Source organism: Plecotus auritus, assembly GCF_963455305.1.
Source record: "Plecotus auritus genome assembly, chromosome: 8".
NCBI lineage: Eukaryota > Metazoa > Chordata > Mammalia > Chiroptera > Vespertilionidae > Plecotus > Plecotus auritus.
Genome location: NC_137782.1, coordinates 9881902 through 9953990, shown reverse-complemented (window position 1 = coordinate 9953990; position 72089 = coordinate 9881902). Strand labels below are relative to the sequence as shown.

General features: G+C 43.0%; 1 pseudogene across 1 annotated transcript; it reads left to right on the top strand.

Annotated features, from left to right (window-relative positions):
- The first annotated feature begins 22020 nt into the window (after positions 1 to 22020).
- On the top strand, positions 22021 to 57568 carry LOC308255882 (protein NipSnap homolog 3A-like; annotated as a pseudogene). Its single transcript has 2 exons — positions 22021 to 22127; positions 56914 to 57568. The product of its transcript is annotated as a protein NipSnap homolog 3A-like (transcript).
- Positions 57569 to 72089: the final 14521 nt, after the last annotated feature.

The window sequence follows — 72089 nt, the reverse complement described above, 5'->3', positions numbered from 1 at the left end:
GATTTCAGAGAGAGGAAAAGAGAGGGAGAGAGAGAAACATCAATGATGAGAGAGAATCATTGATTGGTTGCTTCTGCACGCCCCCTACTGGGGATCAAGCCCGCAACCTGGGTATGTGCCCTTGATTGGAATTGAACCTGGGACCCTTCAGTCCCCAGGCTGACGTTCTATCCACTGAGCCAAACCAGCGAGGGCTAAATTTATTTTTAAGTGATGTAGTTCACATCTTTTCTACTAAAAATAGTTATGAATGAGAAGAAAACATTTACCAGGAGAGAAGGCTGAGCATGATATGTGGGGTTAAAGGGAAAAGACAGGCAACTTATTCAAACCTGAAAGCCTGCTCACAAAGAGTATGTGAAGCAGCAGGAAGCCTTTCAAGAGAAATTCAACAAGAGAATTTGACCAGTGTTTCTCCATGTAGGGATCTAAACCCAGGGCTGTTGTTGATTTAAAAAATAATAAGGCACAACCTGGCTGGTGTGGCTCAGTGGTTGAGCATTGACCTATGAACCAGGATGTTGGAAGCTACCCATTGTCCTCACTAGTAGAGAGGTGTGGACAAGGAACCCGGAAGGCTGGTCAACCTTGAAGCTCTGAAAAGTCAGAGCCAACCACCCACTGTCTAGTTGAGACAATGGTAGCTAAAGCAACTTCCACCTTTTAATCTTATGTAAATCCTTGCTGATTGGCTATTACTGGAATTGCCTGCCTAAAGACTATGGGTGGATCCCATAGTCTTAATAAAAGGGATTGCTAGGCGGGAGCAAAGTGAAGTCCTTCCCCTTGAGTTGGGCTCCTGCCTGGCCCCCAATATTTCCAAATTAATATTTTCTAGTCTTCTTCATTTGTGTGTGGCCTCCTCCAGAGCCCGAACTCTGAACCTGAACCCTGAACCACGTGGGATGTGAAAGGGGTGCACTACAAACTGGAGCCCAAATGTGGGACACTACACCAGGAGGTCAAGTTTCAATTCCCAGTCTGAGCATATGCCTGGATTGTGGGCTCAATCCCCAGTTGGGGACAGCCAATCAATGATTCTCTCTCATCATTGATGTTTCTATTTCTCTCTCCTTCTCCCTTCCACTCTGAAATCAGTAAAAATATATTTTAAAAAATAAATAATAAGCCACAGCCCCATCCTCAGGAACTTACAATCTACATAGGCATGGAAGGCATAATGCATCTGAAAAGATAAGAGCAATGCAACAGGCAAATAAAAATACAGGACATATGTGTGACACCACAATAGTACACGATAAATGTAAAATGAGTGTATGGTGTATGCTACAGGAACTCAGATGGAGTGGAGATTGTTGAAGGCTGGGCCTGGGGGAAGGTTATAAATGTTATGCAGCTTGGGAAATATTTGGATTTTGAAGAATGGACAAGATTTGGAAGAGCTGAAAGGAATGGGGGAGGCAATTCATTTTGGAACAGGACAGAGAAATTGGTATATGGAATGAAGCAAGAAAGCATATGCATGAACACTTTTTAAAAAAATACATATTTTTATTGATTTCAGAGAGGAAGGGAGAGGGAGACAGAGATAGAAACATCAATGATGAGAAAGAATCATTGATCGGCTGCTTCCTGCATGCCCCCCACTGGGGATTGAGCCTGCAATCCGGGCATATGCCCTTGACTGGAATCAAACCCAAGGCCTTTGAGTCCACAGGCTGACAGTCTATCCACTGAGCCAAACTGGCTAGGGCTGCACGAGCACATTTGAAGACAGTGGTAGAAGAGTTTCATTAGAGTTAAGGTGTGAGTTGATGGTTGTTGGGCAATGAACTGTATTGGAGCCTATGGTGGCTCTTACTAGTCAAGGTGTTTGAGATACAGTCTCTTGATCTTATATAAATCTTTGGGTGTCTTCAAACACCTGTTAAGATGCTGCAAAGAATCAGGACTATGCAGGGTCTTGACGAATGAACAGAAACTTTCAAAGAGTTATCAGCTGAAATAAGATCCATCACACTTTCCACCTTTGGACTGAAAAAAGTAATTAGAAGCTCAGCTGATCTATGTAATTTGGGTTAACTTGAGAACCTTTCTACCAAGATATGAACTTGGTTCCATAATCTAAATTTAGGTTTCTCTTACACAAAACTGGGCATAAAGAAATTAAACACTACTATTCACCACCCCCCCCCCACCACCAAACACAATTGTGTGTGTGCAAATGTATACATGTGCACTCAAAATATTTAACATTCAGAAGGCAATATAATATACATATACTGTAAAATAAAAGCCTAATATGCTAAGTGTCCATTTGTCTTGTGGTCTGGTCATCCATTCAACCAATCAAAGAGTAATATGCTAATGATATGCTAAGGCCACTCAACTGGTCACTATGATGTGCACTGACCATCAGGGGGCAGATGCTCCAACTGGTAGGTTAGCTTGCTGTTGGGGTCTGGCCAATCGGGACTGAGTGAGGTGGGCTGGACATGCCCTGGAGCCCTCCCGTCGCCCCTCTCCAGCTGGCCAACCTCCCATGTCCCTCCCCGGCCCCAATTGTGCACCGGTGGGGTCCTTTGGCCTGGCCTGAACCCTCTTGCAATCTGGGATCTCTTGGGAAATGTCGGAGAGCTGGTTTTGGCCTGATCTCACAGGCCAGGCTGAGGGACCCCTCTGGTGCACGAATTCATGCACCAGGCCTCTAGTTTATATATAATACATGTACAACATATATGTATTATAGCATTGCTTATTGAGTGATTTAAAATGAGGTGTAAATTCTTTATCAAATAAATTCTAATAATTTTCAAATAATTTGCTGATAATCAGAAATGGTGATTATAACCTTTTGTTTGAAGTGACTGTCATCCAAAAAATAATGCCCTTATTTGAACCTTGATTTTATGAAAGAAACTGTTTCCAAATTACTTCACTGAATTATGGGCCATTATGTCCTCAGTGCCCAGATGTTGTGTGGCAGAAAAAGGCAACTGGATGGCCTATCTGCAATTTGGGGTTGGTACACACCTGGGTGTCAAGGCTTTCCATGGGGCCTGGACCTGGAGATCCTGTATATGGGACTCAGTGACACTGTTCCCTTCTCTCTCCCCCACTACTCACCAAAGGTGGCCCTCAGAGCGGGCAGCGGGGAGGAGATGCATACACCTGCTTCCTCATGTGTGTAGCCAGTATGAACCTCATCATCAATAGGCTTGTGTTTAATGAAGTTGTACAAGAAGTGACTGTAGCAGGGCTTCATGTACTGAGCAAGGAGGGCTCCCACTTCTGCTTTGATTTCAATAGGAAGGATCTCTACCTATAACTGACTTCAGAAGAACTCTACCAACTATAAGAAGAGAACTCAGGCATAGACAGACCTCTATTTTCTTTAGTCAAGAGTTGGCGCAAATGTGCACAAAGGTGAATATACATACTTCTGGCTATAGAGAGAGCGACCTTGTCCCAGGAGAAGAGAATGCAGACTGGACAAGCTTCAGACTTTAAAAGGGGTCACCATTTTTTTGTGTTTTTTTTTTTTTTTTCAATTAGGAGACTATATTAGAAACTCAGTTATCTATAAGTGTGTTTAGAAAATGGAATATGGTTTTATGTATAGAATATTTTGAAGTAACCCATCATCTTTATAAAATCCCAAGTGAAATACAATTTGGGGGAGAGTATTATTTTAAATAAATATTTGGATTAAGTGCACCTTTTTTGCTATAAATGTCAAGGTCAGGTGCCCAGGTAAACAGCTTCCACCTCAGCATTCTATAACCATGAAGTCTATTACTATCTGGGTACACCAAATATTGTTAATTTCTGAGTTAACTGACCAAGGATTATGGCAGAGAGGTTCAAGCCTTACAGTGCACAGTGATCACCAAAGAAGGTTGTTAAAAGTGCAGATCTTGGGTCCCGCCCCCGAGACTCTGATTCAGCTGGAAGAGCTCCAGAATCTTCATTTTTAGCAAATGCCTACAGTATTCTACTGCCCATGTGACTCTGCACTATATGTTAAGAAACACTAAATTAGGGCTTTGTTTCAGGAGATCCTAACTGCGGATCTTTTGAATGAGAGAGGGAGAGTTTAAGAGTGTAGGGCCAAGGAAAGATAATGATGGTATTCTTGATATCTAAATCAAGAAATGAAAACGTCATTGAGTAGCTTCCCTTTTCCCAAGAGTTGCCCAAACATGCCAGAGTTCTCTAGAAGTTGTGAAAAACAGGAAGCTACTAATGTTAGCTTCTCACAAATTTATAGTTGGATTAAGACCGAGGTCATTATGACAGAGACAGCAGGCAGGGAGAGGGGTGATTGGGTTGTCATCCAGCCATTCTCTTTACCTCCAAAACTATTACCATCTATGAATGAAATGAACAGACTGCCGATTTTGATTCTAGGTTATTAACCAAGTAGTTAAATTTAATAAAATCTCAAACTAATCCAGACAATTGGTGGCCAACTGGCAACTTTCTCAATAAGGTCTTACATTATATTTATTTTTATAACATGCTGATGTATTCAAAGTCAATTACTAAGCATACTAAGTGAATACTAAGCATGAGTCAGAAAAAATGAGCTAGATTTACATGTTGCAACATGGATGGGTCTCAAAAACAAAAGACTGAATGAAAGAGGTAGGGTACCAATGAGATAGAGAAATACCATTTATATACATAAGTAGAGGCCCATTGCAGGAAGATTCCTGCAAGAATAGGGCTTCTTGCGGCCGTCTCCACTGCCCCGCCTGCTTCCCTCCCATCTCCGCCTCCCCACCTGCTTCCCTCCCATCTCCACCGCCCCGCTTGCTTCTCCGCAGCTTTGCTCCCTTCTGCAGGACTTGGCTTCCTTCTATACTGTCTTCAGTCTTCGCTCTGAGCATGGATATGCAAATTAACCACCATCTTGGTTGGGTTAATTCGCATACTCGCTCCTGATTGGCTGGTGGGTGTGGCTTGTGGGTGTAGCAGAGGTACGGTCAATTTGCATGTTTCTCTTTTATTAGTGTAGATAAACACACACAAAACACTGCTACCTATTTTTAAGGCTGAATACACAGCTACATAAAAATACGAAAGGTGGGAAATGCATTAAACAAACTAAAGCAAATGCCTATGTTAAAGGAAGGAAAAGTGAGATTGGAGGTGGAGGGTAAAACCACACCTAACCAGGAACTCACAACAAGTTGATCAATGGTGATTGTGTATCTTAAGATGAGGAGAATGATGGACTCAGCTGTGAGCCTATGAGGGACAAATGAAAAATGTTAAATAACTTGATCCCTGACATTATGAAACTGCAGTTCAGTAGGAGGTGGATGCACAAAATAAGAAAAGACATAATTAAGTGTTAGGAGGTACCAGTGTATACTATGATAGCTCAGGGAACAGAAAAAAAAAAAGGGACAAAAAATTACAGGACATTTTAAGGAAAACTGAAAGGAATAAAACAAATGGTCTCTTGTGTCTCGTGTCTGGATGCATTCCATTGTGTGCTTATCTTTGGAAGCCCCTTAATTTCATAGTTTTCTCAAAGGTGTGCAAGAATTAACACCAGTCTAGACCCCTCCAACCCTACCCCAGTTCCCAAAGACTGTTTTGTTTACTTTGTTCTTTTCCAAATGCATAGAAGATACGATAGGATTTTGCTTAGGACTTTTCATTTTTTTATTCTTGTTCATTTCCTTTTAAAATATATATATATATATTTATTGATTTCAGAGAGAAAGAGAGAGGGAGAAAGAGATAGAAACATCAATGCTGAGAGAGAATCATTGATTGGCTGCCTCCTGCAAGTCCAGCACTGGAATCGGGCCCGCAAACCCAGGCATATGCCCTGACCGGGAATCGAACCGTGACTTTCTGGTTCATAGTTGACGCTCAGCCACTGAGCTATGCTGGCTGAGCTGTTCTTGTTCCTTTTCTTCCACTTGTTTTTATAGTGCTCAGGCTCCATGAGGTCAGGCAATATTTGCAAAACTTTTCTAATACCAAAGTATACTCTTCTACCTCACATTAGTTAAGGTTACACTAACTGCTATGGTAGAGGTGCCCCCAATATCACAGGCTTAAAACTCAAATCACAGTATAATGATGGTTCTCCTGGGCTGCTGACTCTCTTCCATGCTGTGACTCAGAAACACAGTTTCCTTCAATCTTGACACTGTGGCATGTTATGCATATGGCCTCATGTGCCCTGTGCATCTCTTCCATTCCAGCCAGCTGGAAGAGGAAAAAGAGATGGAAGAGCATGCTTGGGAAGTTTAGATGGGCAGGACTGGAAGAAGTGGTACATCATTTCCTAGTCCCATTTCATTGGCTGGAACTCTGTCATATTGCCAACAGGAAGGCTGGGAGAAGTAATATATCATTATGCGAGGTACATGGGAAGATGAGTTGGCCAAATGACTCCTATTTATTCACTGATTTCTTTGCACCTCATTCAAAAGAGGTGTAGAAATAGGGGTTGATAAACGTAGTAGAAAACAGACCTTTGATTTAACTGGATATAGCTGATGTATGTAATCAGAAGCTGGATAAAGAACCTTAGTGTGTGCTTTTAAAGTCTTCCTCACCAACATTCATTGATTATAAAACATGGACATCTGCATCAACAGAAAATTGTATGAGTTGGAAGGGTAGAAAGCCTTCACCCAAAAAATATTCTGGCATGTGGCCAAGAGGGACAGTGGTCAGCTTTGCACCTCTCCTCTTTCAACTGCCCTTTATGATTTCTCTGAGTCAGTAGAATCTTCCAATCTTGATTAAATTTTCTAGATTTTTATCCCTGACCTTGCCACACCTTTGAGACTTGCTTAGCCCTTCATGCCTTAGCTGATTTTTTTGGACTCTACATCTTGACAGCCCGTAATTCTCTGCCTAATTGTTTCAGCCCTAGCTGTGCTTATGTAAATTTTCCTTCTATCTTGTTTGAGTCAGTGACCTACTAAATAGCTAAATTCTGGGTGGTGGTATATTCTCATTAGTATTATTTTGTTGCTACCTTCATCTCAAGGTGATCATGATCCTATCTAATAAAAGAGTAATATGCAAATTGACCATCACTCCAACACACAAGATGGCTGCCCCCATGTGGACACAAGATGGCCGCCACAAGATGACCAGCAGGGGAGGTCAGTTGGGAGGGACCAGGCCTGCAAGGGAGGACAGTTGGGGGCAATCAAGCCTGCAGGGGAGGGCAGTTATGGGTGACCAGGCTGACAGAAGAGGGGAGTTGGGGGCGACTGGGCCTGTAGGGAAGGGCAGTTGGGGGGGACACAGGCCTGCAGGGGAGGGCAGTTGGGGGGGACCAGGCCTGCAGGGGAGGGCAGTTAGGGTCAATTAGGCTGGCAGGGGAGTGGTTAGGGGGTGATCAGGCTGGCAGGCAGAGGTGGTTAGGGGCAATCAGGGAGGCAGGCAGGCGTGCAGTTGGGAGCCAGCAGTCCTGAATTGTGAGAGGGGTCCCAGATTGGAGAGGGTGCAGGCTGGGCTGAGGGACACCTCCCCCCCCCCCCCGCCCCCGTGCACGAATTTCATGCACTGGGCCTCCAGTATATTAATAGTTAGGGTTTCTATGTGAAATCCCCACAAAAGAGCTTAACATTTTATCCCATATATATTTGCATATATATATATATATATATATATATATATATATATATATATATATATATATATATATATATATATGCCTAATATATAAATTGTCTCCTCAGGAGTTCAATCGCTCACTGTGATGTGCACTGACCACCAGGGGGCAGCGCGAAATGAAGGAAGGTCCTGGCCGACAGCCGGGAAAGGGAGGCCCCGCTGGCAGGCAGCCAGAAGGCCCTGATTGGCCCTGATCACTGGCCAGGCTTAGGAGACCCTACATAGGGGCCTCTAGTATACAAATAATTGCGTATTTATGGGACATAGGCTCCAGAGTCCCTGCCACGTGTTTAGGTATTTTTTCATCATAATTGGTTACTACTCAAAATGCTCTGGAGGGAACTGAGGCAAGTTTTCAACTCAGGCCTAGAAAAGTCAGAGTGACTAAGTAAAAACTTTTCCTTAGGAACACCTGGTGTTTGAAATGTGTTATCGTCAGATAATCAATTTATGATGCAAATATTGCTAATATATCTTTTCCCCACACATTTACATGATCTCATCAATAATAGATAGTGCAATAATTTTTTCCCCTTTGATTTATAAAGGCCAGGCATTGACAGGCTATATAGCCTGCAGGTCAAATTTGGCCTGCTGCTTGTTTTTGGTGAATAAAGATTTATTGGAACACAGTAAGGCTCATTCCTGTACATATTATCTCCGGCTGTTTTCATACTATAGTGGCAAAGTTGAATAGTGTGGCAAAGACTACATGGCCCTCAAAGCCTCTGATGGAGAAAGTGTGCTTACTCCAGTTTTAGGAAAATGTATGGAAAGCTTGATTATAATTCCTAACACAGAATAAATGACCAATACATGTGAGTTTTCTAGTCCAATCTTCTGTTTCTTATATTGTTTCTTCTACCTGGAAGGCATTGACTCTCCAATCATTTATTCATTTACTTACAAGCATTCATGATGTGGCGGGCATTGCTCTTGGCTCTGGGCCAGTAAAGATAACATATAGAGTTTCTGTCCTCATGGAGCTCATTTTCTATTGGAACGGAGCAACAAAAGACAGGTGAACAAGTAGATATAGAACATCTCAGGATTAGGGTCATGAAGGTGAATAAAGCAGGGTACAGGGGTTTCCCTGTTTAATTCCTGCTCACACTGCGAGGTCTTGCTCATGCCCAACTTCCTGCATGAGAACATCCTGGTCTCCACATGTGGTCTTTGCTTGTTTTCCTTCCTGTTAACTCACAGCTCTTGTACTTTTAAGGCATGTATGTCATTCTACTTTGAACTGGAGGTCTTGGTGGATGTTTTTATTCTCAAAGGTAGATTGTGAGGGCAGAATAACAAAGGCAATGTAGCAATTTTTGTTTCTAAACAGCAACTAACACAGTGCCTGAAATTTGCTATGAAATTGATCAATCAATTGAAGCCAAGTCTTGGCTCTAGTAATGGAGGTTTTCAGTACACAATAATTGGATGCATTCCCTCAGAGCCTGCGTATTCCTGATTTGTGGCCATCTCTGTGGCTCATCACCACTTACACTGATAGAAGGGAATTTCCCAGGAGCTAAGATCCCTCAGGCATTAACTACACCCACAGGCCCATTTGGACCGTAAGTTTGATCTTTTCTCTTGATATAGAAATCAGATAAAAATCTTCTTAATTGGTTATTCCCTAAATTTCCCCCAGCAAGGAGGAAAAAAATCCAACCAAGCACCAAGTAAAAGGGAGAAAGGGAAGAAGTTGCACAAGTAGTTACCAAACAGATAATTAAATAAATTCTTGGCTTTTTGTTGTTGTTCAACCAGACACCCTCCTCCCCCCTCCTTTCCCGCAGAGTTCATGGACTGGTCTGTTGGAGGAAAACAGGTTACTTTGTTGGAAAGAAACTAGCGTTGGAGATGCATTAATCAGCGCCTAGGCATTGGTCAATTTCTCCCATGAGTGGGATGAATGGGGCTATTCATGAAAGGGCATCTGGGCAGGAAATGTGGGAGCTGTGGTGAACTGAGCCAGGCCAGCCCCCAAGAGTGGAAGGGAAATCTGTCATCAGAACAAATGAGCATCAGCTAGGTGAGGGAGAAGGCCAAAGGTGCTTGGAGAGGTGAGTGAGAAGGAAATGCAGAGTTGTGACCTGTTACCGATTTGTACAGTTCTTGGGGCAAAGCCACAGACCGAGCTGAGCCATGGATCATAAGGTCCTGTGTTATACTCACCGCTGAGCCCTCCATGGACAAGACCAGTCTCTGTGACCCTTGACCTAGAAGAGACGAATTTTGTTATTGTCTCAATCTCTTCAGCACTATCACCAATGTTCCCCACTATTTCCCAGCACTGGGAAGAAAGAGCCAGCATTGAGGTCCTATAAAACCCAATTCACAATACAATTTTCTAGATGCTCGTAGCTTCCATCTCAGGATGCCCAAGTTCTACTGAGATAGTCTGAAAATTTCTCTTGACTGTGGGAGTGCTTATATGGCAGAAACATGGCAGAGCAGCCAACATGCTATGGGAACATGGACAAGGGTCTCTCCTCAGCCCATACTGTACACCTTCCCTTTGAACTTGGGAAGGCTGCCTGGATGACCCAAGCTATTCCTACTGTGCTACAACCATGTCCTGAACAAGGAGGCAAGGGCTTTGGTCTCTTAGAATCCAGGCTGTGTTCTTGAGGAACAACCTATTTCTGGGACAAATTGGCGGCACCTGGGATAGGAGAAGACGCTGGGGTAAATAGTGTAGTGAGTGGTCAGGCAATGAGCTTGCTTGTCTTGTGGGTTTACACCCCTGTGTATTTGAAGTCCTTCCATTCGGGTTGTACCTCCAGATACTCATGTTTTTGCATACTTATAAACTGAGGCTGATTCCATTCCTCGGGTCCTATGTCCACATTTCTAGTAAAGTCTAAGTTGCCCAGCTGAGCCAGTATGAAAAAAAAGTGATCTTTGTCAGGTAAAGACAATCTATAGATAGCATTGGTGAATTTGTGGCTATCTATAATGACAAACACAGTGACATTTTCCCTGTGGTAAATATAAGTGCATTTGTATAATAACATCAATATTACTTACATATTAATGGCTGTCATTTATTGAGTACTTACTATGTGCCTGACACTTTAAAAACAATGTAACATTTATAATTACACTGTGAGGTAAGTACTAATATTACCCCCATTTTATAGATGAGGAAACTGAGGCTGAGGGTAAGTAACTTTCCCAGACTCAGAGCTAGCAAGAGACTGAATCTGCAAACCTAATTTCAGAACCCAAGCTCTTAGCCTCCATGTTTTAATTGCTCCAGTTCACACAGCTAAAAAGTGAAGGAATGGCCACTAACCCCAGGCAGCCTGACTCAAAGACCTCACTCTTTTTCAGTGCACTATGCTTATATTTTTGTCTGTGTTGACACATATTTTCACCAGATTTGCTGAATTGAGTGGCAGCTCTTGTTCTTCTTGAGGGCAGGGGGAAGTCAGGAGACCTCAGAGCCTCTGGCTTGGAGCTGTGGACTCACCAGTGTAGACCAATTGTATGCACTTAAGGGAGGATGAGACTTCGTGTTATATTTAGATGTAGAAGTAGTCAGAGGCACTTTTTAAAATTCACACTTACTGTAAACAACTGTGGCAAGGAGATTGTAATCCTATCTATTTCAAACACTACCAAGTCACATTGACCTTTTGAAGACTGTGTGTAACAATGGACTCAACTCTTAAGTAGAAAAAGTAAAATACAATTGATGGAGTGAGGTCATTGTCAATGATGTATTTTTCTAAAATGATCAACTTCTTAACTTTAAAGGTAATTTATGAACAGTTACAGGCTACCTCCTATGACTTTTCAAGGTTATCTAAAATGTTGCTTATTTCAGGCTGATATAGACCAGATGTATGCTAAAAGAATTTAACAGTAAGACACTGCTCATCTCTCACATTGAATGTCAGGAAAGACTCAGAGATGATTTCTAACTTGTGATAAAAGTTAGAAAGAGTCAAGTGCAGTCTTACTTGAAACATCTTCTTCCATGTGACTTGCCAGCAGCTAAGTTTTCTGTTTAGCTAACAAAGAGAAGGGGTTTACAACAACATATCTGGAATGAAGGAATACGAGATTCAAGTGATTTGCTTCATAGTTTTCATTTAATATAAGCAAAGTGAATCCATTTTCTGATGTAATAGTTTCCACTCCCAAAGAGATGACATATCATTCTATTTCCACAGCACTTTCCAGGAGTTTATTTAATTCATGTCTTGATTTGAATCTACAATTTTGCAAAATAAATTACAAAGTAGACCCCGGGAAAGATGACGAAGTGGGATTCTTTAGATTCTGAATTCAGGCTCTCGACCTCCACCTCTGTTTCTATCTGTCCTGTTTCATAAGCCTGTTGGAGGCGTGCTGAGGGCTTTGAGGTAACAGTGCATGTGGTAATCATTAGTTCAGCACATGTTTTTGGCTGCCTTCCAGATATATGGTTGATTGCACTTCCTGGCTTTGTTGGAATTCAGTGGGGGCATGTGACCAGTTCTGGACAATGAGTTATGTTTGGAAGTGTGTGTGTGTGTGTGTGTGTGTGTGTGTGTGTGTGTGTGTGACTTCTCAGAGCATTGTACTGACAGTGTGCCACCCCCCAGAGCTTCCTTTCCCTTGGCCATGGACCAGCCATGAGCTGTATATAGCTGTTCTGTTAGCCTGATTTCTAGAATGAGAGTGTCATGGAAATGCTGACACAACGGATTATATAACATGAGCAAGAAATCAACTTTTCTGTTTGGTTGTTTTAAATCACTGAGATATGGGCATTGCTTATTACTAGAACATACACTGAGTGGCCAGATTATTATGATCTCTGAACGCATAATAATCTGGCCACTCAGTGTATATCCTATATAATAAAAGGCTAATATGCAAATTGTCCCCTTGACCCGGATTTCAACCAGCAGGCAGGCTGGTTTACGGCCCATGTCCCTTCCCCCTGGCCAGGCTGGCCGGACCCCACCCATGCACGAATTCATGCACCGGGCCTCTAATATATATACACACACTGAGTGGCCGGATTATTATGTGTTCAGAGATCATAATAATCTGGCCACTCAGTGTAAGTTAGCCTATCATGAGGCCAATGTTACCAGTTAGAATATTGCATGAAATAGTCAAGCCCAAGGATCACCAAGACAGTCCTGAGAATAATAAGGTGGAGGAATGGGTAGCCTTTTCTTTCATATTAAGCTTTATTATAAACCTACAGTAATTAAAACAGTTCAGTATCATTAATATGATAAATAAAATGGCCAGTGAAAGAAAAATGAGAGTTCAGAAGCAGATCCACGCATGTTGGGGAACTTTATATTTGACATAGTAGTATTGCAAATCACTAAGGAAAAATAGAACAGTCTAGAAGTGGTGCTTTTTTCCTATGGAGGGGAAAAATGAGTTTAGCTTCCTATCTCACATACAAAAATCAATTCCCAAATGTATTAAAGGCTTACACACGAAAGGTAGAAATTTAAAACTTCACTGGGAGCTTTGAGTTGTGAAAGAATTCTTAAAAGAGATGAAAAGATTGGTAAATTAGATTACATGAAAATTAAAAAGTCAAAAGCCTCCATAAAAAAAGATAAGGCACACACAGCAATGCATATAATTTGTAAAAATTACATTTCAGAAAATAAAAAATAACCGAATAATAACTTAGTTCATATGTAAAAGATCATAGTCATTTTATAGAAGAGGAAACACAAATGACAGATATAAGAATAGACATATCATTTGTTGTCAGAGGATGCAAATTAAGCACACATAAAAACTCAACAAGTAAAAGTCTGCCAATACTGAGTGTAGGTGAGGATGTGGATCTATGGGATCCTCAGTACTCCTTATAGGAGTATAAGTTGGTACAGCTACTTTGGGAAGGGAGAGGGAGAGAGATATATAAACGTCAATGATGAGAGAGAATCATTGATCGACTGCCTCCTACACGAAGGATGAAGCCCGCTACCCGGGCATGTGCCATCGAACTGTGACCTCCTGGTTCACAGGTTGACGCTCAACCAGTAAGCCATGCTGGCCGGGCAAGAATATTTTCCTATTGATTTTTAGAGAGGATGGAAGGGAGAGGGAGAAACACACAGAGAGAAACATCAATGTGAGAGAGACACATGGATTGGTTGCGTCCCACATGCGCCCTGACCAGAGATGGAGCCTACAACTGAGGTATGTGCCCTGGACTGGAATCAAACCTGGGACCCTTCAGTCCATGGGCTGGTGCTCTATCCACTGAGCCAAACTGTCTGGGGCAGAACATTTTCATCATGCAAAAAGAAAAAAGAAAAAAATCCCTGTATGCATTATCAGTCACTCTGTATCTCCTCTGCCCCCTGGCCCTAAGCAGCCACTAATACACTTTCTGTCTCTATAGAGTTACCAATTCTAGGTTTTTCACATAAATGAAATTATACAACGTATGGCCTTTTTTCACTGAGTCCTCTCACTTGATATAATGTTTTCAATCCATGACCTGTCATTTTAGCAGGCAGTTATATTTTCGTCTTATGGATTTTCCCCTGTCTCCAATTTCCCAGTCGTTTCAGAACCCTGGTGCAATAACTGGAGAAACAGGTCAGCCCTGCTGGTGCTGTTGTGCTGCTACATGATGTCTCATTTGAAAGCTGGTCCTGCTTGTTCTAATAGACCCTTCTGGACCATGGAATGATGCCTTTGTTCTCCCAGATTCTGCCTGTAGTGGCACAGGCTTGATCTCCAGGGCCTTTTGTTGTTGATCGCATGGCATACTCAATCATTGCTTTCTCAATGCAGGTGTCGTGGTGTTAGAAGTGCTTCTAGCTTTAGGCTGGACCAGAACTTCAGAACCTTCTGTTGGAACAGCAATCTTATTAGTGAATTTACTTTTAGGGTCCTTGGGGTCTCCATTGGCCCACAGAACTTAGATCAGACAACTCTAGTCTATTCTAAAAGATCTTCTCAACTTTGAATTTTAGGGAGCAGGTATTGGAGTCTTTGTTCCTTCCCTCTCAGAAGCCTTGAGAAAAATCATTCAACTTGGGATACATTCTCCTGGCACTGTTCTACGCTTCCTAGGCCTGCCTTTGTTAGAACATTAAAAAATATGTTATGCACATTTCTAGAGCAATAAGTGCCTGTCAGATAAGGGAGACCCCTTGAAATTTTTCCGGGACTAAGGAAGACCCTTTCCAAGGTGACTGGTTGTATCCAACTAGGCAAAGAAGGGGAGCATGGCATTGGCACCCATTATACAATGTCAGGGTTTCCATCTGATCACTTCTTTTCATTAAAAAAATGTTTTCATTGATTTCAGAGAGGAAGGGAGAGGGATAGAGAGAAACATCAATGATGAAGGAGAATCATTGATCAGTTGCCTCCTACATGCCCCCTACTGGGGATCCAGCCTGCAACCCAGGCATGTGCCCTGACCAGAAATCAAACTGTGACCTCCTGGTTCATAGGTTGACACTCAACCACTGAGCCACAACATCTGGGCTCTTCATTTTTTTAAAGATCTGTTACACTGGCTCAGTGCCCTTCATAGTCTTCAGATATGTGTCCTTGAACTTCAGAGTTGTGTTTGTGCTTTAAGTGTGACAGTCTGAACTAGGAAGTTTGCTCATGCACATTCATTTTTCCTACCTTTCGGTTACACTCTTGTGTTTCCTTTTCAAAAAGATGGGTTGCCTTGCCTTTTCTTGAGAGATAAGGACAGAGTTGACATTCTCTGTGTTCCATCAAATTCTCTCTTTCAAAAAAAAATATTTTTATTGATTTCAGAGAAAGGAAGGGAGAAGAGAGAGATAGAAACATCAATGATGAGAGAGAATCATTGATCGGCAGCCTCCTGCACACCCCCTACTTGGGATTAAGCCTGCAACCCGGGCATGTGCCCTTGACGGGAATCGAATCTGGGACGCTTCAGTCCACAGGCTGACGCTCTATCCACTGAGCCAAACCAGCTAGGGCAAATTCTCTCTTTCTTGGACACAGTGGAGAGCAAGTAATTTAAAAGTTTAAAGAAAATTTGCAAAGATAAAGTGTAGAGCAGCTTGAAAGAGATTCAGTTACCCCGAGTGCACCTACAGACGATGTTGCTGAGTTCCTACTGACTGTGGTGAGCACATCAGGCTGCCGGTTGCAATGCTGAAAGCATTGCTTGCAGAAATTCGAGGTTATGAACAGGGGGCTTTGTCTTCACTGAAGTGTACAAGCAGGAAGCATCACAAATTCAGCAGTTTTAAGCCTGGAGTCACCTGTATTAGAACCGTGAGATGGGTATTTGCAATCGGAGGTGTATCATACTCATTTTCTTGAAATTTTCCCTTCTGGTTCCCTCTACGCTGCATCTACTTTTATGATGATGAATCTTAGCCAATCTGGGAGAGCAAAGAGAAGCCAGGTGAGTGGGGTTGCGAGAAATTACTTATGTTTCTTTAGTAGGAAAGTAGATTTTCCACTTGTGTGATTTATGGTTGTTTATCATCAAGATTACTAGGCCCAAACCCACCTCTACTTTCTGGTTAAGATTGAGAAAGAGCCCAAGGGCAAACGTAGCAGATTTCACGAGGCAGGACTTGCACAGCCGGACTCTGCCAGGCTCCCAGGGTGAGGGGAGCACGGAGCAGACAGGAAGCGGGGCGGGTCCTGTTTCGCCCACGCCTGAGCTCCTTCTTCATGCCAAGTGCCGTGCCAGGCCCTCCCCACGTGTGGGAAAAAAAAAAAAAAAGAAAAGCTGTATCTTTCTATTCACAGTTTTTACTGGCTCACAATTGTGGTCGAACTATTGCTACAGACCCAACAGATTGAAAGAAAATAGGAGTAAAAATGATGACAATCCAAGGACTGTGGGAATAGACAGCCTCAGGCAAGTTTGTGATCTTTTTTCTTAAAGGTAAGAGAGGAAGTGACCAAAAAAATTACCATGAAAATGGCAAACAAGAGCAAACTTTAGCCAGGTGTGACCAAAATTCTGAAATTATATGTATCCCTCTTCTCAATTATTAAAGTGCATTTCTCACGACTTCCTTTGTTGGGAAGGATAAACTTTCCTGGGAGGGTCTGCCATTGAAGTACAAATGTGTATTGCTGTCTCCTAAGGAATGAACGCTTAACCACATGGTCGTGATTATTGCAAAAGTTTACATACTTTTGGTTAAGATTTCCCATTTATTCATTATAAGTTCAAGAAGAAAATTCAGCTTATTAGAAAAAGGTATAGAATTTGAATTACAGACTGATTCATTTGCCTCTCAGCATAACCATTATTGCTTGTCTCATTTTCGTCTTTATAACTGTATTTCTAGTATCACATGATCTCACTCATCTAGGGGAAATAATGAACAACATAAACTGATGAACAAAAACAGACACAGAGACAAGGAAGCATCGATCAGACTGTCAAACCTCAGAGGGAAGGTAGGGGAGGGTGGGGGTAAGGGGGAGAGATCAACCAAAGGACTTGTATGCATGCATATAAATAAGCCTAACCAGTGGTCACGGACAACAGGGGAGTGGGGGAATGAGTGGGGAGGGGTTTGGGATGGGAAAAGGGGGATGAGGACAAATATGTGATACCTTAATCAATAAAGAAATTTAAAAAAAGGAATTTGAATTAATGCACCTCAATTTTTCCATACACACTGTGATGATGAACTCTCTGTTTATGACACTGTTAACTTTTTTTCTGTTTGGCAAGAATTCACTTGTTAGTGGAAAGCAGGAATGCCCCATATTTTGGTGTTTCTGCCTATGCCCCCTTAAGCAAAACAAATTAGTGATTCAGATTAATTTCTAACCGCACTGTGAAGTTTGTTTTGTTGTCTCAGATGTCATTGTTTTTGGTCTTCACAAGACCACCGAGAGAAAGATTACATGATCGCTAATGAAGTTATCTCCTGAGGAAAGGAGGCTTAGAGAGGTTAAATCTGGGTCCAGGGGAACATGGGAGGGGTCAGAGCCAGGGACCAAGCTAGGATCTGTCTGCCCTCATGGCCCAGCTCTTTCCCTGGGCCCTGCTGCCTCCTGAGAGCTTGCCCATGCTTCCTGGCACATAGAGGAGGTGGAAGAATTAAGCTGATGTTTAGAAGGAAACGAAAATGACAGGTGGAGAGAAAGGCGGGGCCCATGGAATCTTTGAGACCTGTCCCTTATTAGACAGTGGATAGACCTGGCTAAAGTTAATTAACTTCCCCAGTGAATTCACTTCCCTAAGCTCTGTATTTTTAAAACTGTAAAATGGGGAGAAATACAAAGGAATTCTACCTACCTAATATGGTCCTTATGAAGATTATGGGAAACTAGAGGCTTGGTGCACGAAATTCATGCACTGAGGTGGGGAGAGGTCCCTCAGTTCGGCCTGTGCCCTCTCACAGTCTGGGACCCCTTGCTCCTTTGCTCCTTACCACCCACCTGCTCACTGCTCCTTAGCACTGCCGTGGAGGCGGGAGAGGCTCCTGCCACTGCTGCTGTGCTTGCCAGCCGTTAGCCCGGCTTCTGGTTGAGCGGCATTCCCCCTGTGGGAGCACACTGACCACCAGGGGACAGCTCCTGCATTGAGCGTCAGTACACATCATAGCGACTGGTCAGTATACATCATAGCGACTGGTCATTCCGGTCGTTCCGTCATAAGGGTTGCTTAGGCTTTTATTATATAGATAATGCATATAAAGTGCTTAGCACAATGAATGTTAGTACTGACCACTGTTAGAGCTAAGTCAGGAGAGAGGGCCCTCTTTCTCCTCCACAGTGACCTGGGTTTCTCTGTTGATATTTAGGCCTATTTATCACTGCCTGTGAGCTAATTGTAGAACCACTTCCCTTTCCCTGGTTTCCTCTTGGTTCATCTCTCAGGCTAATTATCATTTTTTTAATGGCTCACCTTACTCACCTTGACTATACTCGTTTGAGACATTTAAATAACTTACATCTTCACAAAAATATTCTGAGAACATTTTCACGGTTGTAATGATATTAAGATATTTAAGGTATTGCAATACACGAGGAGCTGGGACCAAGGGAGATGCTTTTTGCTTTTTCCATTACTGGAAATCTAATAACATTGTTACATGAAATAATTTGGATTGTTGCAAGCACCAAATTACCAAGTGGGTATAATAATGTAAGGATGTATGTAACAAAGGCATTCTGTATAATTCAGCCTGCTCAGCACATTTGCTCTAAGAAGTTGCAATATTTTTTCTTTTATTAACAGACTGACCTCATATTTTTATGGGAAAATTGATAAACTTTCCTTCTCGTTATCCTCTTAAGATGCATATGAGTTGTACTTTAAAGTGGGTAGCCAGTAACCTCATTTCATTTCTCCCATCTGTGGCTCTGACCCAGCTCTTTAAAGAAATGCAGCATCAGCACCCCTCTCATCTTTTCCTTTCCCTTGCCTGAGATCTAAGCAAAATGTCCCCCAAACCCATGAGTGAGGTTGGGGTAGGGAGACACTAATGATCTCTTCTATTCTCTTTAATTTCAACCTGTTTTGCCTTCCCTGGAAGATATGGTAATTGGAAAGAGCAAACTAATAAAATTAACCCTGGACAACATGAGGGGACCCGGCCTAGTCTTGGTTCTACCATTTGCTGTGCGACATGGAATAAGATCTTTCCCCTATCTGGGATCATTTTCCTCATCTACAAAAGGAGAAGCTTTTACAAGGGACTATCACATAACACAGGTGTGAGCGATGGCATAAAGGTGACTTTAATGTTTCAGAGTCAAGTGAATCTGTATCACTCACCCTTTTCTCCGTTCACCTTTACAAATATCATGCATTGTTTGATTCGGGCCTTGCCAATTGCAAGAAGTAGAAATGTACCAGCCTAGTCCAGATGTAAAGGGAGGTTGTTGAAGGACTACAGGGACTAACGTGAAGGCATCCAAGACAGGAAATGAAGTTCTGTCAGGCCACAGGGAACTGAGGAAATCCAGGAACTGAGCTGGCCAGTCCAGTCTCGGGGCTCAAGGTTTCTCAATGCTGCTTCATTTGGGCATTTGATTCCATCTGCAGGCTGGTTTCTTCTCCTTAATTTTGGACTTTCTGCTTCCTTATAATTCTGAGCTGTCTTGGCACAATGCTGACTCATCTTTATGGGCTTTAATAATAATTTGTATGTCTTCCATGATCCAATTTCCTCAGACCCTTAGGGACCCCTTTGTTCTACCACCTTAAGAAGAAAGGGCCTAGTTTGGTTCAGGCATTTATCCCTGGTGCAATCTGTGGTGGGTAGGGGTCAGAGGGTGCTCGGAGATACTCCCGTTGAGGGCTGGGGACAGGGCAGTTTCTTTAAAAGGGAATGGGGGCAGTGAGACAGGAATGGGCGTGTTCACTAGAGATCTAAGGACAATCCGATGTAGGGGCTCTGGGGCTTTAGCTAGACTTTTGTATTATTTATCAGAATCCATTGGCGAGATCAGAGTGGCAGAGACGAGTGAGCCTCCTAGTTAGCTAGGCGCTCAGCAATACTCACTGAAGCCCTCACAGAGGGATGACATCCATGTACTTAGAAATCTGTGCAGAGTGCTCCATAATTGGTGGCTCCCTCCTCTCAAAGAACTTGAGTCATGTTGTGGAGACAAAATAACCATTTACCCAGTAAAATACAGGAAAAATGAGATGCATCATTGGCTTTCAAAGAAGAGACAGCTCACTGGGGGCTAGGGTTGCTGAGCCTTGAGTAGAAGATAGAATTCGGAGAGACTATGAAGGGGCGGGGGAGTGGGGAAGGGGGAGGAATGCCTACAGATTTCAGGAATATAACAAGGCACGGAGGCCAGATGCTGAGACCTGTGGAATAGAGAGTAGACCACTTCTGGTTGGAGAATAGGGTTTGCCAAATGAGTAGCAAAAGCTCAACTTTTTGGGAAATTAAGAACCTACCCAGAGACGACCGATCAGTTGGGTAAAAGGTAACGCAGTTCCTTGCTCAGGCAGACTCTAAGGCATTGATCGGGCATCCTGAACTCAGAAGTGCTGTCAACAGCCCAGTCTGCCACAAACTCCAGTAGACAAGGCTCTTTATGAACTGTTTAGATGATTTAGAGGCTGTTGGTCACACAGCCCAATCCTGGCACAATGTGGGCAGCAGGGACCATCTCAGAAGCTGGCTATCATACCCTGAACCTTTAAGCAAGACATAACTTCTCTGATCCTTCTCTTCCTCTTTATTACATGGAAAGTGCTGGCTAGAGGTGCTGACTTCATGGGGTGTTACTGAGGATCTAGTGAGGTGACAGATGAGAAAGCCCTTTGTAAACTGTGAAATATATTCTGTGTCACTGATCGGGAGGTGAGGAGTGAAGGTCAGAGGCAGCAGAGAATTCCAGTCCAATCAAGAGAGAGACACAGGCTATCTTAGGCCACAAACTCTTCCCCTCCACACAGACATTCTAAGCTGCCTCTAGGGCTTGCAGATTAAGACCATGTAGAGTCTGTGGTTAGCGTGTTTAAAAATTTTTTTTTGACATAACACATTTTATGTTTCTAAGGAAAATGTCAAGCCTCATTGCAAAGTTTGAAAAGCTTGAGGACACCAACTTGTTCTCACTATACAATTTGTTAATGAGCCAATTGCTCATGTATTAAACACATATGGATTCAATTTTAAGGAAATGATGCAGAGCTTGGAAAGAAATATAGTTTTGGTTGCACTGCACGTAAGGACCTTGAGTCGTGTAACCTAATAAAAAATGCCCCGTGTCCCAAGCTGACCTTTGTTTGGTTCAGCATCAGCGTTTATCCACAGGCAAAATATTCTTGCCCACAAGCTGGCTGGGACCACTTCTCCTTTGAATCTGTGGGGCCTATCTCTTGATAGGTGTTGTCACGCCGATAGAATTTGTAATGAAGGTGAGAACGTGATGCCGAGAGCTTAGTGTTTGGGGTTGGGTAAGCCTCTGGCTTCCACAACAACCACTCATAATCATGGCATATCTTCCAGTGCACACTCTTTTACTTAATTCTCTGGCCTTATTATATTTAAAAATATATATATATATATATATATATATATATATATATATATATATTATTGATTTCCGAGAGGAAGGGAGAGGGAGAGATAGAAACATCAATGATGTGAGAGAATCATTGATTGGCTACCTCTTGTATGCCCCCCCACTGGGGACTGAGCACATAACCTGGGAATCGAACCCTGACCTCCCCAGTTCATCGATCAATGCTCAACCACTGAGCCAAATTGGCTGGGCTACACTGTCTCATTTTATAACTATGGTGTGTAAGGTGGCTTTAGCCACTGCCTGCTTCTATATAACTTTTATGATCTCTACTTTTAATGTTCCCAAAGTTACAGTTTTTAACATTTTATTATATAGCATAATATATCTGGCACATTTTATATAGTTAGTACTATTATAGTACTCTAGTTTTCTCTTCTGAGAACGATGGGGCTAGACTCAGTGCTCTCGAAGATCCCTCTTAGTGTATCCTCTGATCGTAATACCTGCTTAACAAAACCTCTGGGAATGAAGTCTGTTCCAGATGAAGTCAGGTAGGCAGAGAGTTGGAGAGTGACCCATTTAAAACTGCCTCCTAGAAACTAAAGATCATTAAACACAGAAGTTCTTGGTGATGCTGAGATTGGTGGGGAGTTTGCAGTGGAGGGAGTGGACCTGATCATAGAAGCAGCCAGTCCCATCCAGGAAAGACTGGGAGTCCATTGAGAAAGGGAGCCTGAACCGTGACAGACACATGGAGGCATAAAGAAGCCCCTTTTCAGATATGCTACCTGCATCTCCCCCAAAGGGGCCAACGTACTTGAATGTCACATCTCTTTAAAGAGCCCGTGACAGGTTGCCTTAGGGACCCACAGAGCCAGACTCTAGGTCAAGGCTTGGACCAGCTTCCCCGTCCTTCCTCTGAAAAGCTGCCCTTAGTCCCCCGGGATCGGTCCGCTACCCATCACACTGACACAGCTTCTTGGCTTTTCTTTTCTTTCTCTCTCTTTTTTCTTTTCCAGAGCTCCTCACAGGAGCTTGTTGGCAGGCAGCTCAGGGCCCTGCTGCGAAGGCAAGTCTAACAAGCTTGTGCTGATTGATTAAACAGGACAGGCGAGGGGTGATGCCAGCATGAAAATTCCTTCCTGTGATTGTCCTAAGGGTTGGGCTTGCTAACGAATGGGGTCTGATTACGGCCCAGCCTCTCAAGTGCCCCCTGTTGCCCCAATGTGGGGACTCCTCTGCTTCGAGTGCATCTTGAAAAGAGGTGCAGAGTTCTCAGCAGGATCTGGTGTGGAGGGGCTGCGGTATTTTTAGCCCACTTGTTGCTCTCAAACCTTGTCTACACTGTTGGGAGGTGGAAGATGATTCTACCTGCAACCAAAGCCACCTGCTTCATAAATCCTGAACATTTAGGCCTGGGTGTTCCAAACTGGGATCAAGCTGGGAATCTCTGAGAGTCCATTGGGAAGCCTCAAGGGTGTAATTACTTCTGGCAAGGTCATCTCTTCATTTCCAGGGCTTGTTACTACAAGTGAGGTTGACCCGTAGTTCTACCCCGTCTTAGTTAGGGAAATACTAGGTGATGTAACAAACAAACCCTAAAATGTTAGTGTCTTACATGATAAAGGTTCTTTTCTCACTAACGTAGCATGCGCTGTCAGTGTTCTAGACAGCAGGCCAAGCTCCTCCACAAAGTGACTCAGGCTCCTTCCGTCTTGTGGCTTACATCCTCTGTGGCCTTAGAGTTCTTTGCTCTAGTCTGCTGAGGACTACAAAATTCATTATCTGAAGGTAATTCTTGCACCATGATACTAAATGACAGAGAGCTCAGGAAAATGACAGCTAGCCCATTTTCTACCTTCCAGTAACACTCCCACTACAGATGGCACATGCTTTTGGTGGTCAGCTGTCCATTTCTGTCATGCTCCTTCAAATAGTTCTCAGAAATTTCACATCATAGATCTCAGAAATTTCCTTCACTTCTTTGTATGAATTTTTACATAATGGATAATAGAATTGGCAGCTAGCTAGAGTAAAAAAGAGCCAAACACATTTCAAAAAATATGTATTTTTATTGATTTCAGAGAGGAAGGGAGAGGGACAGCGGGATAGAAACATCAATGATGAGAGAGAATCATTGATTAGCTGCTGCCTACATGCCCCCTTCTGGGGATTGAGACCACAAACTGGGCATGTGCCCTGACCAGGAATCAAACCATGACTGTCTGGTTCATAGGTCGATGCTCAACCACTGAGCAATACCGGCCCGGATGGCAAAATTTTTAAATAAGACTTATAATTGAAACTTGGCTCCAACATTTAAAAATAGTGTAAATTTTGGGCAATTTACCTAAAATTTCTGAGCTTCAATTTCCAGATTTGCAAAATAAGGCTAATAATATTCTTTATAAGTTTAATGAGTGGAGATGACATATATGAAGGACTTGGCATATAGTAAGTGCTTATTAAATGATAGCTTTTATTTTGATTTCAATAATATCATTGCCAATGGATTTGTCAGTTAACACATTACTGTCAAACTCAAAATTTCCTCAAGTTAGAGATATTTTTTTTTCTGTAACCTAAATTAGTTTCTACTTATTCATAGACGATTAGAGTTAGAAGTCTCTTTGAAGTCATCATACTTGATTTCTGGGGACATCAAATGACTTATTCACTGTCACAGAGGTAATTAGTGGCATAGATAAGATTAAATCTCATGTCTTTTTACTTGTAGTTCAGTGTGCTATACAACTCTTCTTATTAAATTTCTGAAAATTGAGCATACTAGACCTGTGGCTTCTAAGTAGCCCACATGTCTAGTTTGGTCAGGTATGATTTCTAGACTAGCTGTCATTTTCCTGAATTCTCTGTCATTTAGTATCATGGTGCAAGAATTACCTTCAAATAATGAATTTTGTTGTTGCCAGAGAGGTTAATACCACCCAGTCATAAAAATGTGATTTTCAGTACGTTTTTCTCCTGAAAAAAGTAGTGCTTTAAAGAACATGCTATTTTAGATTCTCTAAATGCCACATTTTAAATGAATATTTTTCTCCTTTTATAAACTATTGGGCCTCCTTTCTTTCAATGATTTTCTATTAAGAACATACTATCTCTCTGGTGAGTGCGTGTGTGTGTGTGTGTGTGTGTGTGTGTGTGTGTTCTCACTCATTAAATATATTATAATTTTCTTTAATGAAAAACCCAAACAACTCAGTGAAATTGTTTGGAGAGAAATGAATTTCTGACAAACATTACTAACAAACCATAAACCTCCAGCTCTGACTACATGGTCAGGTGTTAAATATTAATAGAAGGAACGAGTAGTCATTGGCAGGCATTGTCCCAGATGACCTGGATCTAGCACTGTTTTTCCTTCTCTAAGGTGGTCTTTGTGAACCTCAGTAGAGAGGACGTTATAATCAGGAAATATAATCTCACTACCTTGTGAGCCTTGAGGGGATCTTTTGCAGTGAGTGTCTCTACAATCCAAGATGACTAGGTGAGACACACCAACTCACCAGACTTCACCAGGTCAAACACTGTAGGACGTGGGGAGATACAAAGGATTCTTAGCATTAGAGGCCTGGAGGGTCATAAAATCAGAGACCGGACTTATCTCTGGAAGGATTAATTCCTCTATACCATAATTCCAAAGAATGGTTTAGGCTTAGGTCTTTGAATGGAGAATATCCCATTAATGTTGCCTTTTCTATTTCTGTCTCTTCCCTGTTTTCATGCATCCCTTCCTTTAAAATTCATCCAACTGGATCTCTCCACTCTCAGCTTCAGCAAAAGCCTTCTCTCTCCCATCTTATCCTCGGAAGCAAAGGTGGGGTGCTTGGTCCCTCCATTTCTTGTCAATTAAAAAGCTTTGGTCAGATAGTAATGGAAGTGCTCCTTGGCTTAGCTGCAATAGATTGATTGGACAGAGTGTGTTCTGGTCCCAATAACCACAGCCCATTTCCTCATTGTTCACCCAAGAAGCAAGCACATTTGACCAAAACGAGGGTTCTGAAAGACAACATAATCTAATATCACATGAAGAATGGAGAGTCCTAGAATTAACATGGACTTCACTTCACCTGTTTTAAAATATTTAGCCCTTCATGATTATGTTAAGGACGAGCTGACTTCTTCCTAGGCCTACCTGGCCTTACAGGGTCTCCTGCCTCACTTTCTGTAAATGTCGGGCACACTCACATTGCTATCCGGAAAGTGATGCACTAGTCCCTGTATTCTTCTATTCAAATACACCTAATGTCCTTAAATATGGGGATCTGTGTTTCTCTGGAAAGATGGCTCCAGAAATCATCTGAGTTTAGGATACTTCCAGAACCACTCATTGGGGAGGGGGTAATTTTACTGGTTAGCTAAATCTGGGTCTTCTATCCAATTTTGGGTGGTGGGGGGCTAACCCACCTCAAACATAGGGATCGAGCAGCATTACCTTCGAGTAGGGAAGAGGATGTTTCTCATAGGAAGGGATGCTGTGCAGCGTATAAATTTCCACATGTCTACTCTAGGAAGTATGGTATTCTAATGAGAAACAATAAACAATAACAGACAGTGTGTAATTAAATACTAAATGCTGAACCCAGGAGGGCAGTGTGCAAAGAGCTCCTAAATAGAGGGAAATCAGAGATGAGGATAATGAGAGCACTTTTCATATAAAGGTGTCCTTTGACCTAGATTTAGAGAAAGCTCTCAGGCAGATAATAGCTAATAAAAGAAAGAAAGACTCAGGCAGGAAAACGGAAAGAATTCATCTCAAAGCATGGCTCATCCAAAACAAAGGATGGTATAACACACAACATGCTACCTTAGCAGTTCATTTTTCCACAAATTTACCAATGAAGTTTTACTTCTTGGGATTCCCTTGGCTTCCCCCCAAGACTCCATCAAAGTGCTGTTTGTATCTGGGGAACCTGATGCCTATGAAATGGTGGGGGTTTTGGTGACTGGAGATGAAGGGAGAAGAGAGACTTCGTGACCAGCCTTCATTGGCAAAGGAGGGAACCACTCAGGAATCATGGTGGCCCCTTTCTCCTCCAGCCCCTTTCTCACCTGCTGGTGGATGCCTGAAATTGCATCAAGGACATAAGGCTTATGAAATGGTGATGTGACTATTCCTGGATTGAGGGGCTTTGGGACAAATTCTCTCATTCTTTCTGATGTTCGTGAATGAGGTCAGATCTTTGGAAGGTCAGATTGATAAGGTTAGTAAAGGACTAGAATGAAGCAAATATTCCTGGGGATGAAAGAAAGTGGGAGAATGAGTTTAGAAAGAGGAACAAGCCTGAGTCAGGGACAAAATACCTAGGTACTTTACATGCTAATGAGCTAGTGGAGTGGGGAGGACTGTGTGCCTAATAAATCCATGTCCTTCTGTGCTGTAATATGGTAGAAACTCGTAACGTATTATGGGAAGCAATGTAAATACTTATTTGTAGGTACACCACATTTTATGTGCTGTGTGTTTCTGTGTGTGTGCTGTACATCCTATTATCTCTAGAATTGTGTGACCTTTTGCTTTTAGAGTCATGTGATGCTTGGGGAAGAATGTCACAGTGGATGGGTGTGTTCTCAATCTAGTTCACAGCACATGGCTCGGCAAGTGAGCTACAGAGTAGGCGGGTGGAGGGGGGCGGGGGGGGGGCGGGTGGGGGGGGGAGCAGCTATGCTCTCTAGCCTGCTTTGGGCATAACCATGAGAAAGGCTTTGCATGGGGCCCTTTGCAGCTTGCTCTGAGCTATACTCCCATGTTTATTTTGGGAGCAATGGAGACTCAGAACCCAGCATGACACTTGCATGACAATGTTTTTAAAGGGATTACAAATATGTAACTCTTTTAGTAAGAAATCAAATCTCTTTTGGTATATTTTACAATCAGTTACCAGTACCCTCCAACTCTCTGAAATAAGCTAGATTATATTTTAATGCAATTTGCATTTGTGATTTCATTGTCATTAAATCATCAGGATTTTTTTTTTTTTTTTTTTTTTTTTTTTGCTGGCATGCTCTCAATAGTTGTCAGCTCCAAAGCCATGCTAGGAGATCTGTCACAGGTAGCTGGGGGTGGGGAAGCGTGGGTTGCTTCTCATTGAGGCTGGCTGGGAGTTACTATCCCTTCTCACTTCTTGAGGCATTTACTCCCAAATCTCCATTTTATTATGAGTCATCTTTCTAATACACAATCAGAAACTCTGGTAGAAGCAAAAAATAGAAGAATGATGGAAAGAGGTATATTTTGAAAAATTTTTCGTGGTGTGGAGTATGGACTTGAGAATTAGACATGGCTGGTGGGTTCAACTCCAAGATCAATAATTTACTACTAATCTTGGGCAAATTACTTAACTTTTCTAAGTCAGAGCTTCCTTATTTATAAAATAGGGATAGTACTTTCTTCCTCCTGGGTCTGTTATAAAACTGAAAGACACTGCATATAAAGTACCAGGTAGTAGTACTCACTAAGTGTTCGTCCCTCCTCTACTTAAAGCAGAGGCAGGAATATTCCAGCTTGTGAAAGAGGTATATTTATTTTATTTTGGGGGAGTGATGTATCAGTCAGAGTAGGCTAGATGATACTGCAGTAACCAACAGTCTCCAAATTTCAGTGACTTACAAAAACAAAAGTTTATTTTTTGTTTGTTCACTATGGGTCAATCACATCTTTCTTCCTCTTCACTGTGGGAACAGGAGGATGGTGCCGTCTCAATCTGGAATGTACTAATCATGATGGCAGAGGGGAAAAGCTAATGATCACGAGCTGACTCTTTTACCTCACGTGACACATAGCACTTTGCCCACATTTTATTGACCAAATCAAGTCACGTAGCTAAACATGATATTGATGGGGGAGAGATGTAGAATTCTTTATTCATCTGTGTCTGGTGGGGCTGACTTGTGGAGAGCATAAAACCGAGGTCTGAATCAGGATGTGGCATGACAAAGCCCTAATAAAGCAAAATCTTATGGAAGGCCCAGGAACACAGGTTTTTGTTACTCTCCATGGGTAATCCTGGTGTGCACAATCAAGTTAACGGAACCTGTGCTAAAAGGTTAAGATTGCCCTAAGAAACAAGCAAATTAGTAAGCTGATAAGCTTTGGAGGGAATTGTTAAAAATAGATAACTGCTTCCCACCCCCCCCTAATTCTTACAAGTCTCTCTTTATTTTCATTTTTTATTTTCGCTGTTACACTTTTATTGAATTGTTCCACAGCCTGCTTATTTATCATTTAGGAAGCAGGTGCACTGAATACTTTATGTCTCCAAGGGAAATGAATAACTAGGTTGCTTTTTAGTTGCTTGTGGCCCTTCATTGATTTTTTTTCCTTGGGCCAGTGGTTCACAATGGAAGGCATCATCACCACCGTTGACTTAGATCTTCCTGAGATGCATGAAGATGGACACTGGGGAGAGTCAGGCCTTGGTTAGCCATTTACTTTGGGTATTACCTACCTGCTGCTGTACAGGTAGTCTTTGGTCAGCTTTTCATTGCTTCGTGAGTCAATCAAGATAGTGGGTTTACCTTCCCAACATACTAACTTTTCCCTGTGGCACAAAATAAGGCCACGAGAGAAAACCACAGGGCAGGGGTCTGAGGGAGGAGGCACAGAGAAGCAATGGGGTGAAGGAGCATGTCTAAACTGAGCACCCTCACTTCAGATGGCCTCCTTGACGGTGCTAGTTCTTCAGTCTTCATTAATCACATCTTCCATTCCCAGATCTTCCTTTGACCGAAAAGAGGGGCCTGAGTCAACACTTCCCCACATCCTACTGGGGGAGAGAGTCCATGCAAAATACCAAGATGCGTCTCAGCTTGATCCAGCCTCAGGCAGACTGAGGGAGTGTACGCCCCAAGGGCTGCAGCATCAGCACAGGTGAGGTTTGTGTTAATTGCAGTTTCTCATGCATTCCCACACTTTGTCACCCACATGAGCATGATCATTGGGTACTTTATATACTCAAAGGGAAAAGTGACAGGAAACTTAAAGAAGGATCTTAAGTGTGTATTTAACAGGAATAAAAACCTTGAAGCAAAGTGAAACTCTGGCTTTGCCGGTTGGTGAAGAGGATTTTGGGGGTGTAGTTCCAGGAATTTCCTATTCCTAAAAACATACCTGGCTTGAATGCCAGAAAAAGGTCAGTCATATAGTGAGTGATTGTGCCTTGAAATTCAGCAGAGAAATGGAATGGATATATGGAGGGGATAGGACGTGGAGAGAAGTGTTTATTTACTTTGTATTATTTATTTATTTAGCCTCACCTGAGGATATCTTTTAACATTTTTATTTTTTTATTATTATTTTTTAAAAATATATTTTATTGATTTTTTTACAGGGAAGAAGGGAGAGGGATAGAGTGTTAGAAACATCGATGAGAGAGAAACATCAATCAGCTGCGATCAGCTGCCTCCTGCACACCCCCTACTGGGTTTGTGCCCGCAACCAAGGTACATGCCCTTGACCGGAATCAAACCCGGGATCCTTGAGTCCGCAGGCTGACGCTCTATCCACTGAGCCAAACAGGCTAGGGCTCTTTTAACATTTTTTAAATTGAGTTTTTAGAGGGAGAGGAAGGGAGAGGGAGGCTGCCCCCTGCATGAACCCTGCTGGGGATTTAGCCTGCAGCCCAGGCATGTGACCTGACCAGGAATTGAACTAGCAACCTCCCCCATGCATGGGTTTATGCTTAACCACTGAGCACACTGGCCGAGGCAAGGATATTTTTCCAATGATTTTTAGAAAGAGTGAAAGGGAGAGATGAGAGAAAGGAGAGAGAGAGACAGAGAGAGACAGAGAAACATTGATGTAAGAAAGACACATCGATAAGTTGCCTTCAGCATGTGCCCAGACTATGCTGGATTGAACCTACAACTCAGGTACATACCCTTGACTGGGAATCAGACCTGAGACCCTTTAAGTCTGTGGGCCAATGCTCTAATCACTGAGCAACACTGGTCATGGCATAGTTTTAAATTTTTTTTAATGGACGTCAATGGAAATGATCCAGGAGAGAGGGAATAAGTAATAATGCAGAGGAGGGGACAATTGCAGGGACAAAGGCCTGATTAGCAAGAAGCAAAGGTATGAGTGCAGGGGTAGGAGCTGGCTTTTCATAGGAGGAAGCACAATTCTTTCACTGTGTCAGGAAAGAGGGAAGAGAATTGGGGCGGATGTGCAGGTGGCTTGGTAGATTACGTGGTGGGAAGAGGCAGGGGCTTCTGCCTGCTTTAGGTCTCTCTCCACACCTTTGGGTGATGTCAAGTGCTGGAGTGTGGTTTTTGATCAGGGGGCATGCACTGGAGATTTGAAGATAGAGAAAAGATGTAAAATAGCTCCAGGGAATGCTAACGGGAAATCGCTAGGGACTTTTAGTAGGATTGCTGGGCAGTGAATGTCCAGTGCTTATTTAGGATTTGAGTCATTAGATTAAGGTGACTTGACATAATAATATGTGTGGTTTAAAAATTTTGTTTTAATTTATTTATTGATTTGCGAGAGAGAGGAAGTGAGAAGAAGGGAGAGAGAGGGAGGGAGCGAGAGACATCGATTTGTTGTTCTATTTATTTATGTTGATTCTTGTATGTGCCCTGATTGGGGATCAAACCCATAACCTTGATGTTTCGGGATGACACTAATCAGCTGAGCTACCTGGCCAGGGCTGTGTGTGTGTGTGTTTTCCTTAGAAACATTTCATTATTGGAGAGAAGGTTCAGAGCATATAGATATTTTAGTTTGACAAAGGTTGGGGTTTTTCTAGGTGTGTGGAAAGTGGGGGGTGGGAGGGGGCAATAGAGCTAAAGGTGTTTTCACTGGAAGGCTCAGAGGGATTACCTGGCTCAACCCAGGTCACAGAGCAAGGTAATGGCAAAAGCCCACAAGGTAAACCCAGGTCTGCCATTCCCCCATTATCACACCCTGCCAGGGGTCCTCAAACTTTTTAAACAGGGGGCCAGTTCACTGTCCCTCAGACCGTTGGAGGGCCAGACTATAGTTAAAAAAAAAAACTATGAACAAATTCCTATGTGCACTGCGGGCCCGGGATGAGTCGGCTGCTAAGCAGGACAGGCAGCGGCACCCGGCGGACCGGATAAATGTCCTCGGTGGGCCGCATGTGGCCCGCGGGCTGTAGTTTGAGGATGTCTGGACTGAGAGTTTAGGCTAGGTGAAGAAGGAAGAGAGGCAATGAGGGGGTGATATTTATCCAGCCTAAAGTGTCTGATCCATTTATTATTGCCATTTTGTTATTTGAAAAGATCTGCATTGCAAATATGTTGTCACATAAACCTTGAGATGTCTCTTTTAAGTTAGCAAGTATCTGTATTTAAGGAAAACATCCCCACGGTATTTTTGCACTTGAGGAGACCTGCTGAACCGAATCAGGGAGTATCGATTAGGGTGTGCCCAGAGCTCCAGAAGCCTCAGCAACACCGTTCGTAAGTGGACAGTGAGGCCTGAAGTCATAATATATTTTATGGGAAAACCAATGAAAACTTCAAGCCATCTATAATACTGATTAAGGATAATTTAAATCATTCATATTTTATTACAAAATGTCAGTGCCTATGAATTAGTCAATTTCAGATCGATTTTATTTGTGTAAAATTGGCATTTTAGAAACTGGATTTATGACTTACAGTGACCTCTTTCCATGTGAAATTATTGCAATATTAGTAGTAAATGCACTCTGATTGAATCTATATCATTAATCAAATGTTCTCAAATTGAACTCCTAATTATGTTTCACAAGATTAAGTAAAAAGACCCAGAGGATGCTGGCTGCTTTTCAAGGCCTCAACAAGGAGGAGGAAATGGTGACCCTGGAGGACATGGGCTATTTTTTTTGACTGCCTAGAGTCTGAACACCCTCCTATGGTTGAGGACTCTGCCACTGATGAGTCGGGGTAGGAGGCAGAGAAGGTGGCAGGGTGGTAAGCTGAAAAGGCCAGATACGTTCCCAGTGTCCCTTGCAGTTAGCCTGGACATGTGACTGAGGCCCAATCAATCAGGCCTCGCCCCCCCTGACTTTGCATAGTTGCTAATGAAGCACAGGAGGAGGCAGTGGAGGGTCCATTCTGGAGACAGGTGACAGCAGAAGCAATGGAGGCTGGTGGCAGGGGCGATGTAAGCTGGCATCATGTTCTTCAATCGTAGCAGGGTGTCACTGCAAGTCAGTCATAAGTAGGATGACAACGCATCCTAGTTTGCCCGGGACAGTCCCGGTTGATGCCTGTCATCTTGTGTAATTATTGATAGCATCCTTCTTTGCTTTCAGAATTGTTCCAGTTAACAATTTAACGATGGTTAAATTATTAAATTTAATAATATGATCACTTCAGTCCTAAGTTAGATCCTTTATGCCTTCAGCCTTCTCTCAGATTGTTCCCTTCACCTTCTTGCTTTGAAATTAGGCTCTTTCCCGAGACACTTCTTTGTATCCCTCTCGAATGGCGACTGTCTTACAAGGAGGCATTTGTCTTTCCTGACATCCCTGCTTCTTAGTACTAATTCCAAAGTTTTCCTTAATTTCCTCATACCCTCCAGACCCAATGGAAGTCATGTCATCTGACTCTACGACTATGTTGTGGTCACCTACAGACCTCTCATTCCTTGATGATTTTAGTCCTTGATAACTGTCTCAATCTCCAACCCTCCTCCTGTCAATATTCTGGGTGATTCTGATATCCAAGTAGATTATCCTTCTACTGGCCCCTTGCTTCCTTCAAAGGTCTTGTCTTTCACCATCTCAGCCACCCATTCCTGGGATCATGCCCTAGACCTTGTTTTACTAATAACTGTTTTCCATTTTCAAATGTTCTACCCACCAACTACTGCATTTCCCCTTTCCAGTTCACTCTTCCCAGGACCCTACTCCAACAACTTTTTGGCTTCACCAAGACCTGAAATGTAATAACCATATCACTTTCTCACTGTCACTGTCCTCATGACCTCATTTATTGTCTATCTGAGCTTGACTTCCATGGTTGATTATCACCCTTCCCTTGTGTATGTCATCAACTCCCTTTATGCTTTTCCCTCTGACATACTTTCCTGGAAAAACCATACCCTGATTCTATCCAATGGCAGACTTGAGATTAAGGGAGGAGAACCCACACAATCATGATGTGACAGAGACTGCTAGTTTCCTACTCTTATAATCCTTTCTCTCTTGCTCGAGCAGCATCACCATTTTCCCTGTGTTGGGTCTTCTTTTAGGCAACATGTCTGCATTCCAAGGCAAGAAGCAGTGGGGCAATCAAGGAGGCAATGTGAAGAGATCCTTGTATGACTGACCCTTCTTTCAGTGGAGATAAAAATTAATTCTCAGAAGTCCTCTCAATTTTCCTTTAATTTCTGATTAGACAGGACTAGGTATTCTATACATACTAGTACACTAACAACAGGAAGGCTGGGACATGGGCATTAGATAATGGCATATTATACTGTAGCTGTGGTTGGATTAGATAATGATGATTTCTGCCCTGGGGCTGGAACATTGTCTGAACCAGTGCTATTAGAAGAGAGGAATGGCTGCTGGGTAGACACCTAACATTGATATTGAAACTCCAAAAGCTATATGTTCCTCTCTGTTCCAATGGGAGATCCTTTGGAAATTTTTGAAAGACCTTGGTAAGCTTATGGACAGTATAGAGGTATCAGAAAAAAATAAGTTTGAAAACCGATTCCTTTGGCTTAATTGTACACAGCAACAATAACAACACAAACTCCCATCAGCTATTTGATCTCAGAGAAGCCCTCCTGGCTTGAAGAGCTGAATCAAGTTGTCAGTTCTGATCACATTGTCCTGCTGCAATAGGAAGGTAGGATTCATCAGTGCATTGTCCAAAGAAACAAGGTCAGATAAGGTCCAATAGGAGTGCTGAAGGCCAGTGGGGTTAAGGGTCCAGGCCTTTGTCTAGGTCGTCTCTGAAAGTAGAGCCTGAGGCAAGGACATTTTAGGAAGTACATTTGGGAAGTGATCCCAGGAAACAGGAGTGAGGGATTGGGGAGAGTGAAATGGACAGGGGAAGGCGATGCAAAAGCACATTAAGAGTTGGTCATTTCTGGGGTGGCTGGCCCTCCATTGGCTGGGAGTCTCTGAGACTCTATATAAAATACCTGGCAGAATTGTTCTCCAAGTGTGGCCTTTAGACCCGCTGTACTGGCATCACCTTGACAGTGTTATATATGCAAATCCATGGCCCCTACCCTGACCCCCTGAATTGGAATGTCTGGTGGGAAGTGGACACAGGATATTGTATGTCAACACACTCGTCAGGTGATTCTTATGCGTGTTTAGTTGTGAGAAGCAGAGGAGTACTCCACAGAGAGAGCATTTACCATTTGGCTCGCATCTTCCAGTGATCAAACCATGTGGTGAACTTCCTTTGCTTTCAGGTTGCTCATGCACTAGTGCTTCCCTTCTCCTGTCAGAGAATCCCATTGAAAGCAAGAGCTAGTCAGTGCAGCTGAGGCAAGGCTTGCCCACAAACATTCCCAGGATGCTGGTTTCTGGTAATGGCTGGAGTAGGAGGGCTGAAAGGATGTGGCACAAGAGGGGCTTGATCCATAAGAGGAGGACCAGGAGTAGATCAGTTTAGATGATAATAGCTACTTTAATACCTGAACTTCCTGGAGGAAGCCAAGAAATTGCTTTCTAAAGCTCTTTGTAAAGGGCCTTAAGCTCGTAGACGGAAACACACTGTGTAATTGCGAAGGACTTAGTGTATAGGCAACATTCAATAGGCACTTGAGAAGCAGTACCTGTTTATGCTGCAATGTATCATTGAGGCAGGTGGATTGTTTCCACCCGTTGAAAGTGGCCCCAGTGGTCTCCCTGTTGGGATCAAGCTAAAGAGAATGGATTTTTCACTTTAGTGGGGAGGAGCTTCTAAACAGAACATATTCATCAACCCTCTCTCAGTTTCTTTGGGAACATAAGCCTGTGCAATTTTCTGTCTCTATGTTCTTTCCTATTGCCCAGGAAAATATCTACCTCTTTACTGGCCATTGCTTCCCTTCCAGCTTTCTTCTTTGATCTTAGGATGTCACGGATGGTCATGATTGCATTTGAATTATTTTTAAAAAGGAGGAAAAAATATCCCGTTGAGACCAGAATGACAATGGATGGGTGGGGGTGGGATGATTAACTTGGGTGTGGAGAGGTTCATCCTACAAGTCCTTTGTGATACTTGGTTGAACACTGAAACGTCAGGTTTTTATGCAGAAATAGTATTAGTCTGGAGAGGCAGTAACATGTGCTGCATACAGAGAGAGAGAGAGAGAGAGAGAGAGAGAGAGAGAGAGAGAGAGAGAGAGAATATTTGTAGACTTTTTCTGTTGTAGGTGGGAGGAACTTTAAAACTCAATCTAAAAAGTTACAGCCATTGCAATTTGGAATTTAAGAGTTCATGAGCAGAGATTTCCCCGAGGGTAAAAATGGTCAACATTTCCCATGTTTTCATGCCTTTACGATCCCCATTCCAGTGCATATGTCCTGAACACCCATTGTATCTGGTGATGACAATGCAGTCCCATTGCTGAGGACTGAAAGTGCCCACTACACAGGTCATGTCATGGACTGACTTGACCTCTCTGGCCCAGAATAGATGAAGTCTCTAAGGGAGAGTGACAAAGCGTCTTTATTTTACACTCAGAGGGTGCTACAGCCCAAGGACCATTCTCTGGGGGCCAGGCCTCACGCACCCACCCAGGTATATTATACTGTAGCTGTGGCTGGATTTTAATGATGATTTCTGCCCTGGGGCTGGAACATTGTCTGAACCAGTGCTATTAGAAGAGAGGAACGGCTGCTGGGTAGACACCTAACATTGATATTGAAACTCCAAAAGCTATATTGGAGTTTCAACATAGTGAGAGCTCTTTCTCACTTAGCATCACTGATTCTGAGCCAGGCCGTCCTGCCGAGGGCATCTCAGAAACGAAGTGTCTTTCTCTGAGCTCTGAGTGTCCATGTCCCATGGGGATGCTCCTCTGGGCAATACTGTTTCCCTTCTCCTCTGGCCTCTGGGAAGTGGGCAGCTTCTCTGTAGAACTGTAGTCAGAGCAGAGATGGATCTCATTCTTTCTGTTCCTTTTATCACAACTAAGGCAAGTCAGTTTTCCAAATGGACCATTCACTTACAAATGAAACAAACAGGGGGAAATATCAGGAACAACAACACAGGTTTGGGAAAGGCGTTTTCTGAAATAATCCTTTCCAGCTTATGCCTAGGCTCACAGTCCCCTTCGCCTCTCCGATCCAGTCCCAGGAAAGAGAGTTGACAGAGTTTCTCCCCAGCACCTGCTTGCCTCCCGCTTCATGGCCTCATTGAATGGCCCACATGTCTACCTAGCGCAGGTCCCGCTGCCTAGACCCCTCAATGCCTCACAGTCAAGGTCGCAGAGGGCCTTCCACCCCGATGTTGTTTGTCTCGGGCTCTGCTAGGAAGTTTTCTCCCTAAGGAGCTGTCCCCTTCCCCTGTTTACAGGCACATCTGCTGCGATTGAAGCAATGAATGACCTCAGCATTTCAAAGCCACGCTTCCTATACACAGGAACTCCCTTGGAACCTCAAAGAAACCCAACCATTTTAGGGCAAAATAAAAATATTACTCAAATACCAAGAGCTACGGTGGAAGAGACTCTATCTGGGAATCCAAAATAGTGCAGTTGCTGAGCAAAAAAAAAAAAAAAAAAAAAAAAAAAAAAAAAAAAAAAAAAAATCTAAAAACATTTAAAACTGATTTTTCTTTTTCCAAAGATACCATTGTCATAATTCAAGATTCATGTCATAGCTTCATTCCCTCAGGCTGCGTTTGATCAGTCAGATTCCACAGTTGTTCCACCTGGCAGATGTTTTGGCAGGGAGATACTCTTTTTGAATAATAATTGTGAAAATATAAATTATCCTATCCCTTACTTCTACACAGAAAGTAAATTTACAAAACTGGGCTGGATCTCAGCTCGGTTTGGCTCCAGGTTTGGTTTAAAGTTTGCTTAAGTTAAAAAGGGCTATGAGAAGAGACCACCACTATGAGCAGTAATAATTAAAAATATCCCATGTGCTTTGGGGAGAGTTCATGTATTACCTTAACAATCACTTACTCCCCAGGGTGAATTAATATACTTTATCTTCTCCTTACAGTTGGTTTGAAGGGAGAGGGAGAGGACAGTGACACATAAAGGACTGAGGGGTCTCAAGCCTGAATGTGGCCTTCTTGACAGTATCCTCACAGGTTTTCACGATGCCTTTAATCGGCAATCATATACAACTGTATGATTCACACAAAGGATTATTGATGGCTTTAACACTTCTCTCTCTCTCCCTAAGTGGGCTTAGAAAGCGGCCTTGCTAATTTATAGCAGAGGGTGATGAAGAAGCGAATTCAGTCTCCTCTCCAGCCTGGGAATTGCTTTTACTGAGATTCCAGCGATCCACATGTTGTTGCAGATCTTGTGGATTTTGATAGACCACAATTTTTATGCTGGGAATTTCCTGTGAATATTTGAGGCTGATCTACTGTAGGAGACCAACAGCCTGGCCTCCCATGGGGAGGTGCAGGGAGAGACGCCCATAGTGAGAGGCGGAGACACACCAGAACATGGGCCCCAAGCTGCACCACAGTAGAAGATGAATGAGCAGGTTTCCCCTCCCAGAGGAGAAGACATTGCCGAATATGCTTCCATATTACCATTTACCAGTAACTAAAAGCCAGGTAGGCTTCCTCTATGAGTGTGGTCCTCAGGATGATTTAGAGGAAAGGGACCTTGGCGGGAAGTTAGATTAGTACCCAGTCCTAGATGATGAATCAACTGAAAAAACTCCCTTCCCTTGCCTAGGCCCAAGGTGGTGTTATTAAAAAAACCCACACATTTTAAAATTGATTTTAGAGAGGGAAAAGATGGGAAAGAGAGAGAGAAAAAGAGAGATAGAGAGTTTGATTTGTTATTCCACTTATTTGTTTATTCATTGGTTGATTCCTATATGTGCCCTGACTAGGGATCAAACCCGCAACCTTGGCATATGGGGACAATGCTCTAACCAATTGAGCTACCAAGGCAAAGTGGTGTCACATTTTTTCCTTTTCCCCACCAAGTGAATAAGGAATTGGACTGTTTCAACATTTCCCCAACTAGATCAACATTTTCCAAAGAGTGTTACACTTGAAGAGCTGTTAGGTGTTATAAGAAAAAGGGGTTACATGGCTAAGTGTTTATGAAACGTTGCATGAGACGTTAACAGTTTTCTTTACCACAGAACTTCTAGTCTCTGCTATGCGGATGTGTTTTTGACCCTATTAATAAGGTTGTTAAAGAAGGTTTACCAAAAATTTTTTTGAAGTGGTGTTTTTCATGGATCATCTTATGACATTGGTGTTCACCGAAGTTCCTTCAGCTTTATGAATCCCATCATCAGAGAGCACACTAATTGTTTTAGAAGAAGGGGTGGAGTGTCCACCACACCCAACACTCTTCAGGGCCCCAGTACTCTGGATTTCACTGTTTTCCAATAGAAATCTTGGACTTCACTCAATGGAGAGAATATTGTCTATGACCAACCGAAAGGGAATTATTAGAGAAAGTGCTTCTGAATAATTTGATGCAGGTTTCCTTGACTTTTATTGACTACCCCACGCACATATGATTTCCCCCTTTATTTTCTGAAATACAGCCTTATGTAAAAGCCTGTACATGAAAATCCACACACATAAAACATAAAAAAAAGATGACAGGAAAGCTATTCATATAACAGGAGAGTTTTTCACTTTACAAAGTGATTCCCCCCTGAGTTTATTTGAAAGGGAAAGCTGAAAACATTGAAGGAAATTCAATGGTCTCACAATTTTCTCTAAATTCTATAGCATTTCTAAGCCCTTTAGTAACCTTAGCTTTTAAAAGTACTTTCTTAGGTGCCCCTGTTTACCCTCACATTAAGACTGTGACCTTGATTCCCTTCCCCCACCCCATTGAACACCAGTGGATTGATGTAGCACATCTAGCCTTAGCAATGGTGCACCTCCTCTCTCACACTGCTGCTGGTTTGTTCCAAGACTCCCTTGCTAGTCAAGGAAGACTTTCCCACCACCTGGAAACCAATATTTAATGGCAAACAAGCTCCCAGCTAGAACATCATTATTCATTTTCTTATTGTTGCTCACATCCTGGAGACTTATTTATTTGCAGAGATTATCATTGAAAATAAATATTTGGACATTATTATTTTTTTATCTTGTCTCTGAAACATATGTTCTATTTGTCAGCTGTTCATGTTGCTAGGGCTCCCCACAACCCTGGTTGGGAAACCACTTCCTACTTCAGACACCTACAATGGATCAAGATGTACACAACCTTGATTTTAAAGGCGTTTCCTGCTTTGTTAACTCAATCATTATAAAGACAAAGAAACAATTGGATCGTTGAAAGCATTAGCTTTCTAGTAAGGGTGATTTGCCACTTCAGGCACAATTAGGCCACTTAAACACTTATCTTTGTTAGTCAATGGACTGGGAAGTCTTTATCCTTATCATGAGTAATTTACTTCAAAGAGAATCTCAGCTCTAAGTGGAAATACCCTTTCAGTGCAAGGTAGTATCTACTGGGTTGTTGGACATTTTAGTCTCCAGACTTCAGCAATGCTCTGCTTTATGTACCCCTAGAAGGCTCTCACCTCTAAAATACTTCTTCAGTTCCTCTTTATGTAGAATTTGATATCCCTTCTGACACATATTTGCAAGGTAGATGAGTAAGCAATGCCTTTTATAAATTCACTAGAGGCCTGGTGCATGGATTTGTGCAGGGGGTCGGGGGTGTCCCTCAGCCTGGCCTGCACCCTCTCGCAATCCAGGACCCCTCGGGGGGGATGCCGGAGAGCCAGTTTCAGCCTGATCCCCACAGGCCTGATCCAGACAGGAGGGAGCCTGATCCCTATGCATTGAGCATCTGCCCCCTGGTGGTCAGTGAGCATCTTAGCAACCAGTCAACTGGTGGAATGGTCAAAGGGTCGCTTAGGCTTATATATATTTAGATAAATTCAGGGAAGGAGTAACCAATGATAATACCAAATTATGAGAGTGAATGTTTTTTTTTCAGATCATCTTACGTTAGATGTTTGAGAAAAGAGAATTATAGTATGTAGTAAGGGATGGAAAGGAGGTCAAGAATGCATGCATCCCACCCACCCACACTTTATAGCTCAGGCTGGAGGGGAGGCACAGATGATGGAAGTGGGTGTGCATGGCTAATTTCTTCTGTGACAGTGAAACATAATGACCTGCTTTAGAGATTTCCATCCTGGCTCTGGCTCTGCCTCTCTAACCAGCTCTGTGATCATGGGGAACAGTGACTCTGGTAGTTTTTTTTTTTTTCATGGCAAATGGGGGTCTATCCCTGCCTTGCATTTTACTGAGATAATGAGCTTGACAATGACAAATTATGCTGATTAATGTGGGCAAGGGGCATGTTTTTTTCTTGCTTCTTTTATATTCTGTTTAACTTATATGGAAAGAGCACAGGTATTAGAATTGTACCTACCTAAGTGTGAATCCTGGTTTTGTAAATAACTCAGTAGTGAGATCTATTTCATGGGGTTATCATTAAGATGGCAAATTCTACTGCATTTTAAAAAATGTATTTTTATTGATTTCTGAAGGAAAGGGAGAGGAAGAGAGAGATAGAAACATCAGTGATGAGAGAGAATCATTGATTGGCTGCCTCCTGCATGCCCCCCACTGGGGATCAAGCCACAATCTGGGCATATGCCCTGACTGGGAAACAAACTGTGACCTTCTGGTTCATAGTTCGACACTCAACCACTGAGCCATGCCAGCCGGGCAAATTCTACTGCTTTTAATTGCATTGTCTGGAATTGTGACAAGAAATCTTTTACTAATATCACCTCCCCCTCCCTTCCATGCTTTAATGACAAATGCAATTTTTTCAACTCTTTCATAGGTCATTTACAGTACATAGTTATTGGGTTGTTCTTTTATAAGAAAACATTGAATTATGACATCATGTTTCCTGCTACTCTGTTTCTTTGCTCTCTGACATAAAGATTGCTTCATATGTAAATCTTTTTGAAGACATTTAAAGCCATAACAAATGGTCCAAATTTAAGTTGAAATTTAACTTCAGGTTAAAACCATAATGAGATACCAACAGATTATAAAAAAAATCCCCACCTCACACATATAACAAAAAACAACCAACCAAATAAAAACAAGAACAACTACGCCAATGCCAAGTTTGGGTAAGGCTGTAGAGCCACTAAGATTCTTGTATCAGCTGGTGGGAATGCAAAATGGCGCAGCCATCTTGGAAAACTGTCAGTATCTAAGAAAGCTGAGCTTATGACCCATAAATAAATGTAAATGTGCATGAAAAATGTCCGAGGTTGTTCTTGGCAGCTTTTATTTATAATAACTAGGAACTTGGTAGCAGTCCAATCCCCTTTAATAACATAATCAATCAATTGTGGTATGTTCATCCATACAATGGAATACTGTATAGAAATGAGAGGGCAGTGGGAAGCGTCCATGGTGCTGGTGATGTTTTATATCTTAGTCTCAGAGGTAGTTTTATGGGGGTATTTCTTTTAGAACAAATTATCAAGCTATAGACTTAAGATCTATGCATATATTTTATACATCATAAAATAGTTATAAAATAAATAAGTATTGTTATTAGTTTTTAAAAAATCCAATGCCAGATGGCTGGCAATTTTCTTTAGCCCATAATTAAAAGATACATCGCCATTTTGAAAATCCTAAAATATAGACAAAAGAAAAATGTGCCTACAGTTCATGTATCCATGCATTTATATATTATTTTTCATTGAGGTATAATTTATAAATGAAAACTCGCAGGTACTAAGTGTACAATTCAATGAGTTTTGATACCTGAACACATTCATGTAAGTTTAAGCACAATCAAGACATAGAACATTTCCATCACCTCTTCAAGTTTCCTTGTGCTTCTTCCTCGTCAGTAGCCCGTTTCCCATTCCCAGAGGGAATCAACTCTTCTTAATTACATCACCTCAGGTTAGGTGTGCTTGTCTGTGAACATCTCATAAATAGATTAATGCAGTGCCTATACTCTTCACTTAGCATTGTTTTTTATATTCATGCAACTTGTTGAATGTACCAGTAGTTAATTTTTTATCTCATTAATATGTCATAATTTATTTTTTTTTCATTTCTCTGTTGTTGAACATTTGGTTGTTTCCAGTTTGGAGTTATTGATAAATTTATTGTCTTTTCTTTCATGTTTGTGCCTAAATTAATAGTTATATATAATGTGAGGAAGGGATTAAAGTTCCTTTTTTTTTCTATTGTTATCTAGTGGTTCCAGCCCCATTTGATGAACACATACACACACACACACACACACACACACACACACACACACACACCCCACAACAACACCCTTTGCCCCCTCTGTTCAATACTTTGCATCATCTGTTGAAAATCAACCAGCCTGTATGTATAGATCTACCAGGACTTTCAATTCATTTCCATTGATCTTCTTACTCTTATGCCAATAACATACTATCTTACTGACTTAGCTGTAGAGTAAGTATTGAAATCATGTAGTGAGTATTTATCCTTTTATCTTTAGGTGATACTCATGTGTTTATGGACCTCCTTACAATAGGGATAAGCTGCATCTAATGTCCAAATGGTAGCTTGATTTTATGTTATGTGAGAAATTATCACCCAGATTTCAGAAAGCTCTCAGGTAATGTACCTTAAAATACAGAAGTGTCTACACTACCTAATAAAACTTTTACTACTTTTTATCTTATGACTCTGTTGACATTTCCACCCTTTCCCTGAAGGTGGTTCTGAGTAGTAACTCTGACTATATTGAATAGTGGCTTTGGGGATATAGTAATTGATGAATATGCTTTTATTTATATTTTGATCCCCAATATCACTTTTAGCACACTTGTTGCCCCAAATATCCCCTTTTCTTTCTTTAATTCTTCGACATTTTGTAATGTTCCACTTTTTCCTTGGTTTTTATTATTATTTTTTATTTTTTTATGCTACAAATAAAGATTGACCTTAAAGTCACTAGATGGTCCCATTTCCCTTTTGTCAGTGATTGTGATTTCCCTCCAGGGTGAGGTGACCTGCTCCAGGTGGGTGACCCTGAGGAGTAGGGTCTGGCCTGGACCGTGTGTCCCTCCTCTGTATTCCCAGCATGCCTCTGGTGTGTGTAGTGATTCCCCTCTCTCTGCCTCCTCACTGCTGACTCCCTTCCTCCCTGCAGGGGGAGGGTGAGGTGGGGAGTCCTGCTCACTCATTGATGGTGACGTGTGTCAGGCCTGTGAGAAAGGGGGCAGGATGAGCACCCCGCTAGCCTGTCCGTCATGCGGCTCAGCTCTTCCTCCCCTTTCACACTCTGAGCTCCTTTGTGGGAGTGTGGGGGTGGGTGAGGAGGGGGTCCGCCCTAGACAGGCGGAGGCTTGCCAACACCTCTACTTGATTGTGGAGTTAGTCAGCAATGGAAACGTTGTGTGGAAAGGCCAGGAATCTGCAACTTCCTGTCTGTGGTGGACAAAAGGGTTTTGTTTACCCCGGCGAACTAGTCTTCCAGCCACTGGCACTAAAAGTTTGGGGGCGAGGTTAAGCTGAGATGTCTAATTCATACTGAGCACTGGGAAGGCCTTGGGTCTGCCCGGGAAGGGGTGGCTGGCTTCTGGGCCAGGATGAGGGTTGGGGTTTTAGCCAAGGGGAGACAGGAGAGGAGCCAGAGGAGTCTTCTGTGTCCTGACATGTCCAGCTCATTTCTACCCGGGGCCTTTCCATGAGCTCTCCCTGGAGTATGCCCTCCCTCCAACACCTGCTCCCTCCACACTTCATCCAGGGCTTGTCCAAGGACATTATCAGTGAGGTTTTCCTGGAGCCCCTTCCCCCAAATGATTAAATATCCACCCCCACTATCCTCCATAGTGTCTCTGAGTGTTTTACCTGGTATGCTTAACATACCTATGAGGTTCCAGGTCCACCTTCAGCACACAGAAGAATGAATTTTATACCAGGAATTCCCCAAATGATAAATGTATCTGCTTGGTAATCAGTTTCCAGAATGTAGTAAGACTAGTGGCCTGGTGCATGAAATTCATGCACGGGGCAGGAGGTGTCCCTCAGCCTGGCTTGCACCCTCTCCAATCGGTGAACCCTTAGGGGATGTCCGACTAAACCAGCAGTCGGACATCCCTCTCACAATCTGGGACCGCTGGCTCCTAACCGCTCACCTGCCTGCCTGCCTGCCTGCCTGACTGCCCCTAACCACTCTGCCAGCCTGCCTGATGCCCCTAACTGCTCCCCTGCCTGCCTGATTGCCCCTAACCACCTCTGACTCAGCCCCCACCACTGTGGCTTTGTCTGAAAGGATGTTCGGAAGGATATCTGTTCTAATTAGCATATTAACCTTTTATTAGTATAGATAGCTGTCTGGATTCAGAAATAACTGTAACAACTAAGCAGTTCATTGGCTGAAGCTTTTATTCGACCCAAAGGAATGACACTCAGAGGGGCCTGGCAGGTGTGGCCTCCTCTTGCAATGAACTAATGCTGGGTTGTCTTCAGGTGTCACCAGGGTCCCCTCAAGGCACATCTGGGGAGTGCAACACAGGGTTTGGTAAAGTCATTATTAATCGAGTGTAAAAAGAGTCACTGTGATGATTTCCTTTTTACTTGAAATCTGTTTCTTCAGGCAAAATGATGAAACCCATTATTAGTGGGACAAGATTCACTTTTTAAACTACAGACATATGGCAGCTTACTTAACATGAAAACATTGTGCTTGAACCATCCATGTGTATTTTTAAAGAATTTTAAAAAGAAAGGCTGTAGAAATGTTAATTGTCCTATTTTGTTTGTTAGTTCATTTGAGACCTGTATAATTTTGTTAACCAGTGTCACCCCAATAAATTCAATACAAAAAGAAATGAAAAAAGAGAATAAGTGATAATTGCTGGGTCTGTATGCCTTATCAGGCTCGGGCCATTTCTAACTAATTGAATTGATCACTGTGAGACTGTCCCACTTTGTAGAGAAGAAAAGCAGGCAAACTGGCCCTGTGTAGGCCTTTTATGGATCCCACTTATTAAGCTGTGATTGGCTCAACCACAGTGCCAAGCACTAGCTGTCTCATTCATTCGCTCACAAAAGTACTTATTGATTACCTTTCTAGGGGTTGGGGAATCAGCAGTAACTAAAGCAACATATTTGCCCTCATAGTGCTTTCATTCTAATGGGGGAGACAGACACTATCAAAATAAATGAAGCATACAGTATGCTTCAAGGTGACACGTACTATGGAAAAAGGCAGAGAAAGGGGAAGGAGAGGCCATATAGAATGAGGCCATCAGGGTAGCTCCCAGGTTACATTTGGGCAAAGATTAAAGGAGGTCAGGGGCCCAGCCGGTGCAGGGACAGGTTGAGCAGAGATTTCTAGCATGTCTGAAGAGGAGCCAGGAAACCAAAGTGTCTGCACCCCCGTGAGCAAGGGGGAGCAGTAGGAATGAGCCAGAGAGGAAAGGGGGTGACAGTCACTTAGGGCTTGTGTCCATGGAAGGACCCTTGTGCACTGTTTTGAGTGAAACATGAACCAATCCAGGGTGTTACGGAGGAGTCACATGATATGTTCACAGTGTAAAAGGATTCCTGGGTTGAATTCGTTGACAGCCTGTGTTATTTTGGTCAAAACATTAAAATAAAATAAAAAAGGGCTTGCAGGCAAAGTTGTTCCTGGGTATAGTGGGGAGACGGATGCCAACCCTTGTACAGGTGGCTAACACCCATTGCTCTCTAAAGCCTTTGTGCTTTACTCAGCAATGGCAAACCAGGGGCAAAGGGTGTGGGCCCTGGAGCCAGCTTGGCTCCAGGTCAAGATTCCCCAGCCCTCCTTCTTTTGGCATCCCTGGTTGAAGGAGGAGGGTGGACCTGGGAAGTGGGACAGGCAAGGTCAGCCTGGGATATTCATGCTTATGCCCTGCTGAGATATGCTGGGTCACAGCAGACTCGTCCTAGAGAATGCATGCTAAGGTTGCCTGAATCAGTCTTGGCTTCTAAACATTGGTATTGGTGCAGTTATTCTTTTCATGGCTCATAGTCAGTGGTTTCTACTAAACCTGTGGCATTCTGACATGATTTTTGAGTTGTTTTCAATTTGAGAAATAGCCTGGGACATGTAGTTTGAGTGTAAACTTTTGATGTTGAAATCGTGGGGATTAGATCCGAACCAAGATGGCAGCATAGGTAAACACCTAAACTGCTGCCTCGCACAACAATTTCAAAACTACAACTAAAAGACAAAACATCTATAAACAGAACCACGGGAAAGCTGGCTGAGTGGAAGTTCTACAACTAGAAGGAAAGAGAAAAGAGCATTGAGACGTGCACAAGCGCTGAAAAGCTGAGGTACGGAGACGCGCGAATTGGGCTGGCGGCGGGCGACTGGGTGCGCTGCTGTTTTCAACCCGAAGGGAGACAAGTTCCCGATTACTCCGAACTCCAGTTTCTGGGGAGACGCTGGGGACCCAAACTCCTACAGGGAGAAGGTGGACTGTCTGCCATCGGGTCGGAAAGTGAGGGTGGCTTTCTTGCAGAGGTGCGCACAGGAATAATTGTTTACTGCACTGGGGCACAGGATGCGGGGACTTGGAAATGCAGAGATGCAGAGACAGCTGACTGGCAGCCATCGCTGTTTGCCACGCCCTAGCCTAGTGACTCCCTGAGACCCCACCCCGCACAATCTACAAACCCACCCAAGCTCCACGCAGAGGCTTTTGCATATAAATGGCCTTCCCGATTGCAGCTTAACCTAACAAACTGCAGCTCTGGTCAGACAGCTCCAAAACCTCTAAACCCCAAGCAAAGAGGAGGAAACTGTAGTTCTCGCTGTAGCTCCTGCTGGGTGGCCTCAGACAGTAGCTCACCTGCACCCCATTGGAGATCCAGAAGCTAGTGTATCTAGTGGTCAGTGGACACCAGATTTCAACTCCTCACATCCATAAGTGACACATTCAAGAGGCAGACTCAGTGAGCACCAAAGCCCCACTGAAGCAAGTCCTGCCCCATAAGTATGTCTCCAGCACAGCAGTTCTTCCATTATAGACACAGCAGGTCCTCACAGCCAATTGGCCTGGAGGTCAATTCTTCCCAGTGTACCAACAGCAATCAAGGCTTAACTACAACAAGACTTTGCACTCAGCCCACAAAGGGGTGGACCAAGAGTGTCCACCTCAGGTGATAGGCTGAACCACTGGTCACCTACCACAGAAAACCACTCCATCAACACAGGGAAGCAGAAAAATGCAGAGACAAAGAAACATGTCACAAATGAAAGAAATGGAGGAAAACAAACTACTGGACATAGAGTTCAAAACCACATTTATAAGGTTACTCAAGAATCTTCTAAAAACCGCCGAGAAACTTGATGAGACCACCGAGGAGCTTAGTAAGACCTTCAAGGACCTTAATGAAAATGCAAAAAAAAAAAAAAAAAAAAAAAAATGGAAAAGGACAGTCAGAAATTAAGCATACACTGTCTGAAATAAAGAATATACAGAAATTCAACTGTAGATCAAAGGAGCCCAAGAATCAAACCAAAGATCTGAAATATGAGGAAACAAAAAACACCCACCCAGAAAAACAAAAAGAAAAAAGAATCCAAAAATATGAAGATAGTGTAAAGAGCCTCTGGGACAACTTTAAGCATACCAACATCCGAATTATTGTGGTGCCAGAAGAAGAGAGAGAGCAAAATATTGAAAACCTATTAGAAGAAATAATGACAGAAAACTTTCCCTACCTGGTGAAAGAAATATACTTATAAGTCCAGGAAGCACAGAGAACCCCAAACAAGAGGAATCCAAAGAGGACCACACCAAGACACATCATAATTAAAATGCCAAGGGCAAAAGGCAAAGAGGGAATCTTGAAAGCAGCAAGAGAAAAACAGTTAGTTACCTACAAGGGAGTACCCATACGATTGTCAGCTGATTTCTCAACAGAAACTATGCAGGCCAGAAGGGAGTGGCAAGAAATATTCAAAGTGATGAACAGCAAGAACCTACAACCAAGATTACTCTACCCAGCAAAGCTATCATTCAGAATTAAAGGTCAGATAAAGAGCTTCATAGACAAGAAAAAGCTAAAGGAGTTCATCACCGCCAAACCAGGATTATATGAAATGCTGAAGGGTATTCTTTAAGAAGAGGAGGAAGAAGAAAAAGGTAAAGATAAAAATTATGAACTACAAAATGACAACAAATACATACCTACCAACAAGTGAATCTAAAAATCAAGTGAATAAAAAATCTGATGAACAGAATGTACTGATGAATATAATAGAATCAGGGACATAGAAAGGGAGTGGACTGACAATTCTTAGGGGGAAGGAGGTGTGAGGGGTGCGGGAAGAGATTGGACAAAAATCTTACACCTATGGATGAAGACAGTGGCGGGGGGTAAGGGCATGGGGTGGGGTGGGGAATCAGGTGGAGGGGAGCTATGGGGGGGGGGGAAGAGGAACACCTGTAATAATCTGAACAATAAAGATTTATATATATATAAAAAAGAAATCATGGGGATTGTTCTTTGTCATGAAGACTATAAGGTCCTTGGCCAGAGGCTTATGACAAGTGAGATGGGTATTTCTGCAGCGAGGCAGAGGAAGGTATCCAAAGGCTTTGGGAGATGGGAGTGCTAGAGCAGATTTATCATGTGAGAAGACTCACCCACCTCCTAGCTGTGTCCCCCCAGAAGGTCTAGAGGGCACCTAGAGGGCACCATCTTCACCAAGGCTGGGGGGAAATGCATATGTGTGTGTGTGTGTGTGTGTGTGTGTGTGTGTGTGTGTGTGTACGCGCGCACTTGAGCACGTGCACTTGAGCATGTGCATACACATGCGATAGTTCTCTCTGAAGGTCGTGTTGCAGGGGGTGACCATTCTGGCTACCTGGCTGGTTGCTTGTGAGGCCCGGCATGCGGCATAGCAAACTTGATGTAGCAGAGAAGTGCAGGGAGGAGAAAACTGGTCCCAGTTCTGTCATTACCTCCCTGGGAGTCTCTGGGCAAGTCACTTTGCCTTTCTGAGTCTTGGTTTTCTCATCTTTAAGAGGAAAGGTTGGGCTGGAAGTCAGTGATTCTTAACTTTGGCTGCATATTTCAATCACTCAGGGAACGTAAGTACTAATCTCCAGGTGCCATACTAGAGATCTTGATGAGCTCAGCGGGAGTGGGGATCTGACTCGACTGTCTTCACCATGTCCCCAGGGACTCAAACATGCATCAGGATGAGTGAGCCCCACTGGATGAGCTCATGGCTGAGGTCCCTCCAGCTCTGACAGGCCCAGTCTCCACAATGTTCCTCACTGGAGAAAGAGTCTGGCACATTTGAATTCAAAGCTGCAAAGGGCCTTTGAGGAGAATCCCCCCCACCCCCAAACTCCTGTTTTTAAAATTAAAATCTGCAGTATTTCTCTTTTAAGGAAGAAATTTAACTGACCAGCCTGCAGAGAGGGTGGATTGAAGAAGAGCCCAAATATTTGCTGTAGACATTTCCATATTTTTCAGGGCTGCTCAAAGATCTGTCCACCATATGTGTCTGCGTCTGAGACACAGGCCAGAATCTGTCCTTGTGTTTAATATAGACCCTGTCATATGCCTTTTATCCTTCTATAGATTCAGAAAGAAACCCGGGCTTTTGCTTGCTGAAGGATGCTCCCACTTCCTGGTCTTGTTGCTACCTTCTTTTGCGCCGAGCCTTTGAAAAAGGGTTGCTCCCATTCTGTGAACAGTGGGATTGGTTCTAGTTTCTGAGCCTGACTCAGTCACGAACTAGCTGTGTGACCTTGAATAGGTACCTTTCCTCCATGGCCTCTGTTTTCGCATCTTCTGAATGGGTGGCTACAAAGTGTCTTACGGACAAAATGCTCTGTGCGAATGCTGTTATAGGAAACCTTACTTATTCATCCAGAACATTAAGCTCAGCTACCTTTCCGAAGGAAAATGGGCTTCATGTTGTTGCAAAGCTCTTGTGCTCATTGATGACTGAGGGGAATTTGTGGAGAGCATCTCGCCAACGTGGTCAACCTCAGAAGAACGGCGGGCCTTTCCCACCACCCGTCCCAGGCAACAAGAAGCCCAGCGTTGAAGCACTTGGAGCAAGGGCTGCTAGATGGCGCTGTTTCCCCAGGTTTCCAGGCAGCCTGCATTTTTAGCAGATGGCTTTTGGAGGAGAATTAACAATTAATGCCCACGGTATCAGCCAAAGCCTGCAGAAAATATGTTATACTCCAGAAACTACAGAGAGCTGAGATTGCTCAAAGACATCCTGCCGCCAGCCTGGTCCTCTGCTGGCCAAAAATGTAATCAGGCACAGCCTGCCCCATGCACAAATTGGTCCCACAAACAAGGGACATTAATAACAAGGGTAAATAAGGAAGATTATAGTAAATGATTTGTGTGCTTGTTTCCTCAGCCTTATTGCATTTTATTTGGGAAGTTTCTCTGCATATAATAGTTACAAAACAATTACCGCTGGGCTAGAGGGTGATGATAAGGCAAAACCAATTCGGATGCGAGTTCACTTTCCAACAGTAAAAAAGGAAACCACCAGATGAGACACACGGGCTGTTCCTCTGAGTCCATATGGACGCTTACAGGGTGTCACCAATCTGTGGTGGCAGGCAGGAAAGGTTTCTTGTGTTCTCCCGACCTTTACTCCGCTATAATAAGGATTTGAATACTGCAGCTACCAGTCTCTTCATCAAAAGGCAAAGGTGTTCTTTGTCAGCAAGGACAGTGTTGGGGAGGTCAGGGCAAGGGAAGGGCAAAGAGGTCATGTGGCCCATTCTTAGCTCTGCTTCCTGCATTTCCCCTCCAGTGTTTGTAGCCCTCATTATCATGATTTCCAACGATGCTCGGTGGGGTGATGGGAAAGTAAGCCTCTCAGGGACAGCAGCCCTTTTGGGGAGGAGGGAGCCAGAAGGTCTGCTTCCCTGCCTGGCCTTTGATGGCCTTCCATCTTGCAGATATGGGCATAGCGAGGGGGTGGGTGGAAGAACCCACAGGGCAGTTCTCTCTTGCGTGCACTGGTCACGCTCTGAAGTACCAACCCGCACCTTCCGCAGCGCCCCCCTCCCCCGCTGTCTGACTCCTGACTTCTCTCTTGCCCAGAATCAGCCATCTGTCAAAATTAAATCGTTAAAGGCTTTACCCTCTCTCTGCCACTCCGTTTCCAGCTCCGTTTTGCAGGCTGGGGAGACAGAAGGAATGAAACACAGGCATTTTCTTCATGTCTCTCTTCTGGTTTAATCCTGCCTTTTGCGTATTCATGGTGTGCATTGTTTAGATTGAGGAAAATGTCCCCAGTGCCAACATCTCTGGTGTGAATCCAAAACCTAGTATTTTCAATCAACAGCATCAATGCCACAGACCCCAGCTGCCAAGAGGGCGAGTGGGGGGGTGGAGGGGAGGTACACAGCAGAGTATCACACCTCCTGGCAGGGAAAAGCGAGGCCCCTTGTCCGAAGGCGCCAATTACTATTTTAACTGCCCTTCCACACAGCCCCAGAGGCAGCTGGAAAGGAAAGCACACACTGGGGGTCCCCGCAGCGTCTTGCTGGCTCCCTAAGGCGTCCAGGCATTTGCCCATCTGGTGAGGCCTCCAGAGCAGAGGGCCTAATTAAGTGTCATCTGGCCACCTGAGAAGGCTCGGTGGGCCTCCCTGGCTTCCCCCTCCTCCAGGCAGGACTCGGCTCTCCCAGCTGCAGATCTCTGGAGCTTGTTTGATTGAGCAGCTGCCCTGGCTAATTATTGGACAGCAGGGTCCCCAGGAGGCTGCCTCAGACTGGAGGGGATGGGCGGAGAGAGGGCTGAGGAACATAAAGGGACAAGGAGGGGAACAATAGCAGGGGTGGTGAGAGAGGGGTCAGAGGAAGAAGAAACAGAGTAGAGCTGCATGAGCATTACCTTAGCTGGAAGACCAGAGTTGATCCATAGGTGGGCCCATCCATGTGAGAACACCCTGTCCCCCCACTCCCCACCTCTCCCCTCCCACCACACCGTGGCACTGTGTTCCTGCCCTTTGCTTCACTTTTAGTATCACTTTCCACCCAGCCTTGCTCCTTCAGTCCAGGGACTAACCAAGTTTTTCATTGGGAGAACATGGTCATAGAGGCCTGAACTGGGGGCAGGAGGAGGAGGATAACACAGAGGCTTGAGGAAGAGGATGGTGTTCAAATCAAAATTATTCTTTGCCCTTGCTGGACTTTTAGACATGCAGGCATGGATGTGTTTAAGGTGTTTTGCACCCTAGTGACCCTAAACCATGGCAGTTGTGCAGCTGCTGATATGCATGCCAGGCTCTGCCCACTACTTCTTGGGTGTTTTCCCTGGGTCTGGGCAATCACCCCATGACGTGAGACAAATTAAGGGGAAACAGAATGGGAAGTAAAGCCTTCATAGCAGTTGTATTGGCAAAAGGTGCAACCTCCAGGTTACTGATGCCCTGCTTTGACCTTTGCTTGCTTAGAAGCTAGGCTGAGCCACTGAGACACTTAATTCCATGGTTTTCTCTCTTGTAATGGAGGACCACTGGGAGCAATAAGATTGTGTTGAGTGAGACTAGGACTAGGTCCCTGGACTCCAGTTTAATATCTGGTCCTGCGACCATGGGTAAATCATTCTGTCTCCTCTGTCCTCCACGTTCCCATTGGAAAATGTCAGAGAATGCTTCTTTCAGTGTGCCAGAAGTTACCCTTTCCTGAGCATATGAGAGGTTAGAATCTCATGTCACTATATTTGGTTTAACAGGGCTCAGGAGGAAATGGCTTTCTCCCCGCCTAACCCCAAACTGCCACAATGTGATCGATCAAAGGCAGTTTTGTTCTAGGAAAGGGAAACTGGTAGATGGAGAACAGATGTTTTGAGACTGATCATGTGTGCCCCAAACATCAGAAGGGTGTGCTGTACAGATGTGCACCAGTTGTTGACAGCTGTAGCAGGAATTAAAAGGGTGGTGGGATTTTCAAAGTGACAGGAAGATAATCTCATTAAGCTATTGATGTCTTGTCTGGTTCCCACACAACTGTAGGCCCATCCCTTGTGAATCCAGGGATGATGTGGGAAGCCTCAGTCTGCCATAGAAGGATTCAGAGATTTGGATCCATCAGACAAGAGTCACAAGGGTGAGCAACTCTCTTCAGAACACTAGAATCCCTTAATTCCATTTGTCATAGGCTGTGGTCATCTTTGGCTCCTTCGAATGTCTTCTGGGCACAGAGTGGACCCAGTGGAGGGAGAGAGGGATGCAAAGGAAGAGAATCGTCCTCCTAATGGGTGTCAGCTTTCAGCTGGGTGTAGAATGGTGGGAAGTTGGATTTCGTCAGTCTTAGAGTAAAGGTCATTGTTTTAAAATTACTCTGGGGACCAAGATAAATCTTAGAGAATAGTTGTTACTGTTTACTGCAGATCTCTAAGCATCCCAGATTTACCCTGAGGTCCAATAGAAAATGACCAAATCTTTAAAGCCTATAGATTCTGCAGGGAGATTTGGTGGCCTCAAGAGGCCCAGCATGTCACTGTGGTGGGCACCTTCCCAGTCTCTGATGGATGGAAACCAATCCTCTGCTTGACTAACTCCCAACAAAAGTTGCCCAGGGCATTTCATTGTGGGCAGTTCAAGTGGTGAGAGGACCATTCCTTATTGTGAAATCTGCTTCCTTGAAACTTCTCTTGCTAATCCTAGTTTGGCTCTCTGGAACAACACAGGATAAGTATAATGCCTTTTTCAGATGAAAGCTCTTCATCTTTCCCTACGTTATAACAGTCCCTACATCTTCCTTCATACAAGACACACATTCCAAGTATGACACGGTGTCAAACTCCCTCACCACCTACTGTAGACGTCACCTGGGTTTTTAGCATTTGCATCAGTCAGGACCCAGAAAGGAAAACAGAAACACTCTCAACTCACCCAATGGAGGGAAATTAATACAGGAGCTTCTTATATTGTTGTAGAAGGAGAGAAGGAACAAAAAGGCAAATGTGAGATAATCCATCATTAGTAACTGCAAGAAGCAGCTACCATTCCTAGAGCTGGAGAAGGTTGAGAGGGAGGGCCACACAGGGGCAGAACGGGGACCAGGTTGAAGGTCCAGGTAGTGCGACAGTCTTACTGCTGCTGGGACCACCCAGGCTCTGTAGACATTCCTGTTGAGCTTGTAGTCATTTAAACTCCTTATTTACAGGAAGCAGGTGAAGTATTTTAAAAAATGAGTGTTTGACTAAAGTTCAGGTCTCTAGTGGATCTACTTTTTTCTTGCTTTCCTAGTGTATTGTCCCTTTCTTTTGGTAATGGTCCCTTCTTTTTCCCTTGGAGAAATTGCCCTCTTCCACCCTTGTGGTTGGGTTGTCTGTCACATGACCCTAGCATCCCTGGTCACAGGGGAGGGCACATGAGACAAGCCTTAAAACTTGGGGAGAGATGCTGAGGGAACTTGGGCAGATGGCTGGTGGAACTGAGGCTGTTGACGGCACCTCTCTACAGAAACAGTATTTGGCTTCTCTACTGACATCCTTGCAGCTGCTCTGATTCTGGGCCTTCCCAAGACCTAGATGTCTTTTCTGCTATCGCAAACACTATCCAGTATCCTTTCTATAAAACCTTTTCTTACCTTGGTTAGCCAGGGTCTATTTCTATTGCTTACAACCAAATAACCTGGGATGATATGCAGTCCTTACCTGTATTCTCTGTAGGCGAGAAGGCACTGTCTTGCTTGGTTGAGATCAAATATTGACTCTAAAGCCAGCACACAGCTATCCCTCTGTCTCTTTGTCCTCAAAAATATTAGAAGCCCAATGAATTAGTACCAGCTTGGAAAGTCATCTTCTCTTGGTGTGCTGAAGAGATCTATCCTTATTGCTGTGGAGTTCCAAAACCTGTGATGCTGGTGAATGTATGAAAATCAGGTCTGGAAAAGAATTTTGCTGTGACGGTTTTGATTTGTTCATATTGAAATGAGTGCATCAAATTGTCAAAACCTTTTTTTTAGTTCCTAACAACGTGAACAGAGAACATCTCAAGGCTTCATCCTATCACTGGGTTTGACCTTCCTGCACCTCTAAAATTCACTCAGAATGGGCTGATCTGGAAGTGAGCATACACATAATTATGTTCATTGGTACTTTAGAAAAATTTCTTCAAATTAGATCATTTTACAGGGCTGTCAAAATATCTTCAAAGCAATTACATCAAAATATCACATATCGGCCCTAGCTAGTTTGGCACAGTGGATAAAGTATTGGCCCAAGAACTGAAGAGTCCTAGGTTCGATTCTAGTCAAGGGCATGTACCGCCATTGCAGGCTCAATCCCCAGCCTTGGTTGGGGTGCGTGCAGAAGGTAACGAGTGGATGTATCGCTCTCACATTGATGCTTCTCTCTCTCTCCATCCCTTCCACTCACTCTAAAAGTAAATGGGAAAATATCCTTGGATGAGGATTAACAACAAAACAACAGCAACAACAACGAATCACGAATCTGATTTCTTTGTACCCATATGACTCATTAAAAATGTGCCAAACATATGGTTTTTGCAAGAACACCCCCCCATCACCACACTACTTTCCAGGGGGATAGAATCAAGTTTATCAGCTGCATATTTATCCAGCCATTCAGCTAGTTAAGAAACTTAACTTCACTGTCAACCAGTCCACGTTTACCCATATTATCCACAGAGATAGTTTAACAATGTCTTCTTGGAATCTGGACCAAGGAAAACATTGCCTTCCCCTGATAACTTCTCAACATGGAAACAAGATTAGTTTGGGAACGCTTGTTTCATAAGAATCATGTTGGCACAGATAATTATGTTTAATACTTACCTTGATAATCATTATCTTTTAAAAATTGGCTAGGTCTTAGTTTGAAGTAGGGAGGCTATAAAAAGAGGAATCCTAGCCCTGGCTGGTTTGGCTTAGTGGACAGAGCATTGCCTGTGGACTGAAGGGTCCCGGGTTTGATTTCAATCAAGGGCACATGCCCAGGTTGCAGGCTCATTCCCCAGTGAGGGGCGTGAGGGTAGCAGCTGATCAATGATTCTCTCTCATCGTTGGTGTTTTTATCTCTCTCTCCTCCTTCTCTGAAATCAATAAAAAATATTTTTTTAAAAAAGGAGGAGTCCCAGAAAGACCACCTACTGGCTGCCCTCCTGGGCACCTGAAGCCATACCACGCTCGTCCTCTGAGGGGTCTGACCACGCAGCCCCATGCCCCTCTGATGTACTTATCTTTTGCTCTGGAGGGGCCTTGGAAAATATGATGAAACAGTTTATGAATTTCATATTTGTTGCCGTAAACCATCAAAGATAAATGAGTTTCTGGAAAACATTAAGAAAAACATTTATCTTTGGACAGCTCACTCTGAATTGGTTGAATTCTGGAGAACAGAATTTGAAGGCAGAATGAATAAGGTGTTTAATGTTTACAAGCTTTGCTCAATGAACTGAAGTTTAGAAAGGCTTGGATAAATATAAGGAATGCCAAGAACAATTTCTCATTCTAAATTTGGCTCTCATGGATAGACGAGAGTTTTGAGGTTACTTATGCAGTACCGTGGTGCAAAAGAGAAAACTCTCCAAAAGGAGGCTACGAACTGGTTATTTTCCCAAATGAAACCAGGTGAGCCAGCTCTGTGGGGTGACGCCTTTGAAAGGGCACTTGATGCCCATGTCAAATTAGCCTGCGAAAAACTAATTGGAGTTCTCCACCCAGATTCTGAAGCACCCAGCAGAGTTCATGCTCATTGGTGAAATGAGAGTTCAGACAGCCATGCACCTGGGAGACATCAGTGTCTTGAGGATCTCAGACTCCCAGTGGCTATTTGGGAAAATGTCAATGACCATGTGTCACAGTTGAATATGCTTCTGATTCCCACATCGTTTTCAGCGTTGATATAGTTTTCTACTGAAATGTGAAGCATTTTATTAACAGCTCTAAGATATGTCTGCTAAGGGGCTTAGATCCTCCCAAGAGATTCTCATTTTATGTGAAGGAGGCGGTCCGTTAATTAGCTGTGTCCCTTGCATTTTTGAAAGCCACCTCTGTCCTTTGTCACCACCACTTCAGGAGATAGCTCTGTTCATCTCCCCCCTCCTCCCCGCCCCACAGTATTTCAGTATCTGGAACACGTTAGAAATAGTTGCCACTACTTCATGATCTTGATTTTTAAAATTTGTTTCAGAATAACTCTTCTTCTGTATTTTGGCAATCGTTTGCTTTTTTTTTTTTTAACATTTTATTATATTCAAATGATGATGTTACATTTCCATACCTATGACAATATTTTAACACTAGTTATATATCTCTATCTATCTCTATCTCTATCTCTATCTCTATCTCTATCTCTATCTCTATCTCTATCTCTATCTCTATCTCTATCTCTCTATCTCTATCTTTAATGTCTGTGTTTTTTTTTTCTGGAGATTTAAAATATATATGTATTTATTGATTTCAGAGAGGAAGGGAGAGGGAGAGATAGAAACATCAATGATGAGAGAGAATCATTGATTGGCTCCCTCTGCAGGTCCCACACTGGGGATCGAGCCCACAACCTGGGCATGTGCCCTGACCTGGAATCAAACCGTGACCTCAAGATTCATAGGTTGATGCTCAACCACTGAGCCATGCCTGAGATTTTTAAAACACATTTTTTGCTCAGTAAAATTTATTTTATAATATCAAAAGTGATTCATAAAAGTATTAGTTAAGTATATTTCTTTACTTTGGAAAAGTACAGTATCAACTATATCAATTATGGTTTTCATGTTAATCACTAGTAACTCTAACTTTCAAAGGCTTGGTTTATATGTTGAAATGTGTTCATTTATAGTTCATTTACTAATTTTTACTTCATTTTCAATCACTACTTAACAAAGATATTTGGGATACCTATTTGTTTTAGAGAGATCTTTATTATTATGAAAATGCTGGCCCTAGTAAAAGTCTACATATTTCTAAAAAATTATTGCCAGGTCTTGATAATTTTCACCTTTTCCTAATGCACCCATTCCTTATTTTAAAAAAATGGAGCATATTTCTGTTCTCTAACCACAACCTCCTCCTCCCCAACCACCCAAACCCTCAGCACTCCTTGCCCACACCTTCCTCTGCGTAGTAGGATGTTGTTCACCTTGGCCTTCAGACTTGAACTCATTTGAGTGACTAGGTATTTCCTTATCATTCCCTTGCTTAGCTTAGGTTTCAATTTTCTACCAACCATATGTTTTCTAAAGTTCCCAATTTGAAGATCACTTTCTTTGGTAGAAAAAGGAATATTGAATTGCCTTGTCCTTCTGTTAGCTTTTGACATGACACCGCTTGCTCAACCATGGGCTTTTCCATTCCTCACTTTTATTCCTGCCCTGAACCTCATCCAAAGCCCCCTCTCAGTGCCCTTCGACTGTCTTTTTAAGCCTACATGCAACCTGGGCTCTGTTTCTCCTGGGATCATTAGGACTGGGCTGTATTCCTTGGTTACATGTGCTTCCTTTCATATTTCAGACATTGCTTTTAAAATCTGAGATCAGAGAGCTCTCTGCACAGCCTTCCTATTTGTTTGCTTTTAAGACACTGTCCTTTTTTCTTCTTGATCAATGTCATTTGTTGTTATGAACTAAATGTTTGTGTCCCCCTAGAATTTATGTGCTGAAATCTAGTCCCCAATGTGATGGTATTTGGAGATGGGCCTTTGAGAGGTGATTAGGAGTCTTCATGAATGGGATTAGTACCTTTATAAGAAGAGGCCAGAGAGCTAGCTCGCTCTCTTTCTGGCATGTGAGGATACGATGTGAAGGTGCCGGTCTGCAAATTGGAAGAGGGTCATTGCTGGTACCCTGATGTCTACCTTCCAGCCTCCAGAACTGTGAGAAATACATTTCTGTTGTTTAGAAGCCACCCAGGCTATGGTGCTTTGTGATAGTAGCCAAACGGACTAAGACATGTGTCACTAGTAGAATTCTTTTCTGTGAACTTTCTGTCCGCTTTTAGCCATTTTTAAGGTCATAGTGTTGCCAAGGGAGTCATACCTACTTTTTCTCTGAACTTTTAGAAACCACCTTGTTCCCAAAGTCTAGACTTTATGTCTAATTATAGTCAATGCTTTCTTTTTCATGGGCTGTTACAAGTTCTACATTGATGATGGCTGCTTTGTCAGTGTTTATTTGACTATCCTAAGCTGGTTTGCCTAGCGGTTAGTTAGAAGACTGCAAAGGGGGGGCCTCTGAATTTGGCAGATATGGGTTCAAATCTCCACGGACCCTTTGAAGATCTTGAACAATCTACATGGCCCTCAGAGGGCTAAAAAATTGGGTCAGTTAAACAACTTTGCAGGGATGCTTTTAAAATAATGAAGTATGCAAAATGCCACTAGCTCAATAAAGGGTAGCCATTATTATTACTTACTGAATAATGTTTCTGATCTTTTGGGAAACTGAACTGTTACTCCAGCATATGTGTAATACATGGGAGTTGATAGTCTTGCGTGACTAAGTGAAAGCTACACTGGGTAACATTAGGGGGGAAGTGCATTGCAGACACTCTGATGGTAAAGGGCGTACTGGCTGAGCACACAGGTTCTGAAACTCAATGGTCTGACTCAGAGTCTTGCTGAGCCACATATTGGTCTGTGATTTTGGGCAAATGGATGGAGCATTCTGTGTTCCCATTTCTTTATCTGGAAAGCAACCCTATTTCATGGGGTTGTTACAAAGATTTAATGAGTACATTTATGTAATTGTTTAGAATATTGCCTGGCATATAATCAGCACTTAATAAAATGTTAGCTCTTCTTATTATAATGCTGAGGATGGCATTGTATAAACACAGAGCTGAGAATGCCAGAAGCACCAGCATCCACATATAAACCAGGCTATCTGAAACAAAATTGAGAAGGTTGTGGAGATAAACAAAGCTACAGAAATGCACAAGAGGAAGTCGCTGAAAAATATTGCCAAGAAGGCTTAGATTGAAAAGTCATTCCATGGGGAAACACATGAGAACTTCAGGGGGGAATGGTTTCAGAGTCCTGATGCCAGAAGAGATCAGATTATAGGGACAGTGAAGCTTTTACCATGGATTTTGCCTTGCCTCTCGTTAAATCATTGGAGCCCTCATCTGAGTGGCCTATCCAGGTGCCCCGCCCGCTTAGGGAATTGGAGGTGTGCACTATTCTCTAAGACAGGCTGACAGTGATAGGCACTCAGTCAATCCAGCTTTTAAAATAATGGGTCCTTGAAGGCTGACTCGTGGGATTAAAGTCAGGGAAAGTCGCAAGAAGAAGCACTTAAAACAAGGTCAGTGCCCTTCAGGACTATTCCCTGGACCAAGGGAACAAAACACTGCTCAGTGCGAGAAACTCCTCGGGGTTTCACCAGATGGAAAGAGGCGGATAAACATATATCTCCTCAATTGTCTGCTCTCATGGTTTACTAAAAAACTGATAGCTTGATGCCCTTAACTTTCAAAACATAATATTTATGCCCCCAGGGAATACCAGGTCCTTTGTCACGAAGGATCTTCATAACATTCCTCTTTCAGTGAGGGGGACCACGCCAGAACCCCAAATCTTCAACCACGCCATCTTATCAGCATAGCCCATGGTTAGACAGAGCACGTTGTCATCAGAATATCAGGGCCTAAGTCCTTACATCTTGGCCCTGTTTATGTCCTTTTAAAATTGGGGATAGTAATACTACCTAACCTGAAATGTTTTATAAGGATTAATGAGTTAATATCATATCCTGCACACAGTAACTACTTAACAAAGCCCGCTTTATTGTTTGAGGGCTATCAAGGAATTGGTAATAATAAACTGAGAAACTTCTCTTTGTTCAGGAATTCCTCTCTCTTCCTTGGATAACTGTTCTTGTTTATGAAGAGTAATATTTGAGATGGATTTCTGGAAGAGTCTAGTCTGTTTAAAGCGAGGCTCAATGTGAGGTGGAACTTATTCAAAATTCTACTGACTCTTCAGAGCTCATTCAGAACAGCGTATCCTCAGGAAGCCTCTTCAGCGACTCTGCTTGCCTGGCCAGGCTCCTGCCTGGGTGCCCATCGCAAGTGCGGCCCGAACTTCGTCCATCATCCATCGATTTACATCACATTTTGCATTTCTCTCTACATCTGAAAACATCTTTTACAGTTTTGAAGTGTATTGCCAGATCATGAAAGATAATATATGCTCAGCATTTTAAAATATATTACGGGTGAATTTATTTCTTGTGTATAATTCCTGTTTGGCATAAAAGGGGCAGACAGTGGTATAATTTAAAAAAATGCAGTGTTGAGTCAGGTAGACTGCATTGAAGGCCCGAATCCTCTCTTTATTTTGTCTATGGCCCTATGCAAGCTCGCTAAACTCTCTGAACCTTAATCTCTTCATCTTTTATTTTTTTGGTGGAAAATAAACTTTTATTTTTATTTTTTTCCTTTTTATTGAATTTATTGGGTGACACTGGTTAACAAAATTATGTAGGTTTCAGGTGCACAATTCTACAACACATCCTCTGTACACTGTATTGTGTGTTCACTGCCCAAGTTAAGTCTCTGTCCATCACCATTTATCCTCCTATACCCTCCTCTGCCTCCCCCAACCCTTTTCCCTCTGGTAATCACTGAAATGTTGTTCATGTCCATGAATTTTTCTCTCTCTCTTTTTTTTTTCCCAATCCTCTACCCCCACCTAAGCCCTTTAATTTTAATATGAGAACAATTGAGAGAAATTAAATGGTACAAATGTTGCTTTAGATCAGTCTGTGGACCCACCCTCCTCACAGTCAGTTGATCAGTCTTGAGCTCCACCTACCCTCTTGGTTCCTTAATCAATTGGCAGCCCAATCTAGTGATCAGTTTCTGATACCTTTTGTATCAGTCTTGGGTTTTGGTTATACTCCCAAGAACTTTTTTATAGCCATTCTCAACTCTCAGGGGTGCTTACACTGTATAATGATAAATAGGACCTGAGTGCTTAATAAAAATGCTAATTTCAGGACCCCAACCTGAATGATCCTGATTCTTTAATTCAAGGAGAGGCTCAGGAACCTGCATTTTCAGCATGTCCTAGGTAATTGCACCAGGTAATTCTAAGTGCTGCAGAAACTACCCTTTGTGAAATTGCTAGGTCCTACGAATCAGCTCCTTATTTGTTCTGTCCAAAAATGCCTCTAAGCAGGGGTTCTTAACCTTGAGTACATGCGCAGGCTTTAGGGACTATGTGAGCTCCCCAAAATTGAAGGCAAGTCATGTATAGATACATTTCCTTGGGGAGAATTTTGTCCTATAGCTTTCACTTTACATATGTTCATGAACCCTCTATCCCACTGCCCTCTCCCACCAAAAACAAAACAAAAACTCAAGAACTGTATCTCCATGCCCCACGCCATTTTCCACTCCAGCTCTGAGAGCTGTCTTTCTCCAGTAACCAACCAGACAGGGCTGTGTCAACAACTAGCCTGTCTTCTCATGATCTCACCCCCATGGCTGCATGCCATGGACAGGAGCATCCTTATCTGGCCTATCTTTAAGTGTTTTCCAATTGATTTACATCCCTGCTGAGCACAGGTATTGGGGAAACCCTGGTGTAGGTCCTGTGAGGATCCTGCCAGGTACCCAAAGATGATGGTCCTTTAGGTCTTTTCTGGGTTGAAAGTTGTCTGTCAAGGCCTACTTAGGAGTTCTGGTTTTTCATAGGGAGCTCATGGAATATCTCTATAGGGATCCAAATTATCTATCTATCCTGGCGGAGGTCTGAGCCCCATTGGCCTGGTTATTTTTTCTCTGGGGAAGCCACACTGCCATTCCCTTGGGCACTGAGCTTAACCCAAGGGAAGATTTCCCTTTCTCCTTGCCAGGAACACAGTCCAAACACATCAGCTTCCTGGAGGATGGTGGAAAGCTTGCTTGCTGCCTGTACTCACAGTCCCTTTAACTTAACTTTCTCTAAGTTTGTGGGGTGGGGCCCACCTGGACCCATATCATTTAAGTATCTGTCTTCAATGCTCTTCTATTGATAAATAACAAAATAACCCCTTACCACCACCACCAACCCCACCACCACCACCACCCCCACCAATGCCTGACTCTCCACTTATGAGAATCCTGTTTCTCCTCCAATGGCCTTTCATACTGTCCCAGGCTTTGGGACATCTATAAATGGCTCACTGGTATTTGTTGATGATGCCTTTATGCATGTGTTTTTCCTCTGGGCAGATCCATTCAGTCCCAGTCTTTAGACCTGATTACCTCTGGGTTTCAAGTTGCATAATGTTGGGGGGTGAAGAGGGGGCAGTGGGTTACTGGCGTGGCCAACCAGCTCTACCTGATGGCCCTTGTGATCTCTGAGCCCACCCAGGTTGCCACCTCTTTTGTACCTTTTTGTCCTTCTTCCCATAATGAAAGCATCCTTGGAGAAGTCTAGCATTGATTCTTATACTGTTAGTGTCTACTCTGCTGGTGAAGATGGCACACTGGGTCTGCAGATGGTGAAGTGCCTTTGCATTCAATCCCCTACCTCCAATCACTTTGTTCTCCAGCTTATTCTGTATGAAGAGCTTAGCAGTGCTGGGCTCGGGAAGAAAGCAGGCAAATATGGCGATAAAAATGCTAACAACAACAGATGGCAGGAAGTGTTTCCTTGAAATTCATATGAGCAGTGGGTTTTTATTATTAAATTTATTTCCATCATTTGCTAGATAGGTCTGTCCTTGTACTTGCTCATTGTGTGCTGAAATAATCTTGTTTTTCAATATCTGTAACAAGGAGCTGTTCATTACACCAATTATCAATACATCCATATGGTCCCATGTATAATTGTCAGCTTAGTTACATGGATGTAGCCTGTGTATTTGGAGAAAGTGAATGCTCACCTTATCCTAAAGAAAATGGTAAGTTTCTGAGATTTTTAGGCTTACCACTTTCTATGTTGGTGAGAATAAAATAAGCCTTTTGCAGCGGGGGAAAGGGAGGGAGATAATAAAAAAAATATTGGTCCTTCAATTGATTTCAAATACATTATCTTAGGTCCTGCATATAACTCCTATTTCACAACTATAAAAACATAAGCATCTATGCTCCCTTTGTGAATTTGTGATTTTTCATTTTTAACATCCAGTAAGGGGAACCAAAGTTCATCAAGTTCTTTGGAAACTGAATTTAAATGATTCTTATACCCTATATTCCCCCTAACCAAAGTAGAATTCTCCACTCTCACTATTATCACCAGCAGCAGCTCCATCAGCACCATCACCTTTCTGCTCCATGGTTATTGCCATCAGTACTGTTTAATTTCATATGTGACAGAAAGAACCTCATGCTATATATTTTTAACCCTTTCCAGATCAGGAATTCTAAAATCATAGAATTCCAAGGATATGAAGGGACATTGGGAGGTCATCTAACCCAAACCTCTACTTTCCAGAAAGGAAATGTTCAAACAATACAGAAGGGATTTATTTTCAAGAAAAGTATGCTTTGTGATGAAAGGGCTGGTGACAGGATAATGGACAAAAACAGAAGGTTAGAATGAAACACTTCCGCCCTTTTTACAGGATCTCTAGTCAGTGTGAAAGGCCTCCGGTGCTGGGGGAAACGGCCATCATAGGTAATTTTGTGAACTCAGTGATAATCTTCGTAGTGAAGAGAGATGTGCACTGAACCTGATTATTTCTCAAAGAACTGTCATTTTCCTAAGAGCTGGCATTTTCAGCCTCTTGAGCAACACCAACCACTGTTATCACAGCTTTTACTTGAGCAATCAATCAGGGGTTTGAAACATTAAACTCGAATATATAATTTCAAAGGGGATAATTTCAGCAAAATTCACCCTGAACTGAAACAGCTTCAGCCAGCCCTTTTCCTATAAGAGGGTCACTGCCTGCTCCCGTGTCCCTGGCAAATTCCCTCCCTGCACTCACCTCGCCCTCCTTCCCAGCCAGAGGAAATGAGGGGCCAGGCCATGGATTGATAAGGTTTCCTGAAAAGAATATCCAGGAATGTCCTAAAGGAGGCAAGTACAGGCTACCTGGGAGAACTGGCTCCCTCTTCTTGCATTGCTATGCAAGCCGTAATTTCCAGAGTAAGGGTAATACAGGTGGGAAAGATGGTGTGGAACTTCTCATCGCTTATCTCTGTCCCTATCAGATGTTAAAAATGATCCAACTTCTGCTCTGGAAACACAACAAGCCAGTTTAAATTTAAATTCATTGGCTAAAGTCCTGCCAGGATAATCATATAGTCCTTAATTTCTTCTTAGCTAGTCAACTGGAAATTTATGCTATAGCAAACACTCTTTGTTGCACCTAAGCGTACGTGTATAATTAGGCTAAAAAGAGAAACAGAAAAAAGCAGACACAGGTGGAATTTGGGACATGTTTTTGGTGCCAGTTTTTGTAATCTGGCTCCCTATCTTCAGGATCTATCACAAGAGTGAGTGATCATTTTTGTGTTTGTTTCGGTAACTACCTGTGCTGCTATTGACTGAGGGGTCCTGTCCAGGGTAATAAATGTTACTATGCAGCCATTGTCTTGTCAGATGTAAGCAACTTGCCCTGCAACAAGGGGAACAGCAGCAACAAACCCTGGTCTCCCCCCTTTTCCACCCCCACCCCCCTCCAGACCACATCTATCGTCTGTTCAACCTCGTAAGCAGCAAAAGCTCAGCAATGGTGACAATCTGAATATCCTAGATCTGTGGTCGGCAAACTGCGGCTCGCGAGCCACATGCGGCTCTTTGGCCCCTTGAGTGTGGCTCTTCCACAAAATACCACGGCCTGGGCGAGTCTATTTTGAAGAAGTAGCGTTAGAAGAAGTTTAAGTTTAAAAAAGTTGGCTCTCAAAAGAAATGTCAATCGTACTGTTGATATTTGGCTCTGTTGACTAATGAGTTTGCCGACCACTGTCCTAGATGAATGTCCCACAGCCCAACTCTATCTGTCCTTGGCCAAAAGGGGGGACCGAGAAAGAGGAAAGCGTCCCTGAAACCAGATCTCACATGGCCCTGTCCGTTGGGTTGGGGCATTGCTAGGTGCTTCTGGTCATTTAGAACGAGGCTGTGCTGTTCCTCTGTTGAATATAAATAATTTCAAAGAACACCAACATCAGGCAAGGCCACTCAGACAAGGCACAAAGAAGATTATTCTGCAATCATGTCTGGACACAGATAAAAACATAAACGTTGTCCCTACCACAAAAATGACCAAACATCACCCATCCTGGATGAGAGGAGACAATTGATTTGTCTTTCCTGGTTGCAGCTTTAACCTCACTCCATCCTTATGGGCTTCTAGGTAAGAATTATGAAGTTGCCCAACCTTAGAATTACCCCCACTTCCCGACGGCATCCAAAGTAGAGAAAAGCTCCCTTTCCTTGTATGATTGCCCAAATTACCTAAGAGAAGCCCAAATTCTATAACATGCCCCTTCTAACATGTATATGTTCTCCCTTATTGCAGCAGGTCATTACATCCAACTTTGTTCCATTGCAGGCGTGTTGCCAGTGGTCTTAGGTTGAAGGTCATCGACATCCTCTTGCACAATACCATGCTCATCTCATCATCCTACTAAATGTGCAGGGACCCTAAAGTCATATTTGGTATCTTCCTCTCCACCCCTTACCACATCAATCACACAGCCTGATGAGTTTACTTTGCAAATAGCTCTTAAAACTATTTCCTTCTCTACACCTTCACAGCAACTTCTGAGAACGCAAGTGGCAAGGGTCTCTCATTTTGTCTAGGGCTGCAGTCTCTAAGCTAGCCTTCCTGTGGCACCCTTGACTTTCCCCAACCTGTTTTCCACACTGCAGCCAGAGTAATCCTTTCTAATTAGGAACCTTTTAAGCCATTCTCACGTTGAAAGCACTTTAATGCTTCCTAATTCTCTTAAAGACACAGTTACTTAAAATGGTTGACAAGGCCATAAAAAGTCTGGCCAATGCTTGCCTCCTCAGCCTCATCTCATGCTACATGCCACCTCTTTCTGATTCAGCCACATTGTCCTTCTCTCATTTGCTTGAACACCACATGCTTCTTGCTACCGTAGAGTCTTCAACATGCTCAAGCTGTTAAGCAGGCCAAACGGGATAGCATATGTGCTAACCTATGGAAGATGGAAAGAGGCTGCCCTTTGATCAAGAAGGACTGTGGCTATCGCCCTCTTCCTGTAGAAAAGGTATATAGATAAGAAAGCCTACACTGGGGTGGGAGTGGGATTGTTTCAGTTCAACCTCAGAAACGTGATAGGTAGAGTCGTGGTGTTTCAGAGTGGGCTGGGCTTCGTTACTGTGAGTCCTTGGTTCCGGACGGCTCCTACAGCACACTCTGTGGAGTGGGGGTTGGATCAGGGGCCTTCCAAGTTCTCGTCCCACTGCAAGCTTCATGTCTTGTACTGTGTACTATGTTGCCTTTACCTCATTCGTAATGGGCCCGAGCTAATCTTGTCTGACCATGTATACATACTAGAGTTCAGCAAACTTCTGAAAAGGGCCAGGTAGTAAATTTACATGGGCCATTGACTACTTAGTAAATATTTTAGGCTTTGCAGGCGATGTGGTCTCTTTTGAAACTATTCCACTCTGTCACTGTAGCAGGAAAGCAGCCTTAGATACGCTGTAAAGGATGAGTGTGTCTGTGTTCCAATAAAACCTTACTTATGGATACGGAAATTCAGATATCATATAATTTCCATGTGTCATGAACTACTATTCCCCTCTTAATTCTTTTTCTCCATCCATTAAAAATGTAAAAGCCATTCTTCTCTAGTGAACCTCCAAAACAGTCCGGTGGGCTGGATTTGGCCCGTGGGATGTGGTTTGCCAACCGCTGATATAGATCATTAATCAGAACCTGAAATGCTATTAACTTCCTGCCTATCCTTAGGCCACCGAACTACACTGATTTTTTAAAAGCCTGGTTGGGAAAAAAAATCTGCTTTTCTCTAATTCGACTCACTGGCTAGACAGAACATTTACTTTATTATTTCCACAAGTTTCATTTTACGGTTGGCTGTGAAAAAATTACTTACCCATTTGCCAGTTTACAGCAGCTAAGGCTCTTAAAGCAAACCCCGCCTTTCCCACAGTGCCCCGCTTCCACACAGCCTTATCAACCTGCCGTATTTTCCAAGCCCCCTCGCTGCCGCCTGTGCCAACCCCCCAACCTGTAAACCAGACTCTTCCAATTAGTATTTCCAATATCTGGATTTTTAAAATACCTCAATGCCTTCTCTACATTCAGTTACAAAGCACAGGCATGCATGTAGAAGAGATGGGTAAAAGTGACCAATGTGCCACCAGCAGCCTGCGGGTCAAATCTCTCAGTACTTGCATTCCCTGAATCTTATTTTCGTTCTTTCTAGAGCAAGTTGCTTATCTTCCCTCCAAGCTCACCTCTCAGCCTATGCCCCGGGTTCGGTTTCATCCCCCACGCTAGCCAGTTTCAGCTTGTGGTCATGGATAGGCTTCTGGGCAGAGAAGTGAGCTGATGTAAGCAGTGTTGTAGAATGAGTTGCGTGTCCATGCACATCCCATAACCTGGAGGGAAGAGTCTTGGTGTTGGCATGTCACTAGACTATGTTGGGATATTCTTTGCCTCCTGCAGCCCAGTGCAGGCCATGCATGGAGTGAGCAACGGGCCACCTGGGTCCTGGGGGTGTGGGGGGGTGCATTTGCATGCTCCGCTGCAGCTTTGATAGTGACCGAGAGCGAGGCAGAGACTCGGAGAAGAGGCTCACTCAGCCCTTGTGGGGAGAGCCTGGAATTATTTAGCTATCAGGGAAATTTGGCCAACATGGCAGATGGGTAGGAGTAACACTTGTGCTTGGCCTGAGGTTGAAAATGAGGTAGGCTTGCCGCCGTGCTGAGAAGGGATGGGGAAGCAGAGGCCTGGGGGAGGATGCCTTGAGAGCTGCCAGGTGCATGTCAGGCAGGACTAGCAGGGTTCCAGCGGCCTGAGCCAGGAAGAGGAAGCGATAAGTAGATACAAGGTCCCCTGCAGAACACTGGCGTGTAGACGAGCATTATCAGGAAACACCCGTTCTCTCCATTGAGGGGAATTTGTTACTTGCCAGGTCCAGATATTTCAAAAGCTGTTTCCCTTCAAGGTATAATCAGAATTAAGATGTCAAGTGATGGCAACTGTGCAGCGCTACTGTTGAGCGGATAAATAGATTGTAAAATTGTCTTTTGGTCCCTGGGAGACAGTGGGGGTAAGTGGGGGTCAGCAGACCTGGCTCTATCCCAGCTCATCCCCCAAATTGCTGTGACCTTGGGCCAGCCATTGAACTGGCTAGACCGCAATTCCTAACGTATAAATGAGAGAGGAGGGATCCTAACTCAATCATTCCCAACATTTCTTTCATATTGCAATTCAAAACATTATGTTGTGTGTGTATATTTTAAAGAAATTAACAAATTTAAAATGATGGGAAAATCGAAATCAACATTAGTGGGGAAAAGAATTAGCACAACTCATTTGGAAAGTAATTTGGCAATCTGTGTCAAGAACCTTGAAAATGTTTATACCCATTGACTCAATAATTTCTCTCCTAGAAAACTACTCTAAAAAGTGTTCTGAAATTAAAAAACGCATACAAAAAAAAACCCCCAGATGTTCACTGTACTGTTATTATCCAGCAATTGGGGGGGGGGATGCTTTTAATGGACAGTCCACAGAGTGGATTAATGTTTAGTCATTAAAACATGATTATTGAGCATGTAAAATGATAATTTTAAGTCATTTAAATAGTACATAGGGAAATTAGTGAAATAAGTAGGGAAATGTTTATGTTATAATATTAAGTTTAAAAAAACACAGAATCCCAAGTTATATAAAGCTATTATCAATTATGCAAAAAAAGATATGGACATATTGTAAGAAAATATTTATTTTAAATGTTTTGGAATTATTGATTTAATTTCTCTTAGTTCTCGTTAATGTTCTATAATAAGCTTGCATTACTTCCATTATAATAAAAACTGAAATAACTCAAGTTTATGATTATTAGTTGGTAGAATATATTAAAGTAGCTGTCAGAAAAAAAATAGAAATAACCACAATTATAGAACTCTGGTTGTTATATAATATGAAATAATGTACCATGATGCTCCATGGTAGATGGGTTGGTGGAAAAATCCCTGCACTCACATCAAAGCTCCAATTCAAATTGTGGTTCTTTTTAGTTCCTAGCTGTAGGACCTAGCAACTAAAGAGTAGGACTATAGAGTAAGTTAGTTCCATGTCTGAATCTCAGGAGTGTTATCTGTAAAATAGAAATTCAACAAATACTCACTGACTACCTATCATGTGCTAGGTATTTATGAAATGCAGTAATTATACAAATTAAAAAAAATATGATTCATGCTATTAAAAGGTTAATACATTAATGGGCATCTTCACTGAGTCTTTAAGCTCTACCAATGAGTGAGAGTTCATCAACTAAGGGCGTAGTAAGTAGAAGAAAGAGCAAACCCACTTTTGAGGACCTACTAAAGTGTTTCATGCAGGGAAGTGGCCCAACAGCATGACTTCACAGAAAGACCACAGTCTTAGGGTCATAGATCTGTGTTCATATCAGCACGTTGTCTCTTACTAAGCTGTTTGGCCTTGGGAAAATAGCTCAACCTCTCTGTGTTTCAAAATACTTCACCTTAAAATGGAGATGATATTACCTACATCTCAGGAGTGCAGTGATATTCAGAGAAAGCTTTGCAAGGTATGTGACGAAACAGTGGTTTCTTTCTTCAAAACATATGTACTGAATGCCCATTGCCTACAATACACGGGGACAGACACTGAGAGTAAATAATACACAAGATAGACACCTTGCCCTGCTCTTCTTTCTAGAATAAATGATATCACTATTGCTGTTATTAATATTAATATAATCATTGGAAAGCAGTTCTCAACATTTTCTATGTGCCACGTGGTCCTGTCAGTTGTCATTAGCAGTGATGTTCACATCACTGCGTGCTCTCAGACGTCGTGGTGTGGGTGTTGAGTAAAAAAACCATGGAAACCTGTAAAGAATTTTTGTGAGTTTATTTGAGCCAAACTGTCAACTTATGCTGAGAAGCAGAACCTCAATGAATTGAGATAATGCTCCGGAGAATGGAGAGTTCATACCTTGTTTTTAGAAATTACCATCAAAAGGAAAATACGTAAGTGGGTTACAAGAAATTCATTGGTGGTAGATTAGGGAGGTGGGAGAAAGCAAAGCAGGAGAAACCTCTGGGACAGGATAAAAAGTGAAATGATGGACATATGCTTCTTTAACATAGATGGATACGGGATAGTTAACATAGTTAACAGTTGCCGATTAACACGATAACAATAATAATGAGGGAATGCCCTGATGCGATTTGTTGAGCCCTAGGGGTGGGGAGGTGGGGAAGGGAAGTTACAAGTTACCCAGACATTTCACAGATATGTT